The 72,089-nt window shown below is 43.3% G+C and overlaps 2 protein-coding genes across 3 annotated transcripts; both read right to left on the bottom strand.

Moving 5' to 3' along the window:
* Nucleotides 1-1,672: 1,672 nt before the first annotated feature.
* On the bottom strand, nucleotides 1,673-4,673 carry lrfn4b (leucine rich repeat and fibronectin type III domain containing 4b). The gene has a single exon (XM_041954099.1). It carries the CDS (start codon nucleotides 4,484-4,486, stop codon nucleotides 1,673-1,675), a length of 2,814 nt encoding a protein of 937 aa, XP_041810033.1. The 5' UTR covers nucleotides 4,487-4,673.
* A 21,152-nt stretch (nucleotides 4,674-25,825) lies between these two features.
* On the bottom strand, nucleotides 25,826-71,136 carry bcl11ba (BAF chromatin remodeling complex subunit BCL11B a). 2 transcript variants are annotated; one of them, XM_041954106.1, is made up of 3 exons: nucleotides 70,322-71,136; nucleotides 59,827-60,300; nucleotides 25,826-27,906 (listed from the first exon to the last, which is right to left on the bottom strand). In XM_041954106.1, exons 1-3 carry the CDS (start codon nucleotides 70,374-70,376, stop codon nucleotides 25,904-25,906), a joined length of 2,532 nt encoding a protein of 843 aa, XP_041810040.1. In that variant the 5' UTR covers nucleotides 70,377-71,136; the 3' UTR covers nucleotides 25,826-25,903. The 2 variants fall into 2 exon arrangements, with proteins under 2 accessions (XP_041810040.1, XP_041810041.1); XM_041954107.1 differs by having other exon boundaries at nucleotides 59,827-60,297.
* Nucleotides 71,137-72,089: the final 953 nt, after the last annotated feature.

Raw genomic sequence — 72,089 nt, 5'->3', positions numbered from 1 at the left:
GTTCACAGAGATGACTAACTGCGATAACTTCAGACATGAACGCTGCATCGCACGGTTTTAAGATGATGTAGACAGAAAGGATAAAGGAGAATGTTAAGAGGAAGGGAGTAGGGCTGGCAGTATTTGTTAATGCTCGATGGCATAACTCTGGACACACCACTATTAAAGAACAACCTTGTAGTAAGGACGTGGAGCTGTTAGCCATTAGCATTAGGCCATACCATCTACCAAGTGATTTCTCGCATGTTGCGATAGCAATCTATATTCCACCTCTGCAAACACTGACGCAGCCTGTAATGTCATCCACTCAGCTACAAACAGGCTGCAGAGACATCACCTGCATGCCCACCTTCTTCTCTCTGTCCTCCACTCTCAAGGAAAAAAGAGGGTCATTAGGATGGGAATAAAGAGGAGCTGAAGAATGGGCAGAGGAAGCTGAGAAAGAGGGCAAAACTGCTGTAAGTGGAAGATGGAGGATTGGCTGGAGCAAAACAACATCAGTGTAGTCTGGAGGAACCTTAAAACCATCTCTGGCTACAAGGAACCCAACGCCCAGCCTCTCGGGGACCAAAAGGGGGTGAATGATCTGAACTGATAGATTTGATTGGTCATCTGTCCTTCTCCTGTCTAGACCTCCCTGCTCTAACCCCTTTCCTGTGTCCCACAACACTCAGCTCACAGCCACCATGTGCATCCACTGCATTTCCTGCCCTCCCAACAACACCACCACCCACGGCCTCCAGCACAGAGCACCCCTGCCCCAAACTGTCCCTCACAAATAACCATGTGAGTAAAGAACTCCAGATGGCATCAGCTCAAGACTCCAAGAAGTTCTTTGTAGACGAGTTGTGCAGGACAGGGTGAGTGCCACAGCTGTAGAAAACATGTGCAAAAACTCCCTGGAGAGGCTGGTTCAGGTTCACCGCCTGATGAGCCCAATGGAGATGCTCCTGTTCACCGCAGGAAGGAGAGATCCAACAGGTCTTTCCGTCCTACTGCTGTGAGACTTTACAGTCTACTCCCAGTAGACTACACAGACTGAATCGTGTGTATATACTGTGTGTATACATGTTTTTGTGTTTTCTGATGCTTTTTACTCCTTGTTTGGCGGCGGTGAGCTGAATGCTTTTTTGTCTGTTCACTTTCTTTAACAAAGTTGTGATTAGCTTTTAGCTGTCCGGCTATGTTTATGTGGCTGAGCCCTGCATGCTTTGCAGAAGAGGTGAGTGTAATGGCCCTGGTGAGCTCAGACCCAGACGCAGAGAAAAACACAGGAGGCAGGTAGAAGTTGAAACAAAAATCACTGTCTTTACTGAGTTATCAAAAAAAGCCAAACACAAGGAGTCCACGAAGGCAAACAATACAGACAGGAAAAAGGCAAAACTCTTCAAAAAAAACTAAGGCAGGGAAATACAACAAACACTGGAAGCCAAACGTAGCAAAGCACAAGGAAATATCACTAGGAACAAAGACGATCTGGCAGAGACATGTGGAACTGGTGGGGATATATACACAAAGGGAAGGGAGGGAGGCTAATCAGGGGCAGGTGAGTAAGTGGCCTCAGGTGGGGTTGATGAGAGGCGGGAAAACACAGGAAACTGGAATGACACAAGAGGTAGAGTTACAAAAATAAAACAGGAAACATGACCGGAATGTTACAGTACCCCCCCCTTTAAGGGACGGCTCCAGACGTCCCAGGCTGGTCTGCATGACGCTTGTGAAAATCCCTTATGAGGGACTTATCCAGGATGTCCCTAGACGGGACCCAGGACCTCTCTTCAGGACCATATCCCTCCCAATCAGCCAGGTATTGGCAACCTCTACCCCTGCGGCGGACAGCCAGCAGGCGCTTCACAGTAAAAGCAGGCCCTCCATCGATGACCCGGGCGGGCGGAGGGGGTTTGGAGGCGGGGACCAAGGGACTGGTTTTCACAGGTTTGATTTTGGAGACATGAAAGGTGGGATGCACTTTCATGGTTCTGGGAAGACATAATTGCACAGCCACAGGATTAATGATCTTGGAGATGGGGAAGGGGCCAACAAACCTGGGAGCCAACTTGCGACTTTCCACACGGAGAGGCAGGTCTTGAGTGGAGAGCCAAACCCTCTGTCCCACACGGTAACGAGGAGCCGGAGTACGCCGTTTGTCAGCCTCCTTCTTGTAGCGTCCTGAGGCCCGAAGAAGAGCTGCCCGAGCCCTCTTCCATGCAAGGTGACAACGACGGACCAGGGCCTGAGCAGATGGGACGGCAACCTCACCCTCTTGGTCTGGAAACAGAGGTGGCTGGTACCCATAAACACAGTGAAAGGGGGACAGACCAGTGGCAGAAACAGGAAGTGCGTTATGAGCATACTCAATCCATACCAACTGTTCACTCCACAGGGATGGATTATGGGAGACTAAGCATCTGAGAGCTGTTTCGAGTTCCTGATTGTAACGTTCTGTCTGGCCATTAGATTGTGGATGAAAACCAGAGGAGAGGCTGGCTGTGGCACCAATCAGTCGGCAGAACTCCTTCCAGAACCGGGAGGCAAACTGAGGCCCTCTATCTGAAACAACATCTTGTGGCAAGCCATGCAGACGAAACACATGAGACAACATGACCTGTGCCGTCTCCTTAGCAGAGGGGAGTTTGGCCAAGGGAACAAAGTGTGCCATTTTGGAAAAGCGATCGATAATGGTGAGTATGACGGTGTTACCTTCGGAGGGGGGCAAGCCCGTGACAAAGTCCAACGATATGTGGGACCAGGGTCGTCGGGGTACTGGGAGAGGGCGGAGCAGCCCATGCGGTCGTTGTCGTGAGGTCTTATTCTGGGCACAAACAGAACAGGCAGAGACAAATTCCCCCACATCCTCCACTAAGGAAGGCCACCAAAATCGCTGCTTAAGCAGACTGACCGTCCGACTCACCCCTGGATGGCAGCTCAGCCTGGAGGCATGAGCCCATTGCAGCACCCGTGGACGAAGCGGGATAGGGACAAAGAGGAGGTTCTGAGGACATCCCTCCGGAATTTTAGCCCCCTCCAGTGCTTGCCTCACCTCACTCTCAATGTCCCAAGTCACAGCTCCAATCACACAGGCAGCAGGCAGAATGGTAGAGGGAGACCTAGGAAGGTCATCAGGTTCGAACTGGCGGGAGAGGGCATCAGGTTTGGTGTTCCTGGAGCCGGGGCGATAAGACAGGGTGAAGTTGAAACGGGTAAAAAACAGGGCCCACCTGGCTTGACGAGAGTTCAACCTCCTGGCTGTTCTGATGTATTCCAGGTTCTTATGGTCCGTCCATACTAGGAATGGCTGTTCAGCCCCCTCCAGCCAGTGTCTCCACTCCTCCAAGGCCAACTTTACAGCCAACAACTCCCGGTTACCCACATCATAATTTCTCTCTGCTTTGGACAGTTTTCTAGAAAAGAAAGCACATGGGTGAACCTTATTGTCTTTGAGAGAGCGTTGAGAAAGCACCGCCCCGACCCCCACATCTGAGGCATCAACCTCAACGATGAACTGAAGCTTGGGGTCCGGCATGGAGAGGATGGGTGAGGAGGTGAACCGTTGCTTCAGGGTATTGAAGGCCTCTTCTGCTTGAGTGTTCCACTGAAACTTAGAACCAGGAGAAGTGAGGGCATGTAAAGGGGCTGCTATGGAGCTGTAGTTCCTGACAAAGCGTCGGTAGAAGTTAGCAAACCCCAAGAATCTCTGCACCTGCTTGCGGTCAGAGGGTGTTGCCCACTCAACCACTGCACTAACCTTGGCAGGATCCATTTGGATGCTTCCAGGTGACACAATGAACCCCAGGAAAGAGACTGACTGCTGGTGAAACTCACATTTCTCCGCCTTGACGAAAAGCTGATTCTCCAACAGCCGCTGAAGAACCTGCCGGACATGCTGGACATGCTCATTCTCATTCTTAGAAAAAATCAAAATATCATCCAGGTAGACAAAGACAAAACGGTTAAGCATATCACGAAGAACATCATTGACCAGGGATTGAAAGACTGCTGGGGCATTAGTGAGTCCGAAAGGCATCACCAGATACTCATAATGGCCATTAGGAGTGTTGAAGGCAGTCTTCCACTCATCCCCCTCCCTAATACGAACAAGGTGGTAAGCATTTCTGAGATCGAGCTTAGTAAAAAAGGTGGCTTCTTGCAACAGTTCAAAGGCAGAAAACATAAGAGGGAGGGGGTACCTGTTCTTGATGGTGATGTCGTTGAGGCCCCTGTAGTCAATGCACGGTCGCAGGGTCTTGTCCTTCTTATCCACAAAGAAAAATCCAGCACCAGCAGGAGAAGAAGAAGGGCGGATAATGCCAGCAGCTAAGGAGCTCTGGATGTATTGCTTCATGGCTTCCCTCTCAGGAGCTGACAGGGAGTAGAGGCGGCCCTTGGGGGGGGAGGTCCCAGGGAGAAGGTCGATAGCACAATCATAAGGTCTGTGTGGAGGCAGTGAAGTTGCACGAGCCTTGTTGAAAACCTCCTTCAAATCCATGTAAGCAGAGGGAACGCCAGACAGATCAGGGAACTCTGAGGAGGGGTCAACAGGCTTGGGGAGATCAGCAGATAGGAGACAGGATGAATAACATTGGTTACTCCAGCCCAGGATGGTGCCAGTAGCCCAGTCTATATGCGGATTGTGCTTAGTTAGCCACGGAAAACCAAGAATGAGAGGAAGTTCAGGAGAGTCAATGATGTAAAAAGAAATAGTCTCTGAATGGTTACCTGACATGAGGAGGGCGAGGGCTGGAGTCTGGAGTGACACATGACAGAGGAGACGACCATCAAGGGCGTGGGCCACCAGGGGGGAGGGGAGAGGCTTGAGTTGCAGCTGGAGCTGGCGAGCGAGGCCTTGATCCATAAAGTTCTCATCGGCTCCGGAGTCCACGAAAGCAGCCAATTCCAGGGAAACCACAGGAGATGAAATATGGGCCTGGGTGAGTGCACGGGAGGGTTTTGTAGAAAAAGTTCTGCTCACCAGTAACCCTCCATTTACTGATGAGCACTGCCTTTTACTGGGCAAGCTGCCAGGAAATGTCCTTTGAGACCACAGTAAATGCATCTTCCCTCTCTAAAGCGGCGCTGTCGCTCCTCTGGGGAAAGCTGAGTTCGGCCCACCTGCATAGGTTCCTCCTTTTCCCCAGGAGATGCTGTAACTTCCCCCCTGGAGCTCCCAGAAAAACTGGAATGAAGCTTGGATGGAGACCAGGAGGTGGGCTGCCCCCAGTGGCCGGGGGTTCTCCTCTCAGCCTGAGTCTTTTCTCTCCTTCTGTCAAACAAGCGATTATCAATTTTGATGGCTAGGGCAACAAGAGCATCAAAGTCTGAGGGCAAATCAAGTGGAGCGAGGTGATCCTTAATTTCATTAGACAGGCTATGCAGGAATGTGTCAGACAGAGACTGAGTGTTCCATTCGCTGTCAGCAGCCAGAGTCCGAAAGCGAATGGCGTGGTCTGCAACACGACTGTTGCCCTGTTTGAGAGCCAACAAACCCCGGGCTGCCTCTCGACCAGGGGTGCAATGTCCAAAAACCCTTTTTAGGGCAGCAGAAAAAGTCTCCTCAGACTGGCATACAGGTGACTGTCTGTCCCATTCCGCAGTAGCCCACTCCCGTGCTCTTCCAGTGAGGTTGGTGATCATGAAGGCAACACGGGAATGGTCAGTGGGAAACGCTGATGGTTGGAGGCCAAATGTTAGAGAGCAGAGAGTCAGAAAGGAGCGGCAGGTCTCAGGGTCACCGTCATACCTTTCAATGGGTGGAGCACGTGGTTCATGGCGAAGGACCGGCTGGGGATCAGGCGTGGCTGTGGAGGCAGGGGGGGCAGGCGGAGTAGAGGCAGCCTCTGCCGGAGCTTGCTTGCCAAGAAGCGTTAAACACTGCTGGAACTGGGTTGTGAGTGCGAGAAGCTGCTCCTTCATGGCATTCTGGAAGGCATCTTGGCGTACATGAAGCTCTTGAACACCTCCGCCCAACTTGTTCATCACCTGTTCATGGTCCTTCAGTCGCTGCCCTTGCGACTGGAGAGCAGCACGGAGAGCGTCATTCTCTGCTGGGTCTGACATAGCCAGATCGTACTGTAATGGCCCTGGTGAGCTCAGACCCAGACGCAGAGAAAAACACAGGAGGCAGGTAGAAGTTGAAACAAAAATCACTGTCTTTACTGAGTTATCAAAAAAAGCCAAACACAAGGAGTCCACGAAGGCAAACAATACAGACAGGAAAAAGGCAAAACTCTTCAAAAAAAACTAAGGCAGGGAAATACAACAAACACTGGAAGCCAAACGTAGCAAAGCACAAGGAAATATCACTAGGAACAAAGACGATCTGGCAGAGACATGTGGAACTGGTGGGGATATATACACAAAGGGAAGGGAGGGAGGCTAATCAGGGGCAGGTGAGTAAGTGGCCTCAGGTGGGGTTGATGAGAGGCGGGAAAACACAGGAAACTGGAATGACACAAGAGGTAGAGTTACAAAAATAAAACAGGAAACATGACCGGAATGTTACAGTGAGTCGCCTTATACACCTCCTATACACTAAACCCGACTGGTTTCCATATATCATTTGTAGAAGCAGCCACGTTCTTTGCTGTCATACACTTAGACCTTTTTTAATGAGGTACCAGCTAATCACATCATGTGTGTAAATGTGTAAAATGTAAAAAGTAAATGAATTGAATTAAACTAAGATAATGGCATAATGTAGGATTAAGATACTGTGCACCTCCCTCTCAGTTTTTGAGGCTGTTTAGTCAGTTAATTTCCGAAGCTGACCGTACAAACTTTTTGTGCATCATGGTAAATATTTGTGAATTGTCCTCTTTGGGTTGCATCTATCAAGGTCCCATAAAAAACAAACAAATATTTGACTAAAACAGGTTAAACAGCTCTTTTGGTCAGTCTGTGAAGCTGTTAAATCAGACTTTTAGTTCTCAGTAGGCCTCCTACTGTTCCTGTGTAGACTAAGCACTGAATGTGAAAGAGAGCATGTGAATTGATATGAATCCTATTCATATCTGATTTAATACAAACATTTATAGTATTTGTTTTTGTTTTGTTAAATCTTGTGTTTTATTATTTATGTGAATCACTGTACATCTCAGTACACATTTCAGAAAAACATTCAAAGTGAATCAAATCAAATGATCATTTTCATTAAAATGTGTATACTTTGGAAGCACCCATCACTATGTGTCTGCAGTTGAAGGACCTTGATTTCCACCAAGAGATGCAGGCACCCCATGGGCCAATCAAGAGGCATCGTTATTTTGAGTTTCTCCAAATCGGACCGGTGCATTTCTGGCTTTTCAAGGTTTTTAAATTTTGACCTTTAATTGAGGCACCCCCTGCTAGGCCAATCAGTAGAATGCCTGAAACGTCAGAGCTCTGCACCAAGATATACCATCAGTCCTGGTTTTGTTAAAAGCAGCCTGAAATCACATTTGTGTTACTATTGTGACATTTAATCAGAGCGCCCTCATTAGGTCAATCTGTGCAGTTTTTGAGTAGCAGAGTGCAGCAAGTTTTATGCCAACCACTTTCATGAGACTAAATTAGTGTTTGTTTTTTGTTTTTTTAACATCTGAAACAAAAAAATAATTATACTTCGGTTCTATCAGTGGAATGAAAGCAAACAACCTTACTGATGACAATGAGTCAACCCATAATGCAGCACACAGGCTCAGGGAAAAGTTGGAATGGTTTATTGTGAATCTAAACTCAAGGTAGGCAGGTGGCTAAGGAAAAAACAGTGTTAGCACAGAGGAAATGATTAAGAGCAAGTTTTTCACGTTTACCAAAGCGTCTGCTGCCACTGTGGGTGATGGAACGATCTGGTGATGACTGGGAGGAAAGTTGGATATAGCAGCTGATTAGACAATGACATGCACATGACCAGCACAGGAGCAAAGGAGCAGGAAGGAGTTGCACAAACAAATAAAGTTTGTGGATGCACAAGGGAACCAGAGGAGAACAGAGGACAGGGTAAACTCAGAAACATAGAGAAAAAACTGGAGAGGTGGAGACCATGACAGTACCTCCCTCCTAACAGGTACCTGCAGGCAACCCACCAGGTTTGTCCGGATGGCTCCACAGACAGTATTTGATGAAAGCTGAGCTGTGGGAGCGAGGAATCCAGGAGCATTTGTCTGGACTGTACCCCTTCCTACTCACAAAGTACTGTAGACCCTGGCCCTGGCAGGGCATATCCAAAGTCTGCCAAAAAAGACAGTGGACTCAATGGTTATCAATGATCCAGGCAAGTGGAGGGCAAATGGAAGGAAAGCACAAAGGGCTGGAAGACACTAGTTTCGGCTCAGATAGGGGAATCAAGGTCAAAGGTAACTTTAGTCTGACAAAAGATGGGTTAATGATCCTTTCAATTTCAAATGGGCCAATGTAATAAGGTAGCTTCTTAGAATCTGTCTTTACAGAAATATCTTAAGAAGATATCTACACTTTCTGACCTGGGATGTAGCTGGGGGCTGGGCAGCAGATTGGCCTCCTCCAAAATCTTGCAGCAGCATTGAAGGTGGCTATGGATGCAATCTTTCCCTCCTGGGCTAAAAACAGTGGTGATTGGTAGCCCAGAGAGCTTCAAAGGATTCCCCCATCTGTCCATGTCCGTCAGCTTTACTGCTTTTGAACTACAACTGACAAAAGTCAGCTAAAGCTGTTTTATTGTGTTTTAATTTATGTACCTGCTGGTCCAGCAGGTCAGTTTTTATATGAGTTTACTGACTTTCTGACTTCTACTATTAAACTGGACAAAGTGTTATTAGTTGCTGATTCCTACAAAACAATGGAAAACTGTACGTACACTGAAAATCTTTCTATAACCATATATTATTATTTTGAGCAACATGTTTCTAGTGCACTTACATGGGTTGTTATGCATTTGACTTTGTTTTTTCTCTGGGTCTAGATATGGATCATATCTGTTGTGAGAACTTACTGGTCAGTTATCATATATCATGTGTTTTCTTCCATGTCTCTGGACATGCTGTCCTAAAAGAACATTGCATTCCCGTATCATTTCTCAGCATACATCCGATCAGTTCTAGGAGGTACTATTGCAGTGATATTAATACAGATCTGCAGATCTATTGCTTCATCTTGTTGGACAATGGCAACTTTAAAGGTAAGGACTAGAGATATCACCAACACTTCTCCATGAATGACAGGTATTGGCTCCCTGAAACAGAAGTGTTGCTGTACTGTACGGTTATGGAAAGTCACTGGGCTAGAAGTGCATCGCCTGTATCTCGAGGATTTCTGATATTGTTTAATGGATTCGGAAAGGAAGCACTGCTTTCCATATTACCATGACTTTCTATCGACGATTAGAATAAGTTTCTACCTTCTTTGTTCATAATGATTAGGTCCACTTCATTCTGGGACTTGTCTGCCCATCTCTACCCCCTCCTCATCTCCTACTGTTCTGCATTCTTCCCAAACCGTCACCTCACATGATTTGATTTGGAAAACAAAGCTATGTTCTAGCCCTCTTTGTGCATATATACTACAATACACACACACACACACACACACACACATACACACATATATATATATATATATACCCATATATATATGCAAACTAACCAAAGCTAGCTGGGAACTGCAGGAGGAGGGGTTGGTGGTTGTGCAGTGAAGCAAAGAGCCACTTCCAAATCCTGGTTAGCTTGCTCAGTTTGGCCATTGGCCCTCAAAACCTGAGATATGAATTGGGGACCTCAGTCAGAAACAATGTCAGGTAGAAGGCCATGGAGGTGGACCATGCAGTGAACCAGGAGGTCTGCAGTCTCACAGGCAGAGAGAAGGGTTGGAAGGGCAATGAAATGGATGATATCTGGACTGGCTGGATATTCCAAAGAGCACCCAAAGAACAGAGCCCAGCGGCTTGACATGACCCCTCAACAAAGTTGCATTTGTTTTCTGGATGTAGGTTTAGGCCATTCAGCAACAACTTGAATCTTCTCTGGGTCAGTCTTCCCCTGCCCATTCTCAATGACATAACCCAAAAACCCAACAGAGCTCCCATAGAATTCACATTTCTGCACATTAACAATTTGTTTTCAGGGAGTTTCTGAATTACCTGGCAGATGTGGAGCTGTTGGTCAGAGAGGTCACAGGAGAATCAATATATTGTCTTGATAGACAAACACTAACCAGTTCTGGAAGTCATGCAGGACATCACTGACAAGAGCCAGGGAGACTACGGGGCATAAGGGAGAATAAAAGCCATAACCCAATTTCAAAATGGCCAGGCACCATATTAAAAGCAGTCTTCAACTCAATTTGTCTGATCTGAACCAAATGATATGCATTCCACAGTTTGAGCTTGCTGAAGACGGTGGCTCCATGCAGTGCTTCAAAAGCAGAAGTGATTAGAGGGAAAGGGTTTTTGTATTTCACAGTGATGTTCTTCAGACCTAGATAATCAATGGGAGATTTATCTTTCTTGACAACAAAAAGGAAGCAGCGCCCTATAAGGAGGACAAGAGTGTGATGATGCCTATGAGGGATTCATTCAAGTACTCTGTCGCCACTCTCTCAGGCCAGGACAAGTTGAACAAGTGGCTGGAAGTCAAGGTTGCATTAGGCAGAATTTCAATAGCACAATCATAGGTGAATCATGGTACACTGAAGGAACAGAGGACAGATGTGGAGTCGGAGGCCTTAGAGGAGCAACAGAGACCTGTACAAGTGGAAGAGCAGACTGCAAACAGGCTGAATGACAATAGGAGTTCCATTGTATACATATGAATTTGCCTGCAGTCAATATGGGGATTATGCTATTTCAACTGGAGTAGGCCAGAGATGAACAATGAGAGTATCGTGGTGATTGCCAGACAGATGGAGAGGCACAGGTTCTGTTTTATTGGTGACAAGAGCCAAGACTTAGCATCCAGAGCACATACTTTCAGGAGAAGAAAGGACACGATAGGCTCAGCAGAAATGCCAGGCTGGTCCAGAAATCTCTGGTCAGCACCAGCGTCAACCAAAGCTAACAAAGGCAGGGACAGTTGCTGATAACAAAGACTGGCTTGTAGCTGCATTTTGGGCAGGGAGTTGGCAGGTGCATTTGATTTGCTCACCAGTAACCCCGCAGCTACTGATGAGTTCCGTCTTTTGGACAGAGAGGACAGGAAGAAAATGACCCAACTGGCTGCAATAGACTGTTTGTATTTTGGTAGTTCTGGTTTTGTTCAGGGAATGTCTGATCTTTTAGCTTTTTTTTTTTTTTTTTTGCCTCGCTTTGACAGAGCCCTATGTGTAATGCCAGCCAGATTTCTAAAGGATCACTAAGGTTCTCTCTGTCTGAGAGAACCTTAGAGCCCTAAGTGTGATGCCAGCCAGATTTCTAAAGGATCACTAAGGTTCTCTCTGTCTGAGAGAACCTTAGTTCTCCAAGTAGTGGTTGGTGACTCTTCCTCTGTGGTCCCTTTGACCTGTGGTGTTCCCCAAAGCTCCATCCCTGCCCCTCTGTTATTCCGTATGTCAATACTGCCACTGGGATAAAAATCTGTACCCATGCTCTGTGGATGACAAATGTATGTCCCATTAAAACCATGGGAAGAAGGCAATTTTCACTTCAGTTATTATCTTGTCTGTCAGAAATAAAGTGCTGCATATCCCAAAAATGCATCCAGCTGAATAATAAAAAAAAAAATCTGAAATCATTGTTTTTGGTCCATCCCTGTTTTACAATAACATCCTGTCTACAAATGTCAGAAACTGGGTGTAATATTTGACAGTGACATTTCATTTGAAAAACAAATGATAGAAGTTGTTCAATCTTGTTTTTATCACTTGAGGACCAAGAATCATAATTGAAAAGTATTTTTCTTTTTACCTTTTCATATTTCATGCAATAATATTTTATATTTTGTTTCATACTTAATTGAAAAAATATATATAAATAAAAGGAGAAAAATAATCAAATGACAAAGCACATTTTACCTGTTGAGTATATAATTCAAAATGTAACGAATAGATCTTTCCATGTGGTCATTCTATACACTAAACTATTTATTAATTGAATTTACAGAAAATGCGCTACATCATGATGTCTATCATTATCAGGATATGAGATATTGCTCAAATTGCGCAGCCCTATCACCAGTGGCAGCATTTCAAAGTAGACAAGTAGACAGCATTGCTTTTTGGTGGAAGTAATCAGTAAGGTAGTCTAGTTACTTTTAAATTATGTAACTAGTGCTTCATTACAATTTTTCAGTTACTATCACAACACTGATTCACAAGGAACGTGGTAAATAATTAAATAATTCTCTGGAGTTATAGACATGTAAAGAATGTCTGGATGATGGTACCATAGGAAAAGTTAAGGGTTCATAAAAATATAAAAGTTCATCCTCTGGGAACCATAAATATCCTCAGCTATATCCTGCAATATGCATAGATTTTGATACTTTGATAGATAGATTAGATAGATAGATAAGACTTCATCAATCTCACAATGGAGAAAGTCACTGTTACAGAAGCTATTTAGAACACACAGGGGTTGGGGGGTGCAAATAGTATTGGTGCAAATAAGAACAATGTAATTGTGCAAATAGGTAATAATAAAAAAGGATTTTAAAAATTAAGAAAATAAAGTATCCTATGTACAATGAATTTAAGGAAAAAATAGAAAAAGCGGGCTGTTTAGCAATAATATAATATAACTACAGCAAGAGTATAAAAATACCTTCTATTGCAAGAGGACTGGATTATAGATGTTTACAATCACAGAGGAGGTAGATGTGGTTGATTAAGTGACACTGACTCCAGGTATTAGCAGATACAGAGGTTATTGCACATAATAACTATACAGTAGAGTGGGAATGAAGGACCTGCGATAGCGCTCCTTCCTGCACTGAGGGGGTCTCAGTCGGCCACTGAAGGAGCTGCTCAGCTCCTCTACAGTCCGGTGCAGTGGGTGGGAGCTGTTGTCCATGATGGCTGTGAGCTTGGCCAACAGCCTCCTCTCACCCACCTCCTCCACAGAGTCCAGTGGGCAGCCCAGGACAGAGCTGGCCCTCCTGACCACCTTGTTTAGTCTCTTCCTGTCCCGCTCTGTGCTGCCTGGGGCAAATTGTGTGCAAATGAAAAAATATTGGCCTCATGGTGTAAAGATCAGGGGTTCACTAAAACCCAAAAATTAGCAGATGTTAACACATGGTAAACATTATACTTATTAAATTAGTATGTGAGCATGCTGATGTTAGCATTTACCTTAAAGCACTGCTGTGAATAAGTACAGTCTCATAGCATGGTTAAAGACTCCTAGTCTTAAATATTCGAACAAAGGGTTGATGCTGTCTTTTAGTGGAAGGACTGTGTCGAGTTGGCAAGACTTACAGCCAATACAACTATCAGGAGTAATGGTTAAAGATATAGAGTGATAGATTTAAAAAGAACAGCCTGCTGGAGTAAGCAGTCCTGCACTACCACTACTAAAAAGATGATTTTAACAAATTTATATGGGGGAAAAAGTGGAAAAGTGTATGGTAAGAGATTAAAGAAAGCCAGCTGATTTGTCCTGTTAATCACAATGAGCACTGTAATGAAATATAACATGGAAAGTGGAAGACCTAATGAACAGAGGTGTACAGCCTGGACGCCCCTGCAGCTCTGTCTGTCTGTCTGAAGTCAAGAACACAATAATATACTTGCAATAAACATAAGTGAATACACACACTAAAATACACACACACATGCAGCATGCCTGTGTTTGCATGTGTGTCTGTGTGTGTGGGTGGGGGGGGGGGTTGTGTGTTTTGCCACGGGGCCTTGGCTGCAACTAAAGACAGGAATTGAATAGACAGTAGCATGTATTGTGTGTGTGTGTGTGTGCGCGCACACACACACACATATTGTATGTGTCCAGCTGGCAGGCTGAGGCCTTTGTTCAGCCTTTCATATTGTCTTATCAGTTGACAAATAAACATGGCTGCCGATGAAGCCCACAAGGAAAAAATTATGTGTGTGTGTGTGCGTGTGTTCACATGTCTGTTTACTTAGCTGGCCTTAACCACTTTCAACATTTCTATCTATAGATAGAAATCAAATGTGATACTTAGACCCCATCAGACATAAAAACACATGCTGAAATGCTTTGCTTGATAGATTAAGATTGTTCGACTGACCCCTGGTTTAAACATCTCCTATATAGAAGGGACAGGGGTATAAATCTGTTTGCACAGTCACATTGTGGGGACTCGCCGAATAACCCAAAGCGTGAATCATAACATTTTAGGGTGGTTTAAGGTTAGGGTAAGGTTAAGGACGTGTCATGTCTGAACGGGAACTCCAGTATGATGATTGTGGAGGGGGTGGACTGTAAGCAGGAGGCGTTCAGCCTGCAGCCCTTTATTTATTATTTATTAATTTATAGGTTACAGGGTGAGTCTCCAGGAAATGAATGCAAGTCTATGTACTCTACCCAAAAGTGGTGCAAGTGTGTATGTGTGTGTGTGTGTGTGTGTGTGTGTGTGTGTGTGTGTATCTCTTTGGGTGTGAGATGAACATGTATGATGTATTTTGCAAAGCTCGGCTCTAGTGGCTCATACACGATGTTCCTTTTCTATCTCTTTCTCACTCCGCCATTATCTTTCAAACACACACTCATACACACACGAGCCTCTCTCTGGTCTAAAGCAGCACAAGAGTGTGTGTTTAGGTCTTCCAGCCACGGCTAGTACAAATGTTTAAAAAGTCCAAATATTTCTTTTGTTTTTTGAATTGAAAATGTACATTATATTTGGTGTGCCTGAAATATATTCCTGAATGGAAGGTAAATCAGGTTTATGAGACTCCTGTGTTTTATTGTTTAGAGGAGTAACGTCGGTGAATCCCTCCAGGAGGAGGCAAGAAGATACTTTGTCTTAATTACTGAAGGAGGAAGAAGTCACCCGAAAGCAATCAACTCTGTTTGTTAAAGAAGACGCTGTCTGCTAACATTATGGTTTCATGGTCTTTGCAGTGAGGACAAAGAGAGGAGAGGAGATGAGAGGAGGATAAAGGAGAGGAGAGTAAATAGGACATGAGCACATGAGATGAGATGAAAGAAAAGGGAAGGAAAGAAGAGGTGATGAGATGAAATGAAAAAAAGGGAGAGTTTAAAGGGATGAGAAGACAAGGTGGGACAAGACGGGATGAGAGAAAGTGAAAGGAAAGGAGGCAAGAGGAGACATTAGGAAAGGAAAGGAGGAGAGGTGACAATAAAAGTGAAGGAGAGGGGAGCTGAGACGAAAAGGAAAAAAGACAAGATGAGGGGAAAGTAAAGGAGAGAGGAGAGAAGAAGGGACAGTAAGAGGTGAGAGGGAAGGACAGGCTGAGAGGAGGACATCAGAAGGTACGAGAGTAAAGACTCCTGAACATCATCGTCCCCCTCCTTTCCTCCCCTTCTCTCTGTCTGTTATCTGACGAGCCTCGCTCGGCCCATCATAGCTGAGTGAGTGAGCTGAGGCAGCCAATCGCTGTTGTCACACCCCCACCCCCTCCTGATGTAAATAACCTCCCTACTGGTTCAAGGAGGGACATCATTCCAACTCCATTAGTTTATTTTATTACCACCGAAAGCCACAGAAAGGCTGGAGGTGGCGGTGGGATGGGGGACAGGGTGCATGGGAGGGGGGGTGGAGGTACCAGAGGGGGGAGAGGATGTCTCTTGCCTATAGAGAGACTGAGGCAGGAAAGATGGAGATTGGCGAGAGAGATTAGCAGAGACAGAGGAAGAGCGAGGGAGAAAAAATGCAGAATGATAGAAAGAAGCAATCTAAGCGAGACAGACCAGTCTGACAAAAGAAAAGGAGGGTGACAGCTGTTGACATCAGAGGGTGTGTATATGTGTGTGGTGTTGGTGGTGTGTTGATGTGTGCTTGCTATGCCTGCGCTACCTATAAACACCAAAGATTCATTCAAACTGTAAAGGAGTAGATGTAGAAACCTGGAGCAGAGCTTTCTCTCTGAAATAGCAGACATGCATTCAGTCACATTTTAAAGTGTGCAAATATGGCCTCTAATGTAGTACACAGAGAAAGTATATGATAAATTGATAATTAACGCCCTGTTCACTATCTATGTATTTAGAGACCTTTAGACTCAATGCCATGAACTTCTACATCGAATGGAACTTGCTCAGGTATCATCACGCGACCAGTGGTCATGTAGCTGTTGCATGTGGTCATACAGCACTCCACTGTCACATATCAGGAAAACAGTCGTGTTGTTTAATGAAGATAAATGGACAAATGGACACAGTCTCAGAGGTGTGAGTTGTACCTGTGAGCTGAACCCAGTTTTTACCACTCAGTGGTTACCTATAGTGACACAGAGCGTTGTTTTGCATCCCTTTTTGCCATCCCATCTAACTGGTTCAGGGAAGTGACTTAATCAGAGGCCTGCTTAATTGGGACACCGATCTGCAATGGGATGCATTCCGTTCATGTTCATTTTGACACGTTTCCCCCTTAAAAACAAACACCATAACGTCACGTCTTACCTCCCACGTATGCAAGCATGCCTGACCTCTGTCGGACTTTAAAATGTATGTGCTGTTTGACAGACTTTTGTAATGACTTGCAGTGACACACACATATACACTGCAGAAGAATTAAAATAGATATACAGCAAAAAAAAAAAAAGACAAAGACAAAAAACAGTAAGACAGGAAACAGGGCAAAAAGGCTGAAACCACTGGTTTAATCTGATGAATGTATTTAAGGAGCTAATTTCACCAGATCTTAATCTGCAAAGTAACTAGTTACTGTCAAATAAATGTCGTGTAGTGTTTGAGGATGGGGTGAAGGAAATTAATGTAATTAATGAAATGAATGTGCATTCAAGTGGTTGGCTGCACATCTGCCGATACCGTAGGCTGGAAAGCTCAATATTCTCTCTATGCTGGATCTATAGTGCACTGGCCTACAACGTGTCTTATATTTTACTGATTTATATAATATTTGATTTTCAAATTCTGTGTTGGATTTGATCAGATCAAGGACCTGCGACTTCATAGTTTGACACCCTGCTTGCTCTGTGGTGGAAGGCTTCATCTCTACAATCATGGCCAGCGTGTGAAGTAAAGGCTGTGAAACAAAGCTGGAGCAGAGCGATAATGCTTCTGATAGCGTCGCTCACGCTTCACGTCTCCCTCACTTTCTCTCTTGACCTATAATCTCTCCCCACTGTAACCTCCTCTCTATTTCAAAGCAAACAAAATCGCCTTCAGTGGTCAGATCCATCTGATGCTATCTTTTTTTTTTTGCTGGCTTTAATGTAAGCAGATTCCCAATCAGCTAGGATGAATCCAATCAAGGCGAAGGGGGAGGCACAACAATCTAGGGCACTTTTCCCAATGACTGCTGCAGGCCAGGAGATTAGAGGACAGGGAGGGAGAGGAGGGGGTGTTAGAAAGCCCGTGTTTCTACGATCAAGAAGAAGGCTTTCATTCAGCGATGCAACACTAAATCACACATGCATTCATTCATCACCTTCACCTCCATTTGTCTAACCCCCCCTCCCTTCCACCACCACCACAACAACATGCAAATTTCCCTCCTCCTTCCCTATTCATTTCTTTTTAAAATTACTTCTACCATATGGGTGCCAGTGAGGATTGGAGGGGGCACTGTGTTTCTTCAACTCAGCATGGTTACTGGTTGATTTATCCTCAAACTTTTCCTGCTCCCTTCCTCCCTTCCATCTCTTCATCCCTTTCTCCACCAACATGACGGCTCCCCTTCCTCTCCTCCGTCTCCTATTTCCAAAGCTTAACTTCATTGTCTCAAACCCCACTCCGCTTTCATCTTAAGACAAAGATTTATGTAAATCTTTGGGCCGGGCGTTAATGCGGAGCGCCGTGTGAGAAATAGCATCCCTAAATCGTGGCATTGTTGTTGAAAATGACAAGGCAGGCCCGTTAATCCTACAATGCGATCATCCAAATGTGTCATAATGCCGTGTGTAGGCAGGCGAATCTGAATATCAAAAAGACGCCACGCACCTCTTATAAGGCGCCTTCAGTACTTCCATCGCTAACACACTACTTCCCTCTATCTTCCTTTCTCTCTGTCTTCTTTTAAAGATTTCACCCTGCTTGTCACTTTGCCGGTATTAAAAAATAATGGAATAAAGGAGTATAGGAATAAAGGAATAAAACACAGAAAATGCCACAATCTCAAGTTTGTTGCAGAGCAGAAATCGCCGTCACATTTCACTTTTTCTTTATTGTTTTGCTTGCTTTCTCCCACGTATGAAAGCTTTGATTCATTCAGATAATAACAAACTACATCTGTGTAATTGTCTAAGTGCCTGCGATTGTAAGTTGAAATAAATCGATGGCTTCTGCTTTGTCACCGAGATGTATTTATTTCAGAAACAGCGGCTTTGTGGTGGAACAATATGAAGATCCAAAGCGAAACAAAGGGTTGAGTCAAGGCACTACATGTATGGAGCATTTAGCTAACAATCAGTTACCTTGTATTCCTTTATTTAGGATCTGAAGAGGAGGCAGTGCCAGTTCTTCCTCTTTTCTGTGTGCAGCGTTGCACTCAGGGATCAAATTGAGCCCAGTAAAAGTCTGATGAGGATTCATTTGCTGGGGGAAATTGACAGAGGAAGTGAGGCAGAGACCGAGGAGCATGATAGCTGCTTTTTTGGAAAGAGCCATGAAACAGGCATGCCAATCAATTGGACAGGGACAAGGCTGGTGAATGATAATGTTAATAATTACCAACCACATGGAGGGACCTCGCTGGTTGGCCATGAAACCTCTGCCATAATTAAACGCCCGGCCCAAGCCTTGCCATCCCCTTCCTCCCAGCTTTACCTCCTGACATTGTGACACCTCCTCGTCTGACCCCAGGTCCTCCAAAGCCCCTCTGCCTCCCTCCTTCATTCCTCTGCCATCCAGTCGGGGAGGAGCCCCGCAGGGGGATTTTGTCAGGGAGAATAGCACCGTTGATCTTGAAGGCTTAAGACCCTACTGTACCTGTCAACAGTATGGCTTTGCCGCTGACGACCAACGGCTTAAGTCATTTGAAGTTGCTTCTTTTTTTAATGAGGAGGGGTGGAGGCACAGCGAGCGCTGACAGTCAGTCAGAGTCTTGAAATAATTCCATACCTCTGAATAACCAGAAGTGTCTGTCTGACTTAATCCAACCCACACACACTTTGAAGGTAGTGGAAAAATAAGCAAGTTGCAGGGCTAATAATGAGGAAGTGGCGGCAGAGAGGAGGACATCCTCGCCCTATCACAATGCAAACTGCAGTTCTACCGCAGCACTGTGGATCGACTCTGTGAATCAAATGAACAAAGACGCATCCTTAATTAAAATTAAAAGATGACTGCAACTCTGTCATCACAAATCAGCTTTTATGATAACATAATACTGAACAGTGGGATCCAGAAGGATATACCCTCGCAACCAACCGTTATTATTATCCATTCATCTGCTGATTATTATCTTGAGTGATCGTTTTGTCTAAAAAATGTCCATGAGTAGTCCAGCTTTCATCTGTTTTGTCCAAAACCCGCAGAGCATTGTGGAAGAAGTTGTTTATTGTTGTGGAAGACAGAGAAAACCAGCAAACATTCATATTTGGAACCAAAGCTCAAGCTATAGTCAGGGAATTTTTGGTTGAAAAAAAATTGATTCACAAATTATCAATATAGTTCCAGATTAATTTCCTGTCAATCAGCTAATCAATTAATTGACTAATACTAATGTCACTGCTTTATTATTGACTTCACCCTCTGAGATTTGCTTTGTGGTGTTGTTTGACCTGTGATACAAATCTATCCATGATTCATCATTTGAGCTCTTTTAAAATGAATTACTTGTAATTTTCAATCTCTTTTTTCCAGCAAGCCTTCACTAGCTGTCTCGATTTCTCCCCCTCTTATTGGGTCTCATTACTTTGCTCTCACTTTCTTTCTCTCGGCTGGGATAATCCCCCCTGTAGGGGACTTCAAAGTGCAGGCCGGCCAGGGAAAAGCCTTAATTACCCATTTGCCTTGAAACTCAAGCCAAATCACAACTCGCCGCGGTCCGTCTGACTCTGCTCTCCTACCTTCCTTGGACTAATTGTGGGTCTGAATTTCTTTTTTTTTTTCCTCTCTTCCACTGTGGAAACGGAAAGATGAACTTAAATCAAAATAAGAGAGGAAAATCTGAACTGTTGAAGCAGGTGATGATGGAGTTAGTGACCTTATTTTAGGGCACTGATTTGCTTCCATGTGTATTTTTTTTAATCAGACAGTGAAATTCACTGACACAAGGAATCAACACTGCACTGCCATCAGTGTAGAATTTTTTATTTTTATTGTTTATTTATTTTTAATGCTGCACCGAGCTTCGTGATATAAAACAATAAATTATCTCTACTATTTTGTGTAGTTTTCAGCTAACCAAAGACTTCTATGTCTTCTGAATATGATTTAATGATCATAACCTCCTTCATCGTGGTGTAAAAATATTGAACACCGCTGATTGATGCCGAGGTTCAACATTTTAACAAGTAGCAGTGCCACCTCTGAATTTTGCAAGAGATGTCAGTCAGTGCAGCCAGCAAGAGAAACGAGGGCTAATGTGGATGATAATTGTGTTCAGTCATTTTAGATGAGCTGAATAAACCGGAGAGGTAGAATTTATTTTAGAAACACCTGAAACGAATTCAAATGTGCTTCCAGTATCTGTATATTGACTTTATTCCAACAAAGCGTGGCTGTTAACGAGATAACACTGTAACGCTCACTGAATTAAATAAACTGTGTTTCTTAGTTAATTAATAATGATTTGACAAAGCTTTTTGGGTATAATTGTAAATGTCCATGAGAAAAAATAGAATATACTTACATTATATGAAAGTATCCTATTAGTGGTGTTGTTAACAGTTGTGTAAGTAAAGGAATAAATCCAATTGAGGGTTACAATATACATCTAAAACTGCCCTGTAAATGACTCCACAGCACAGCAAAGTGGTTATGAGAAGAAGAATGGTAAATTGTGATGTGCAGAAGTTTACTGTAGTGGCCATAAGTAGCTGACAAACAAACATAGTGTTAGAAATGTCCTCATTGAAGGCTTCACATGTAATTGTAGATGCTCAATACAGATTCATATATACCTATGGAGGAACATATCGTGTTGTGTAGCTGCATATGTTTTCAACCAGTAAAAGAAATACTTTCACTGAAGGTTTCAAATTTAGTTATAGACACTGAAAGGAAATTTAAATAATATATATATATAACATAATATATAACAGTATATGCATAGAAGTATTGCATTAGAAACTAGACTGTAAAGTTAACTGAGGTCTAGTGTACATGGTGTAAACAGATCAATTTATAAATAAGCAAGAGAGCTTTTTCAGATTTAATTATAGACATCCAGAAGGAATTAGAATGAATTTGATTAAATAAGTTCTTCTTCTATACTGTAATGTCATTAAAAATATATGTATGTGTATTGTATTAATGACTACACCATGCAGAAAATGCAGTGTAGTCCTAAACAGGATAACAGCAGACTGTGATGTGCTGAACGGCTTAGATTGTTCAAAACTCTCTGAAGTATTCAGTGGACTCTGTTGCTGTGTGTTTATTTCAGTGCATTTATGTGTACTGCATGTGCTCCTAATGCCTCATGCTTTTGTCGTGCTTTACAAAGATAAGTGCTCAGCGGGAGTCTGACTGTCATGTTTAGTGTAACCAGCCAGTGGCCACACCTCAGTGACATCATGGTGAACAGAAGCTACAGCTTATAAGAGTCAGTTCATGTATTTAAATAAAGTGGCATCACAACCAGCATCACATCCCTGCTCCAGGAAAAGCCGGCCCCCAGGCTCAGCGCCTCACCTCTGAATCATTGAACATTCATACGTATCAAAAAGCACATTTTCTCAAGTTCATCCCAAAACTGCTTTTTATTTCTTATTTTTGAAGGCAAATATGACAAAATCTAAAGCAAGCTGTCAGTATAGAATGTGGAATTTATTTGATTTTGATTGGAGGGACGTGGTGCGCGAGCCAGCAAAAACAGGGAAGACGAAAGTATCAGGAAGTGGCTGACGATGAAGTCTGCTGGAAAATCATTAGCTCTCTGGATTTTATCGAAGGAGCTGGAGAATATACAGTACAGCTGGGCAAAAGTCACAGTGTTTGCTTCTTCGTCACGTCAGCACTTGACTGGCAGGTGTTCAAATGACGGGTGGCTTTTGTGGTCGGTGTCAGCAGCAGTAAATGTGTTTATAGCTAATATGTGGCCTATGTTTTTAGAAATTATGGCTGAGGCAGAATTGAAGCGTGCATGAATAATATTTTCAGTTTGTGTTGATCAGTGCGTTTGCGTGGTCCCTTTCTGTCCAACCAGCGCAAAGAACAAAATGAGACAAGCAGACAGAGGATGAAGAATTGTAACAGCTTGTATTTGTGCTCTGTTCTCATGCCGAGAAATATCAACGGGGGAGGCATGTGCCTGAAAACTGACATGGAGGTCACAAAGGTCAAACAGACTAACCCCCCCCCCCCAAACCCACCCCCAGACACAGGAAGTCACTACCAGTGCCAGTTAGAAATCACAAACAAATAAGGAAAAAAAGTCAAACAAAATGAAAACAGCGTATTCATAAAAAACTATGTACAACCAATAGAGCGGTAAACAAAACATTGACTTGTGATTTGTCACTAAAAGGCCGTGGAACAACCTTTGGATCCCCTTCTGTACAATGTAATTCATTACAACAATACAAATTCATCAGGTTATTTGTCCTGCCCCATGAGAGGAAAAATACATAGCAGCCTGTGAGTTGTGTCTTGTCATTGGAAGTATCCTATTCACAAAAGGATGCACATAGCCTACAAGTTAAAAAGACAAGCTCCTTAGGAAAGACAGCAAGTGCCTACACATGTATTTCAAACCATCCATGAAGAATAATCCATTCCAGAAGAAGAAAAATAGATACAAGTCAGGATTCTCAGTGTGGCTTTCCTGAAAAGCAGAACCAGTCTTCTGTTGTTTCTAAGGGAGAAAACCTCCATCTGCTAATGGAGCACCCATCTACCCACCCCCACCCCAACAGCCATCCCACCACCAAATCCAAGTTTGTTACAGCTCAGTTATTTTTTTAATTTGTTTATTTTTTATTTCATTACACCCAAGGCAGAATCAAAGTTACTAAAACTTAAGACTTTTACAGTTACAGTGACAAAAACAGTTTAAGAGACCCACAATTCGACTGCAAAATAAAAAATAAAAAACAAACTTTTTTCTATTTTTGTAAAATGCCCAGGCATTCTCCAATATTACAAATACTGGTATACTTTTACAGTAAACAAGAAAAATGTAATATATATTCATATATATTTATATATATATATACTAAAACCCCGTCACCAAAAAAAGGAAAGAAAAAGAGAAGAAACAATATACACATCGCCACTACGGCATTCAGAGAAACTTTAGAAGCAAACCTGGAAACAAAACTCATTTGTTTAAAACACACATACACACAAATATTATTTTACCCTTGTACTTGTTTCAATACTGTAAACTTATTTTAAGACAGAGTGCACTAAATTATTTTTTTTCAGTTTCTGCATTTCCTGATTTTTGCCGAGTCTCTTCCTTGACGTTTTGTGTGGCTTTTGTCCACTCCTGGAATTTTCTGTTGAGGGACAGACTCTTGTCCTTGAGTGAGGAATTTGATATATATCTATAAATAGGTTTGTGCCTTTATATGTACATATGCATACATATATACACACACAGACACACTGATATTGTGCTGGGTACTCCGAAACCTAAACTCAGCATTGTTTCATTTGTATTAATTTAAATAATTCTGTTGAAATGTCAAATTACACATTAAAGTCATTAAAGTTAACACAATTTTATATATTTTTTTCCTTATTCAATTTGATGCTTCATAAAAAGTGTTGCATTTGTCTGAGACAATAAATAGGAAGATCATTATTCAAGGCACACTCATGTCAAATTGAATGGCAGCGCAAAAACTGTCCCATATATATATATATATATATATATATATATATTTGTGTTTTTATTTTTTTTGTTTTCTAGTGCCAGCATTGGGAAACCCTCACCTAAAAACCCAGGGCACTTCAGCGTCAGGAGATCCCAAGCTCTAGACCCTTTAGTACCTTTTCTATCCAGCTCTGTGTGTGTCAGATGAAAAAAATCATAAAGTGCGGGTCTGTTGTTAAGAGCTCTGAATTTGTAAACCGACTGCAATCAAATCAAATCTGATTTAAAAATAAAAATTATGTTACAGTTATGAAGGTGGATGGGGCCTTACCAAAACCTTGGGTTATGATATTCTTCAGAAACAAAGGGGCATGGGCATGTCTTAGAGACTATTAGTCTCACTATTTCAGCACGCACTGATATATTTTTCCTCTTCTAGATGAAACTGTCCCACAACTAACTGTGAAACGTTAAAGTATTCCTGGAGGGGTGACTTCATTAATCATATAATCATGATACTATGACAATAAAAGTCAAAATGTACTGTGCTACTTTTTAGCAAATTGTCAGATACATTAGCACAAATAATGCATAGGGATGTTGATTTTTAGAAATTTTAAGCATAAAATCTGAACATTTTCTGCAGAGATTGAGTTAAAGTATTAACATTTGGCATGTATGCACATGCATTTAACCCTCTCTAAACTAATTAATGTTTGCACTGTATTAGTCAATTAATTGCACTGACTTCAAATATAAATGTGTATTATAACTTGAGGATTAGGCTTGGACATTAACCTTGTATGGGGGACAGAGGGCAGCAAGGACACAACTGTAAAACATATGACAAAATGGAAAGGCTTCTGGAAACACAGGAATGAATGGGCAAATTAAAAAAAAGTAGTATAGCTCACCCTGAGATGTCCCTGTCCTCACTCTTTTGTCTTATTTTTCTATCTAGCTCTACTCGTCGTGCACGGCTTCATGCTCAGTTTACTCCTAATAAATAATATAGTCTACATCGTATGGCTTAATGGAAAATAGAGTACATGGATGTATGAATGTAGGTAAGATGGTAGTAAGCGGGGGAAAGCAGAAGAAAGAAATGAGGGATGGTTGTCATAGCGTTGTTGGGGCTTGGTACTATGTACCAGTCAGCAGCTGCCTTATCTACAATCTGTTTCTTCTGGCTGGTAATGAGGTTCTCAGGAGGAGACAGGGTTTATAAACCTTGGGATCCTCTGTGAATTTAGATTTACTGTCAAATATGACACTCAGTGCTACATATCCAATTACATTGACATGTTTCAGAGTCAGTTCATGCTACAATGCCAAAAGATTGTTGTCCGCGTATCGTCATCACACAAAATAATTCTAGCATTCTCAGTTAACGCCACTTTCAAATTGAAGATTGAATTCAGCTTCTCTTCAAGAAATCACACCTTTATCTTAATGTACAATTTCCTACAAGCAGCGGCCAAAGAAGATTACTTAAAATGGACTTCTGTCTTTCTAAAAAACTCTCAGGATATCATGTGGGTTTTTAAAAAACAGAGTAACGCAAAATTAAAGTAAAACAATATTTTTTTAAAAAATGCCTAAATAAAAATGTACCTGCACATGCCAAAATACAAAATCCAATAAATATAGAAATTATTGCACAGTTAAAGGCTCCACATATGTTATAACTCAACTGACTGATTGTTTAAAAAGGAACCCCAAATGAGGCTGTTTAGACAGCTTCTATTGGTGTTAAGATCTCTGTTTTCACTTTTTTCTCAGTTGGCAGTTTTTTAAAAACACAAAATTAACCCAAAATTAATATTTCAGAAAAAGAGTATCCAGCTACCCCATTTTGTTTATTTTTTTTTAAGTCAGAGTGTGGTGCAGAGTATGGAAACAGAGAACCTGGTTTAGGTTCTCTCTGCTTGTTCAATTTTGACCTCATTGGTCATCAAATGTTCTCCATGCCACTTTTTCATATGTTTCTCTAGAGTGCTGTACACGCTGAAGGGCATTTGGCAAATGTCACAGCGGTAGACCTCCTTACCAAGCTGGCCATGGGTCTTCATGTGGCGCGTGAGCTTGGAGCTCTGAGCGCAGGCATAGTTGCACAGCTCACACTTGTAGGGCCTCTCGCCAGTGTGGCTGCGCCGGTGCACCGTCAGGTTGCTACAGTTCTTGAACACCTTTCCGCAGTATTCGCAGGTGTCGCACCTCCTACTGTCCTTGGAGCTGGGTCGGCCAGGACCGGCGCCTCCACCCAGATGAGGTGTGCTGCCTCCACTGGCAGTGCCACTGCGGCCCGACAGCCCGCCATCCAGCAGGTCACCCGGAGGCGTTGAGAACCGCAGGCTGCCATTCTCAGACGAGTGCTCAGAGGAGGTGGCGAAGGGCGATTGTCTGGAGTCAGTGAAGCCTAGGAAAGGGTCTTTGATGAAATGGCGTGAGGCAGCATAGCCCACCAACCACTGGGAGTAGACGTTCTCTGAGGGGATGTGGGGTGCTGGGGGAATGTCCAAGTCCTTCTCAATCTTGATCCTCTTATTTGAGGAGTTGGACAGGCTGGGGCTGGTGATGGGGGTGGGCTTACGGGGAAACAGGCCTGAGAAAGAGTCACCGGAGCCACAGTTCCGGCCATTAATGGTTGTCCTCTCTTCCTGCTGGTGGTGGTCCATCTCCCCAGCCACTGAATCCTCATCCCCTGTGTCCCGCTGACCATCTGAGCACCTCTTGGAGAATGGCATCCTTTTCCGATTGTCAACTATCAAATTATTGTACTGTTGTATAGAATTGAGCCCCCCACCTTCCACCATCTTCTCAAGGGCAAATGATGACTTCTCCTCTGAAGGCGGTTTGGAGCCATTCTCCCTGTTCCGGTAGAACTCAGACTCCATGCTGAAATTGGATTCTGGTCGACTCTCATTCTCAAGTTCTTCTTCTTCCTCCTCTTCTTCTTCCTCCTCATTGCCTTCCCCCTGGAAGTCACCATCACGATTCTTCATGCCCTCACCTGTGACATCACTGGTGCCTGGCTCTGGGGAGCTTGTGGTGGACAGCCCATCATCTGATCGTCCGGTCAGGGATCCAGCCTTGTGCATGTGGGTCTTCATGTGGCGCTTCAGCTTACTTGCCTGAGAGCAGGCATGGTCACACAGCTGGCACTTGTATGGTTTTTCTCCAGTATGGCTGCGCCGATGCACCACCAAGTTGCTCTGGAACTTGAAGGTCTTACCGCAGAACTCACAGGACTTGATCTTGTTCTGTGTCTGGGGAGGGGTGGTGCTGTTTGGGGGCATTGGCGGTAAGGGAGGGGTGCTCAGAAAGGGTGATTTTGGCCCAGGCTGAAAGGGGTTGGGGTTTAGTAGTCGGTGCATAGGGTTGGCCCTGCTGGGTGACAACGGTGGTGTGGTGTTGTTGGTGTTCCCCGCCAACTCACGTAACCGCCTGGAGAAGTCCATGGACTGGGACTCCATGGCCATGGGTGTTAGCCGCATCACCCTCTCAAAGGCACTAGGGTGCTGGGAGATGAGGCCCATTTCCTCTGCGCTAAGGCGTTCCAGCCGATGGGCGTCCAGGTGGTGGCGGGGAGGTGGGCTGATGAATGGAGGCGTGTTGGGGAGGCGGTTCTCCATGAAGCCTGGGGGAGGTTCCCGGAGCAGAGGGCCCGTCATCCTCAGGAGGTGGAAGGGGTTGTTGTCCCCAAGAAAGTTGGTGAGTGGGGACTGTGGGATGGAGTCGTTGCCCATGGGTGGAGGCATGGTGATGCGTGGAGTGAGGGCTGTGCTGGAGGGGTTTGACTCCAGGTATATGCGAATGCCGTGGGTGTTCTGGGCATGCTGCAGCAGGAACCAGGCACTGGGGAAGGGCTGCTTACATGTGGTACATATATAGCTGGAAGGCTCATCCCTGCCACCTGCAAGACACAGGGAAAAATACATTAAACATTTCAGCTGAGAACCAACTCATTCATACCACACTCTAAGAACTTCGCCCAGAGATGGACAAGCATATCTGAAATGACAAGCATTTTTCATGTAGAAAACAAAAGTTTGATTCCTTTTTAAGACCATATTAGATCAAAGTAAAAGCTACTTCATTCATGAATCAAACTGTCATTTGCAATAGCTTGTTTGCAGTGTATAAACTTTTCTCGACTGAAAGGCAGCGAGATGCAATAAGTGTGTTTGCTTGATTCTCTGCTTAATATTCCTAGTAGCTGGAAAGGCCTCGGCTCATCATGTTGTCACAGGTATGCTGCATCCTTATCAGATTTTTGACAAGTGCATTTTCACAGTTACATTGGATTTGCCCACACTGGATCCATGTTTTAAGTGTAGCTTAATCTCTGACTTGGTGCAGAATGAATCTTTCTCTCTACTGCAAACTGAATTATTACACTGTATGACGCTGTGTGTGTGTCTGCATCTGGACTCACATGTACAGTAGGCAAAATATTAAATGTCTGTACATGTGCATGCTTGCATGTGCGTGCAGAGTAGATTATTTTAAAATTTCTGGGAAGCCCTCCAAACAGTGAGTCTGTAATGTTAGAGATGCCAAACTTATATTAGTGAAGATAGAGGACGTACAACTTCAAGACTTATTTAAGGAAGACTAATCACAAAACAGCAAATAAAGGTCTCAGCTCCTCTGGGGAGTAAATTAAAAAAAAAAAAATTCAGGCGAGACCAAGAAAAATAAATGAGTGTATTAAGAAAAATGGCCTCAAACAGACACAGATAGCATGGAGTTACAAAAGGCAAAAAGAGGGAGAGCAAAGCTGTTGATTGCATATATGATATTTTTAAACTCATTAGCATCAAATAAAGCAGTTGTGTCTGTGTTATGAGCTGGTCCTACTAAAGAAATCACAGGCTTCAATACTCCATAATGTTGGCTAGAAACAAAATAATCCCTTTATAACCCCTTGAAAATCAGACACCTGTCAAACCATTTCCTAGGCAGCAATGTAGGACCTCAAACGTTGACTCTGTGATCACACACACTAAACATCAACTCCTATAGAGGTAAGGGTGACAAATGTGTCCATCAACTGTAAGAAACGAGGTGCAATCACAGAGAAAGAAGGTAACTCCAGAGTCCAGGGTGCTTTTATTTAATAACCATGCACATGCACACTGGTTCCTGCAATTCAAAATCAACCTGCTACCACCACGGCACAACCAAGCCAGATCCACGACTAAAGGAAACAAAACATGCTGCTCCAATGGGGATTATACACACACACACACACACACAGAGAGAAAGAGAGAGAGAGAGATAATGGTAATACTGTTCTTGTTCTCAGTCGTGCATGTATTTCCTGAAACCTCTTGCCTTGACCTTGTACACTAATTTCAGACACATACATAGAAACATATGCTGCTGTAATTATTTCACTTATTTGTGTGTGTATATGTGTGCATGCGTAGCTATTTCTGGCTGGCAGCTCCTCACACAAACACACACACACACACACACACACACACACACACACATAAATACAGAAAATACAAACAAGCTGTGGAGCTGTATTTCATATCATGTTGTGTTTATATCATGATGTACATACGGGGCTCAAATTCACTTTAATTTCATTGAAACACACATCTAATCCACCTTTCTTGCCTTACGTTCCTGTTTAGAAATGCAAACACTGAAAAAATGAACTTTGATTTAATGCAGGCATAATGTCAAAAATAAAAATAAATAACAAAATCAATAAATTGTAGATTTATTAAAAATATGTTAAATCTCACCTGTCTGAAACACCCTACAATGATGTTAACTACAAAAATAATTCAGTTGAAATACATACAGCCCAAGAATTTATCTGTGAGAAATATGGCATATAAGTAATATTTCATAATTTGTTTTTCAAATCTGCAGAAAAAAATGAAATGTTAATTTAATAATTCAACAGTCAACAATTCAATCATTTAATTTTCTGTATTTGACATAAATCTAAAACGCCTAACCTCCTCTCATGGTAGCATGTCTCGTATGTGTGAGTGTGTGTGTGTGTGTGTGTGTGTGTGTGTGTGTGTGTGTGTTGAGGAGACGCGGAACAGCTGTTCACCTCCACAGTCCTGTAAAGCCTTTTGACTTAATTATAGTGGACAGCACTTTCTCACACACACACCCACACACACACACACACTTACTTTGGTCACTGTTGGGGAAATTACATAGACCTACATTCATTTCCTGGAGACTCACACTAGCTAACCATAACCATTACTTGCCTAACCGTACTCTTACCCTAACCTTTACCACTGACCCAAAATCTGCTGTTTTCTAATTGATGACACAGCTTTTGTCCCCAACTGCACCAATTAATTGGTCTTGACTTCTCTCTGCTCTCTCTAACACACACAAGCTGTTTGACTGCAGCTTCTCAAGAACAAGAAGACAAAAACCAAGAAAGATACATCAACTCCACCTCCCACTTTGCTCCGCCTCACGCTCTCTCTCTCTCTGTTCGCTCGACCCGTTGATCATGAGTAAAAAAGAGAGAGAGAGATCCTCCCTTAATTTTCTGTCTTTCAACCGAACTTCTCGTCTGCCGACGGAAGTCATCGCGAGGGCAGCTGATGCTCATTTCTGCCCAACAATTAAGAGCAGAGGGGTGTGTGTCTGTTTCTGTGTTTGTGTGTGTGTGAATGTGAGAGGAAGATAGTGTGTGTCTGAACGGAAACACCATTTCTCTCTGGCCGGAGTGGGTCTTGGGTTTTTCTGTGTGTGTGTGTGTGCGCGCGCGCCGTCCCAGGGGGAGGGAGTCTAACGCAGATGGCAAATAAAGTATGTAGCCCGAGGCGAGAGCACATTATGCTAATTCTAATGTCAGCTGTACTTTAATATACGACTCTATTTAATCACCCCATTATTTCCTATTTCCATATGAAAAAACAGAGAGAGAGAGAGAGAGAGGGAGCTGCTCATCACTTGATTTGGTAGAATGCAGAGACCCATGTTTTATGGAATGTTGTGTGTGCCTGTGTGAGGCTGAATGAGAAAACACACTCCCTCCTCGGCATCTGCATAAATTGTTTCTTCCATTCTCTCTCTCTCTCTCTCTCTCTCTCTCTCTCTCTGTGTGTGTGTGTGTGTGTGTGTTTCTGTTTTACATGCACACACAGACACACACATATATACATACACAGAGTTTGAATTATGACCTACTATATGCATATTTACTGTAAGTGTGTGTGTGTGTGTGTGTGTGTGTGACTGGTAGGGGCTCTCAACAATGGCACAAGGTTATATGAGTTCACTCTCTGTTCCTGACATCCAGCTTTCTCTCTGTAGAAATATTACAGCTCAGATACTCAGTGCTTTCCCCTACAGAGATGTCGTAGTTCTAATGAGTGGAAACAAATTGCTAAATTGAATTTAATATTGCCATGTAACACCTATTGTCCCTGCCTTAGCATATGTTGCATTATGGACATCGTTGGATTTATGTTAGCTGTCTTGCCAAAGTCTAAGTCTGTCTGTCAAGTTAATGCTACCTTTCTAAGCAGTGAACACAGAGGGCCCATTCACACCTGCTAGCACGTGAAGTTGTTTTGTGGCTTGTTGAAACCTGCTCTGAATCGTCAAAATCCCCTCTTCACTCAGTGCTGTCGGTCAACTGCATCACATATGAAGCTGATTTGCTTCTTATTTATTAGCATGATATTCTCTCTTGCATGGGACTGCGCACACCTTTTTCACAGCAGTGTTTTGGCGTCATAGCATATGAAGCACAGGTTTAATGAATACACAAATGAGTGGGGTATTTCACTGAAAAGCCCCAGTACACCATGCCAGTAAGACATTACATTCAAGGAATTCTGATGTAGCAAATATGTAGAATAAAATGTGTAGCTATGAATGGTTAGATAATAATAATTAATAATGAATAATCTAGACAGAAAAAAAAATTCAGGCTTCTTTCAGGCTTTAGAGACAAATAGGAAGACAGCAGAGAAAGCAGAGAAGAAGAGCAATGCTAATGAAACACACTGCTATATCATATAATAGCTTTAAAACACAATAAGACATTTTTGGGTAAGTATAGAATCTAATATCTAATCTCTATCTAATAGAATCTAATCTTATCTAAATCTAATATTCAGTCCAGGGTTTAGCCGGTGACTTCAGTGATAAGTGGTGACAAAGCATTTGCACCAAACATCCCTCTACCCAATTTATTTCAATCTATTACCATCCGTTAAGTTTTTCTTTGTCAAACAGAACACACTTTGGGAATATTGAGAATACAAGAATGTATGGTCATTTTTACAGGTTTAAAACTGATGTAAATGACACAAATCCATAATACAATTTGCTTCAAAGCATTTATTTGAAATGAACCCACCCACACACACACACGCTCACATGGGTTTGGGTTTTCAGCCGTGGAAGCAGTGTCACGTAAATCGAGCGGGCATCATCAGGAAAAGAAGGAAAATACTTCAAAAGTCCAACATGCTGACATGCAAATGAAGTGACTGAACAGTGTGTCAGCAGGAGACTCCATCCAAAGCCATTATTCTACATATAGCTCTCTCTCTCTGTCTCCAGTGCTTAAAGCCTTTCTCTCTCTATCAGCTGAAGTGTGGTCTGGCCCTCTGCCTGTGTTTTGTTTGGCTTGCATTCACATACACACTCTCACACACACACACACACACACACACGCACTGACAGCACAAACTGTTTGGACTAGTTGGAGAGAAAAGGAAAATGTGTGCTGCCATGTACAATAAAAGTTGTATTTTTTTTTCACATTTCCTAAAAGGGGTTGATAATTTTATGGACACACACACACACACACACACACACACACACACACACACACACACAAACATTTTGACAGAAGTTGTGTCATTGCTGAGAAGAAAATGTGATAACGTGTAGTGAGAGTGTGTAAGAGTGATATTATAAATACTACTGTGTGTGATTTGTGTGTGTGTGTGTGTGTGTGTGTCCTCCAGCAGCAGCCATATGGAGGAGAAACTGTACGCTGTGACAAATACACTTGCTTCCATGCCTCTGTCCTTCCCTCTGTCCCTCCATTCTTCATTAGCACTTGCTTCTGCTCCTAGGTATTCTTTCCTCTGCACTCCACCTTCCTGCTTCAGTTTCACACAGTATAAAACTCTCATTACTGACTGATTCTAGTTTTCACTATGATTCAATTTGCCATAATTACTGCGGCTGCGGCTAATAAAAAAGGGAAGAGAGGGAACGGCTAGGAATCGGTGCGAAGGTCAACTGGCAGTTAGCGGCGTTCATTTTCATCTCAGTGTATTCATCTGGGGCAGCTAATGGCCCAATTTTCTCCCCCTCGCTCCTCAATAAATATTGCTGGAATTACAGGTTAAATAGCTAAATTAAATCACAGCTATTACAGATGAGGGAGGGAGGAAGAGAGAGACATGGAGAGGGAGGGAGAGAGAGTCGGATCTGTGCAGTTACAGAGGAAGCGCAGATCGCAGCAAAATGTGCAATTAATGTAGAGAGTGCCGGAGGAGCGCCGTCAGGTTATTGCGTCACACCGTGGCATACATCTGCACACATTTCTGGCTGTGGATGGCAACTGAGGAGGCAAACACTGAGAGAGTGGACTGCGAAAAGCCAGAGCACAGTTGAACTTTTACGTTTAATATGCAGTTTCTTCTTAAATTGACGCCCTTCCTGCGACAATTTACCTTAAGGTTTATTGACTTTTAATCATACGGGCAAACTATCAACTGAATTTCATCACATGGAACGTATTTATAGTGATGTGTAAACCAGTGAAACTTAAAATCTCTACATAGATTCAACTGACAAGACTTTTCTCATTCACTGAACATTACCAAAGGTAAGCACAGTTACAAGCCTGGACAGAACTTAAGTGTCGGGGTCCACATATACTTAAGTCAAGGTTCATTTACTTGCTTGCTTGCTTTTTCCTGGGCTTTCGTCCATATCGCATGATAAAGATGGACAGCTGTAAGCACCAAGAAGCTCAGAAAAAAGCGTGAACCTTGAGTTTCACCCATAGCAGTTTAAACCGACCTTCATGAGACTAAACTCTTCATGTGGAAAACAAAACAATCATGTTTGTAATTTAACCGGCTGGAAATCTTCAATTCAGACAAGAGAAATGTGTTCAGCAGCAACAAAATAAGACCGTATCACAATCATGATAGGATTTTACTAAAAGCCAATAAATGATAACACTGAAGTATCACCCAGCCATATGGTGCACAACCACCCTTGACAACAAAACACAAGTTAAGTAACTATTAACAGCTTCTTAACAAATACCATGGCTGGTTTTGATGAATGGGTTCTATTGTAAGTCTCTATTCTCAGCATTCCTGTGTAAGTGTTGCAAGATAAATCTGAGGGGGTCTCAAGATGATTAACAAGATAGAAGAGAAGAATAAAAAGCATATTTCTGTTGAACAAAATGATGTTTATCTTTCTCTAACTTTTCTAAAATCCTTACTTTTTCTTGTTCAACCTCCTAAAGGACTGTCAAAATGATTCAGATAAAACCATGCGAGGAGGAAAGAGGAGTATGAACTGCTGAAAAGGGGTCGTGAGCAGGCATTGCTTGTCTGACACACAGAGGGGTGTCCAGGTGTCCAGTCTGACTGGAAACCTGAAGACTTAAGTCTTTTTTTTCTTGCAGTAAGGTGGTTCAAATAGAATGATCACAGTTTTCATCCTGATTCATCTGACTGTCCCGTCTGCGTGTCAATCCATCCCTCTAGTTAGTGTAGTACTGTCCTCCTCCTGTGTCCCTCCACCTTGATCTCTCAATCAAGGAGGCTTACAAAGACCGGACTGTACAGTAGCCCCTTGTTCCCTCCATCCCGTCCAATCAAAAGTGGATTAAAGACCTGAGCCGGTTTGCATACAGGAAGTGCAGCAGCAGAGCAGGTTTGATGTAAGGGGGGCAATGTCAGCACTGAGGCATTTACATACAAGCTGACATGAACCAAGGGTACAGCATGTGTGTGTGTGTGTTCCCCTCTTGGCCTTTCATAGTGCTTGTAAAAAGTTTCTCTACTTTTTTTCTGCATAATTAAGCCAGCGGTGTCATTAACATGCGTATGATCCTCCACCCCCACCCAGATAAACACACACGCACGACACACGATTTCTCACCTTGCATGGCTGACGTCTTGTTTACCACTAACATGGCACAGCAACAATTACAAATTGCAAATCAGTGTGTGTTTGTGTGTGTGTGTGTGTGTTTCCATATCTGCAGAGGCAGTACACACTCTTTTGTGTGTATACGCTGTACGTATGCTACCATGCTACGGTAAGAACTGAAGAAATGTTTTTCTTTTTTGCTTGTGGACAGCTAAGAAGTGTTTATTCCGTGCGTGTCCTAATGAGATAATTTCAAAAAGCAGGGCTCATTTGGCGCCGAGTTCCCAGTATTCTTTAAGTAGTCTATTCGTTTTGAATGAAGTGGTTTGAGCGCAGGGTTTTAACGTCATCCAACAGGCTTTTTAAATAGGCTTTAATAGCTCGCAACTAAAATCACTACAGGACCACACAGCAGCAGCTTTAATTAAATCGCCCTAACTGTAAGGAAATGAAAATCTCACACTTTTCCTCTGACAGCGGAGTCAGTATAGGCTTTATCTGCTGTGTCTGAGTCTGTGATTCACTGCTGCTACTTCACAGCTCCCAAAGCTCCGGCCGGCCAGACTGAAACCTCCTTCTGGGGAGACTGAGTCATCTCTGAGCTCAGCTCGCCACAGACGCTGTTGGCTAAAGACCAAGAGGCAAACCCCAAACTTGCTGCTGTACGGGCTGTTACTGTCGACCTACATGCCACACATTTTATGAATTATGATGCGTCACAAGTGAAAAGCTGAATGGAAAATTCTATACTTAATTCTGAAAAATGCTATGCTCATTTAAAGTAGGAGTCTTTTTGGAAAATAAGGAATCTGGGAAAATGAAAAGTGGCATTTTTAAATACAAAACTCCCTGGTATTCACACTGAATACACAGCAAAAACGGACCCAGATCTTTATGTTCAAGAGGTAAGACAACTCAATTTAGCAACACATTTACACTTATGACTGAATGCAACTGACTAAAATTCCAGTCCTACAACATAATTTGTGATGTAACCACGTTAAGACATGGTGGAAAGATGACATTAGAGAGAGTGTGGGTGGATGTTACGGATAACAGAGAAACCAACAGTTACGGTGACATATTTTGATCACTCCCTTGCCAGATTTTTTGTATGCTAAGATGTGAATTATTGTTTGACTTCATTACACAAAGGGCTCAAAGTCCAATTTCATGTGACGCAGTAGATTTTAATTCGGAACATGCTTAATTTCTTCAGAAAGGGGAAGAAAATAAACCCTGCAGCCTGGAGGTGATGTCAGGACTTCTGCTCTTTATTGCTGTTTTGTTTTCACGTCAGAATTCAGTCTGACATCATGCTCATGTTAGTAATTTTCACAGTTGCGATGCCTCTTGCAGCGGTTAATGCTTGAAACGCTCGAACAAGTCGTTCCTTCTGTAAGTCAACTTACAACCAGCTCGAGAGATTTTGTGTCCACTTTTCAGTCACCATCTTTCAGCAGGGAGATGACATGCCCAGTCTGACCTTCACAGCACTGACCAGTTGTTGTTTCTCCAACCAAAAGAAAAGCTATCAATAAGCACAACACCGGGCCTACTTCAACCCCGAAAAGCAGCCGAGGTGCCAGTTAAGAGGTTTGTCATGGTTACGATCCCTGCTAAAGATTCTGGGACATTTTTTCCAAGGAATTAGTTTCTTTTGGTGCAGCCCGTCAACATCCGCTTAACTCACATTTTAATTTTAGCAACATCACAAAAGTTTTTGCGAAACTGACTTGACAGTCGGGTGGAAAGAAAGTGAGTGTCGGTATCCTGCAGAGCCAGTTGATCTCAATAGGACTAACCCAGATAAAAACGTTAACCATCTAAAGAATCAGCATGAGCTGTGTTTATTTTTATTTTCCTTCTCTCTGTAACTCTCAGTCCTTTACTCTTGCATTTCCAGAGTCTACGCAACCTTCTTTCATCCCAGCGTGTGTTGAACTTTAGCATTACCCCATCGTCTCTGCATGTTATCCAGCCAACAAAGGATTATCATTGTGCGAAGTGTGCGCGCATGTGTGTGTGTACAAGCCCTGTCATGGCAAGACAAGAAGGGGAGGGAGCTAGAAAGGGAGGGGAAGGGGTTTTGGCATTCTTATGTTATGAATTTTAAAGGAAGGCTTAGCTGATCATAGCCAAATTAGAATGCATTTAGCTCATTAGGGAAGTGGAGGAGCAGCAGGAAGAGGAAGAAGAGGGGAAAGAGGAAGAAGAGGAACTCCATCTCTTAAAAGACATGACAAAAAACAAGTAGTCCTTAGTGCTGTAGTTAAAATTAGGAGTGGAGGTGCAATCCAAGACAAGCTGGCACAGTGTGTGTGTGTGTGTGTGTGTGTGTGTGTGTGTGTGTGTGTGTGTGCGTGTGTGTATGGGTGTGTGTGAGAGTGTGCCCTGTTAACAAATTAGAGGGATTACCAGAAGAGAGTGCCAGAGCATACCAGCTAATCCCCCACACTGGCCCGCACCACTGCACCTGGGGAGTGTATGTGCACGTGTATGTGTGTAAATGAAGGGTATGGTGGCAGGAAGGGGCTCTGTAGGGGCATCGTCCTCGCCCAAACACACCCCCCGGTTCCAGTGGTCCCCTAATCCTGGACGCGCACACACAAAACGTAGGATGCACCTGGTCATGTTTCCACCAAACACCGTCAGTAAGTACCCCTGAAACCACATCTCAGCCATACCTACATGCACCTACACCCTGAACCTGACAGTACTCTAACTCCCCTTCATTTTTCCAGCATTTGGGAAACAAGTCTTGAGGAGCTGCAGCATTTATGAAACACCGTACTGTAAGCTATACCATACATTTCCTGCCAGGCCGACAACTTCCTGCTACTCTTTTCCTCCGCTCTGCTTGCACTCACCGTCACTTTTCCACCGCTCGCTCTCTCTCGCTCGTGCCACCACACACTCTAAGAACTGAGCTGCGCTACTCTCACAACAACAAGAATGCAATGAAGGAGATGTTTTGTGTTCTTTTTTTCTTGGTATGTACAACAAGGAGACAAGCTTTGTTTGAGAAAAGGCTGCAGGCAGCAAGACAAAAGGCTGCCGGGTAAAAAAAAAAATGGAGGGTTGGGAAATCCGACATCAGAGTGCAGACGACGAGACGACTCTGGTTGCATTAATCGACGGACTGCAGTGTTTGTAGTTCCACCTCTAAGTACTAGATCAGTGTGCTCGGCACCACAACAGAGGGGTACTGAAAAAATGGTATTGGTACCATCCGCAACTTGCGACAATGGAAAAGCAAAATTAACCATTCAAATATGTAATGAACTGAAATGAACTGGACTGCTTGGTGGAAGCACTGTGTTTCTGTGTGTGGATGATGAGGCAGTGAAGCTCAGGTATAGTGGGGCAATATTACAGTTAAATAGGCCTTTGTTTGTAGCTTCAATCAAAATGAGCAATACTTTAATCTATTCAAATAAGTATGGAGTCTTACAGCTCTAATGAGTTTATTCCAACAAAGGTCAGAGGCTACAATACTTCGCAAGCGGAGGCTGATGCTAATTTAATGAAGAAATTAAGGGGTCATTGGCTCTCTGTGGGTGCATCTTTGTCTGGAGCTCTTTTTCATGATTCAGGTGAGACCATTTAATACTAATGAAGGGAAATCTGAAAGCTACAGCTGATATCGTAGCTTTGTTTTTAACTGTGGCAACTGTTTGTGGAAGGCCTGGTATCCCCCGGAATTCTATTCATTTTGGATTATTCCACACCTCAAAATGTATGCATGTTGCCGGTGTTAAGTGCCAATGCAGGAAGCAGTGTTTTTCATGCTGCAGATGGACTTCGGGGTAGAGGATTAGCAACTAGCGCTTCTGACTTTCATGCAGACATTCAGAGAGCAGGGTTCATGTCATGAGTTCTTATCAGCGTGTTCTTATCAGCCAACGTCAGTGTTGGACCTAACTCGTGCTCTTCTGGCTGTATGGGAGAAACCCCTGCAGCCAGCTTCCATCTAGAAGAAAGGCTTCCCAGAACAGTGGGGGCTCTTTCAGCAGGGCACACAGTTTTGGGATGAGATGTTCATGATTATATTTGGTCCTCAATGTTCGTGTGCCATCATAAAAGGGACACTATGTCCTCCATTGGCACTGAATATTGGCACTGATCATAAACCATGAGATGCATAATCAGCCAATATGATGTGACACTGTGAACACTGGGCTCACGGTTTGTCCACTGGTCCTCTGCTCATTTGATGAGCATGAGTGTATTTCTTTATGTTTCAAAAAAAATAGGAAAGAAAACAAAACAGGGAACAGTCTGAAGTGGTTTAGACAGGCTGTATTCTAACAAAAATATGTTTTGTGTTATGTAATGTATGTAACCTTAACCCTTGCAGGTGCTAAATACAGTATACAAATCATTTTTAATTGTCTAATGACAGGCAATAGTGGGAAGTCACATGACTTATTTAAGGAAACCAGAACTAATCGCACAGAAGGCAGCATAAATGAAAACATTTGGTGGAATAAATATAGCATATGGAAAAAGAAATAAGCTGCCTGATTGTGATTTATTCCAATAGCAGAATGTATAAGATGATCAATCTCTCAATGGGCACGCTGAGGCAGGTCTTCAGCGTTCCGTGTCCTGAAGCACGGCTCCTCTGTGGAGACTCAAAGTGTTTTTGTCTTCTGAGGTTTAGTCATTTTGACATCTTGTCAGGTGAAGAGTTGGCTTGGTCTCTGCAGCCACAATAGAGAAACTCTGCCATGATGCTGATTTGACCGGGACAGCGTTCCAACACATTTTTGGATCCCTCTCTCTGTGTCCCTCTCTCTCTCTCTCTCTCTCCTCTAAGTCTCCCTGTCACCTGTCCCATCCAAATCCTCTCCCTACTTCCCTCCCCTTATACAAAGCTGGTCCAAATTGCACACTGCCAAGTGGGAGTCTCCTGGAACACACCACACATATATACACATATACACACACATGCCAGAGCTCTATCCCAGACGATGATGTAGCAGTGGCTGTCCTGTCTGAATAAGACATATTACAGCGCTGCCTGACACCAGTGTTAAGAAGAAAAGATCTCTCTCTCTCTCTCTCTCTCTCTCTCTCTCTCTCTCTCTCTCTCTCTCTCTCTCTCTCTCTCTCTCTCTCTCTCTCTCTCTCTCTCTCTCTCTCTCTCTCTCTCTCTCTCTCTCTGCTGGTCCCGCACCTCTCTCTCCATTAGTGAACCAGACAGAGTTGAGTGTAATCCCACATTTATGAATTCAACATTGCACCCTCTGATCAGCTTCACCTCTTCAACTTTCAGAGCGAAGCTTTGATCTTTTCTTGTAAATGTAACCTTTAGCGGCTATTTAAATATCTTCCTCCCTATAAAATGACAGGATAAAAGACGACATATTTGAGTTGACTAACTTCACCTGTGGAGACAAAAGTACAAAGAAACGGTTTGCTGAGGTGGAAAAAAAAAAGGTGTAGCAGCGAGGGGAGAGGGGCTGAAAATGAAGGAGTGCAGCCTGTGGTCTCAGTGTTATGGTCATACTCCAGTTGTTTATACAGAAATGGCAGCGAGAAGTAGGAGCGGGGAAGCAGTGGGGGTGGAGGGGGGCAGGTCGAGGACTAGAGCAGATCCAGACCAGATGGAGGTTAGAGGAGGGCATGGATGGAGGGATGGAGAGAGGGACGAGGGAACAGGTCTGTGTTGGAGGCCCTTATAAGGCCTGGATGAAAGGGAGAGCTCTGGAAAGGCAGCAGAGCCACTGTAGGAACATATACCTGCAGGCGGGACACAGTGCAGGGGGAGTCCACCTAAAGCTGCTTTAACTGTAACGCTTTTTTACATCAGATAATCTATTACACTGCACTGTTGCATCACTCTACTTTCATAATAACAAGGGAAATTCCAGTTTACTACAACACCTTATCAGTCTTGATAACGCTGGGAAGTCAACGCTATAAGATTCTGATGTGGCAAGAAGATAATCAGGCAGGTTGTAAACAATATCCAGATTATCTAAACCAATTTATCTGCAAAGTGCCCTCATTATATAGGTAATAATGTCTCAACTCAGAGACAGGAAACCTTAAGGTTTATTAAAAAGCTGTCTAATCATTGTGTTTCTTGCCTGTATGACTTTTTAGCAATGTTGCTGCTTCCCCAGAAACAGTGTCGGTAATTATTCTGCTGAGTATGATGTTGATGCTGGGCCTGATGGCACAAACTAGACTGTGGTTCAGGAGGCAGAGTGGCATCTACTAATCAGAAGGGCAGTGGTTCGATCCCCAGTCCCTGCAGCCTTCATGCCCAAGTGTTCTTGGACAAGATACTGAAGCCCAAATTGCTCCTGATGCTGTGCCATCAGTGTGTGGCTGTGTGTGAATGGTTATCGCTCTTGATGAGCGTTTGGCATCTTGCATGGTAGCCTCTGCCACCAGCGTATGAATATGGGTGAATGTTGGCTTGTGTTAAGGCCATAACCATGATTTTAGACATACTCGGATTCCAGACAACCTGAATGAAATGACTGATTAGCCACCAAAAGAAGTCTGTAAAATATTGTAACTATTTTAACATTTGATGTATTTATTTAACTGTTCAGCTATATATTTAGCTAATTTCATTACTTTGCATAAAGGCTTTGAATGTGCTTTCTGATGGAGAAAGCTTAGAAATTCCTTTAGTTGAGAAAACAATCTCACCTCTGGGTCCATTTGTTAGCTGTTCAGGGGTTTTGGATCATACTCTGGGCTATCATGTTATCTTCACATCATCTATCAGAAGTTTGCCTATTTATGCTTTCTTTCCAAACATTATAGAGAAATATAGATGATAAATACTTTATTTTAAATTATTACTTGCTTATTTTTGTCAGTCACACTTAATGACAACAACCTTGATCATCTTTGCAGAGTGTAAAAACCCAGAATAAAATATTGAGGCGATGACCTGAGTGATCATTCCTCAGGACTGTAGTAGTAGTGTAGTGTTACTGTTACTGTTACAGTAGTGTTACTGCTCTATATCACAGTTACGATCACTGAATAGAGATCCTTCCTTTCTCCTCCATTTATGTTTGCCATTTGCTAAAACTGCCTCCAGCTAGGCTCTTCACCAAAACCCAACATTAAATACCATATTCAGACCGTACCTCTGAGTACAGTGCAGGAGAAGGACCTTTGCCAAAGACAGTGTGTCTTCCACACTTTTACAGTCAGTCAGACAGACAGACAGCTCAGCCAATTACCCGTCCCGCTGTCAACAAATCCGACTTGTAGAGAATCAGACATTATGTTGTGGGAGTTAACAGCTCTTAACAGCAGCTTGTTACCATTAATGCTTGACTGCTAAACTGTAGTAGCTCGTTGGCTTCAGTGTTTTGGAGCAGGTACATGCATCTATCACAATAACCTCAATTACTAAACTGACCTATTTTTATAGCCTACTGTTAGAATTTATATATTTATATTAATTCCTTTCCAATTTATTTAGCTGCTGCTGCTGTTAATTCTCGGTCATGATTGGTGGATGGAATATTCTGGACTAAACATCAAAGCGTGAACTTTTTTTTTTGCTAGAGAGCAGAGGGGAGAGGAAAGTAATGGAAAGAAGCTCCTCCGTACTCCTTCTGTCTCCACTCTAACTGGAAGCAGGCCTGCTCCCATAACCACTCCAATCTGTTTTCATTTGCTGAGCCTCATACCATCACACACACACACACACAGAGTCGTGTTTCCATCACTTTGGGGACATTACATAGATTCACTTTCATTCCCTGGAGACTTTCCCTAACCATAACCATAACTGCCACTGGCCTAGCCCGAACCCTTACCTTAACCTTAACCCAAGTCTTCACCCTAAAATCTAATGATTTATGTTGCGGGGACTTGCGTTCAGTCCGCATAAGGAAGACAAGTCCCCACATTGTGACTGTGTAAACACATTCATGTTCCCACAACAGGAGTAATACACATTCACCTACATGCGCGCACACACACACACGCACACAGTCTGAAGTAAAGTCTAGCACGGCTGTCCCATCTCTTAAAGGAGAAATGCACTGGTTTTATTTCTGTTTCAAACAACAGCTCCGTTGTGATATAAACCAGGAAGTAAAGCAGTAGAAAATCAGTCAGTCTGTAAATCAATGTCTTATATATTCAACACACCAAACACTGAGGAAGATTACAGAAACAGATACCAGGATATACAGCAGGGTAACACTGAAACACATGCTACATCCTGCATGTGTAACACACAGCGACATGCAGCAACATCCTGCAGCACGCTACAATGTGCAGCCACGACCTCTGACATGCTGGTAAATTCCTATAACACACTGCAACATCCCACAACATGCTGTGACACTTTCCTCTGCCAGCCTGACAAAGAAGGCAGCATAAGGAGCGAAAACGTGAAGGATACAAAAGAAAAGGAGGAGTAAAGTGTTGGACAAAGAGGAACTGGAAAAAACCTCTTTGTCATATGAGATGGCTGGAAGGAGAGAGCACGATCCGGCTCCGTAGTCATAGCTCAGCGGTCAAACAGCAGCCAAACACAACAAGACGTGAACGGAGAGTGAGGAAAGACAGATGATGAGTGAGAGCGGAGAAGAATTCTTTCGACTCATCTCTTAGACACACATTAACAGCAGAATCATTTGGCTACGAAGACATTGTGCCTGACTGGTCTGTGGGCTCACCTCTCACAGGCATTTCTCACTGCAAGAGCTTTTTTGGGAACTCAAGAACTTGCCAGTTTTTCAATCCAAAAAACCTAGACCCAGTTTTGGTTGCAAGTTCTGCACATTCTGCACAACAGGCACAAAAAAACAACGCAACAACTCACAACTGTTATAATCTGATCAAAACTATGTGTAAAGTGAAATCACTTGAAATCCACAATCAGTCTATTTTGCTGAAAATGTTCCTCAGGAATACAAACAAAATGTACAAAAGGACCTTGAGCTCCTGAGCCTCCTTAGTGTCTTGGACTATTTATTAGAAATTTCTTTGAGATGTGTGTTTACATGTGTGTGTGATGGAGGCAGAGGGAAAGTCAATCAAAGCACTTTAAAGCCCTTGCAGTACAGTAGGTGGTCTAAATATGATTCCAACATGCTAGATCTGCCTCCCTCTTTCTTTCTGTCTCGTTTATGTCACAAACACACACACACACACACACGCACACAGAGTAGTGTGGCTAGTGCCGGCGTTGGTCAGTGCTAAGATCCCAGCCTGCTCCGCTGCTCATTAGACTCAAGCGCTGACCATTTAGGTCAAGGCATCTGCTGCAGGATCAGCTCTGCTCCTCTGACTCTCTGTGTGTGTGTGTGAGTGCTTTGTCTGGTTGCTGTTGTCAAGCTCACATCAAGCTTCTCTGGATGCACTGATCTGATTTCCCTTCCTAGCAAGACTCCTCACCGCAGCCAGGCAGATGGCGATGCTGTGCAGGCAGCCATGACGCGGGGCCCGCCGAGGGCCAAAGCCTGCCGGAGGCTGGTCGCACTTTATCCGCTGACCAATCACAACTTTAGCAGATGAAGAAAACCTTTCATATCCTGCGGCTGTTGTTGAATGCCTGCATGGGTGGTCGTATAGCATTGCAGTTTACCTCAGCATCTTGATGACATAATAATGTGCTGTGGGGCAGGGGGAGCAACAACAATGGAGAAACCCTCTGGTGATTAAGCAGCCTTAGACAGGGAGAGAGAAAACACTGTGCCCGCCAACCTGCAATGTCCTCCCAGGTATGCTTTTTATCTGCAAGCCTTCAAGTGGTGCCAAAGGGGCAGTTAAGGGATCCTGCGGTTGGCCAGGAGTGTCGCTAAATGGGCCAAAAATTTAGCTGTGTGCCATGCACGTGCAAAATACGCGTGCAGACACACACAGGCGTCGTGGTCAGGGATGTGGAAGAGCGTATGAAGACGTAACACTCACCGTAACACAATACTCAGTTTGTTTTCAGTAATGCAACACATGAAGCGAACAGTTTACGAGCAGCTTTTATTTTTAAACGTTTGGTCCATCTTTCCCAGTACATCAAGGAGAGAAAAAAAGAAGAGGACGGATCTGCCTGTTTCTAATCAGAAGGGTTGTACTGCCAGTTGTTGGCCCTCAGCCAGCATTGTTTACTTGGCCAACCCCCAACCTCGCTCCCGATGGCTAATTACCCCAGCGATGGGCAATTTTAGCCTAACCAACAGGTAGAAAAGACCATTCCCATATGGCAAGGCCCCCAATGCATAGAAACATGCTCAAACTCTAACTCTCACTCCTAAATAATAAAGTAGCCATAATTTAAATGCATTATTTTCTTTCCTGGGAAACAGGACATGGGTTGCTTTCTCAGGAGAAAAACTACTTATGTTATTGATTTATTTACAGATGGAAAAAAAAAAAAAGACAGCAGCAGCCCAGCTCCTCTCCTCCAGCCCTCTTTTTGTTATCTGTGATGTTGCCCAGAGAAATCAATAGAACAACTGTAGCTCGCAAGCTTTGTTTATCTTTTCCTCTAAGTGAATAATTCAGGGGTGTCAGCAGGGGTGAGGCAAAGCTTTGATACAAACGAAAGGGTTTGGTGTTCAGGGGGGAAATCTAACCCCCTTCTTATCCCGTTCTTCTTCCTTCAAAAGTCTCCAGGAGATGAGAGATGCTGAAAGCAGCTAAAAATCTGGTTCTGGGTGAAAGGCGGAGAGAGGCCGCTGCTCTGGTTTTACTGCACCACCACCAAGAATGTCCCTCACACCAAATAAATAGATGAATATGAGCTCTGAAGACAGCAACATCTGCTAAATATTGGGTGAAGGGAAACGCCAGTAAAAGTTGGTCTGGCTGCAGTGGTGGAAGGGGTGGTGCTAAATGGTTTTAAGAGGTGGTAAAAGGCTTTAAGCAGGGCTGTGGGATGCTACAGGATTTCAAGGGACAGCGAAGGCTTCTATTGTATGCTGAGACTTTGTTTTAAGGTTGCTAAAGGGTCTGGAGAAGGATGCTAAGGGGTATGGCTGACGAGCACTTAGCGTCTTCTGAGCACGTCGAAGTGCAAAAGTGTTTACAGCTGTCCTGAATAACCTCTGAGGAGAGGGGAAAAAATAAAACCTGCTGTCACTGACATGGCTGAGACACAATAATCATTCAATTAGACATAACAGCCCACATTTTCAGTCTCTTCCAAAAGGTGCTCATGGGGTTGCATTCATTGTGATGTTACAAAAAAGAAGTTATGTGAAGAATGAAATAAGGGAGGCCAGCTGCTATGTGATGTGGGTGCGCTTGTGTTAAAAAATTGCCGAAATGTCTAATTGGAGTGTTGGAAAGGTGATGGTGGAGGGGTTTTAACCGTTGTTAGATGACACAGAGCGAGGACCTTTGAAGCATACAAACACCTGATACATTTGAGGGTTTTTCAAAGGCTACAGTAGTCTAAGGGGTTTTTAATTTATAGGGTGGTACTGGGGCCTATGAGGCTTTAAGGTTAATAAAAGGTCCTCAAGGGTTTTTTAAGGGATTTTATGGGATGGGAGCTACAGCGTCCAGACAATGTAATACAAAACCATCTGATGGCACAAACAGGAAGGTGTAAATTGCTGTTGTTTCATAAGCTTTGATTGTGAGTCATCCCTCCTCGGGTACAGCCCAAGTAGCGTTAGTATGTGAAACTGGGGAGACTTAAACCCTCCTAAACAAGGGGATCAACATGTATTTGTCAGGCTATGCCACCCTTGGCTGCATGCACATACATACACACACACCCACACACGTGCACGACAAGGCAGCAAACATTCTCAGCGAAGTCACTAAACCTCAGCGTCCCACCTTCACCACGGACACACAAAAGCTCTCAGTCCCTTGTAATTGAGGTTTAAATCCTTTCCTAACATCCCTCCATCCCTCACTCTTCACCAAACATGGATTGCGCCGACACAGGGCCCCTAATCCTTCCCAGTTTAACCAAGTGAGAAATTAGCTTTTGTTAAGTGGTGATTTGGCCGGTGCTAAACGCCAACAGCCCATTGTAGAGCAGAGGGGCAGTCACAAATGCCCCCAACGCAGCGAAATACTGTGGTAATCCCATCCTGTCCATGCGGCCAGGCTGGAGCTGCCGCTGCCTGCTATTGTGTCCTGACAATATTGTCAAGTTATTTTTAGTCGAGAGCTACATCTCTCTCCGTTTTGTCCAAAGAGATTTTGAAACATCAACGTGTCAGCTTAGCTAGAAAGGCTAACCATATGTATAGCCTATTTATGTGTGTTGTGCAGCATCTACAAGCCCACCCCCCCCACCCCATGCTGCCATCTCCGACTTTACAAAATCAAATCTTGTATGCAGAGTTGTAGCGAAAGCCACCAGTGACAGGTTGATAGACGACACAAGCAGCGGCAGTGGATTCAGATCCTCAAAGCTGGTCAGAAAGAGCAAGCTGTTCTGGCAGGAGGAGACAAGACAAAGCACAGCGCCGTCCCTGAGACTCAGCGGGGAGAACGAAAGCCAAAGAAAATCCCTGTGACTTGGTCTCAGTCCGAGCAAAATTCAGGAGTTAATTCAGAGAAGTCTGCAATGGCAGGGTGTTAGGCTGGATGGCAGAAGATATTTTCAGGCAATAAAAAAAAAAAAGGCAGAAGAAGACCAAAGAGCTTCTAGAGAGAGAGCGGGCGATGACCAGCGTGCCAAATATTTTTTATGGCCAATCCCAGGCCAGATGACTGTCAAGTTTATTCCCCCCGCTGTGGCAGCAAGATACCACAGTTCTACTGAGCATGGAGTCAAGACACAGCGAGTTTGATGTCTTTATGTGGAACACAGTAACTCGTGGCAGCCTCACTCATGCAGGATGCAGTGTGTAGCAAAGTTTGCCTTTGCTTCAATACAAATGCAAATCTAGATTTATGTTCATTTTGGTCATTTTTGGTGCTAAATCTTTGCTGCGACGTCATATTTTCATTGGACACTGGACATGCTGTAACTCAGGCAAACCACCCTGTCTTTTTTTTTTATTTATTGCATTCTGTGTGGAACTTCCTGCTCACACTTTCTTGGGGGAACACCAGGAACTGAAACTGACAATTCATTTTTTGAATTGCATGTCCACAGTCTTCTGTACATCGTGTATAGTTAATCCACTTGCTTTATCTATATTTAAATTTTAATTATTATTCCTCGATTTACTGTAGGTGGTTTCCAACCTTTCTGGCTTGGGACCCCTTAAAACAAAGCAATGTCTTCATCATTGTCCTTGTATTTAATCTGAATACTAATCAAAGCACTGAAGTAGCTAAATTACTCATGTGAACAAAGCCTTATCTTATCTTATCCTGTAATAAATTAAATACAAAATCTGTAACTAAAGTGACCTCAATGCTTTTTAATCACCTTCACTGTTGCAACAACAAAAATGCAAAGTTTCATTAAGGTTACATCTTAATTAAAATTAAAAAAAAACTTTAATACAGGTTGACTTGTGTTGTGAGCTGTACTTTGACTGTGGATGGGATATTTTCAAGATATGTCAGGATGTGACACCCACCTTCCAAACCTAGGAGGGTGTTCCATAAGGCCAATTTGAGGTTGACTGGGTAAATGTGTCGGGTTACTGTAAGAACGGATCATATGAGCTCAGACGGAGTTAGTCTGAGGTCTGTCTGGTTTAAAATACTGCCTGGATCTGCAAACACAAGGCTGGATCTGCGGCTGAAGAAGTCTTCACAGATGACCCCACTTCTTCCATGTTAAAACCCTACATTTTTACAGACAGTTCACATTCACAGATTGCAATATAAACACATGCGCGCGCACACACACACACACACACACACACACATTGCCCGAGAAACAAATTTGCTTAGAGAAAAATTGCAGAGTAAACACAGACATGCACATGTTTCAAATTGACACAAAAAGAAATGTGTGACACACACACACACACACACACACAGATTTGTACTGCTATCCTAGTGAGGACACTCATTGACTTAATGCATTCCATAGCCCATTACCCAAACCTCAACCATCACAACTAAATGCCTAACCCAAATCCTGAGCCTAACCCTAACCTAAACATAATTTTAACCTAACCCTTAACACCAAGTCTTAAGCCTCAAACAGCCCTCTGAAGGTCTGGCTGAAAGTGAGGACCAGCCAAAATGTCCTCACTTTCCTAAAATATCCTCACTCACAAGATCTAAACCTCAAATTTTCTCAGCTGTACAAGTATATGTACACACACACACACACACACACACACACACACACACACACACACACACACACACACACACGCACGCACGCACACACACACACACACACAGCATACTGGAAGCAGCAGGCAGTTTCTCTGCAAACACACACACACTCTACCATACAATGGCATTCAGAACGAGTTCGGGGTGCAGCCTTTCCTGGAGGGCCTGCGTCCTGAAATATCATCAGTAGTGAGTCCAGATGAATGCAGAGAGTGTAGCTTTGCATCCAGCTATTGTCACCTTCACAAAGCTTCCCAATCAGCCTCCTTCAGCCTTTCTCCTCTCTCTATTCACTTTCACATACTACCTGCCTGACAACAGCTCCTCGCTCAAGGACACAATTGGAAACAAACTAGACCCGGTGCTTTATCGCCTGATCTGATCGCTCGGAGTCACAAAAGCCAACACACTATGTGAGAGCCTCTCCCATAGACAGAGAGACAATTCACAGAGGAACCTACATTTTATTCACAGATCACATTTCCCTCAAAGTGATCATTATAGCTTTGATGACACTTGAAGTGAATACTGTTGATACTCTCACGTGAACGCATGACATTTTTGCTCAGTTCCATTTGACTAATTTACCAAAAAAATGTTTTTACATTTGCTTTCCTGGTCTTTTCTTTTTCTCATTTAACAAACCAATTTTTACTTTTAATAGAGGGTCTGTAGATTTATCCCGTACTGTTAAAAATGAAACGTCATTAAGTCAACATCGGTCAAGTCTTAATGTGCAAATGGTTTAGGTGTGTGAGTGTGTGTGCATGCCAGTGGTTATTTCTTGTAATGAGCAGGTGGCACCTTGTGTGTGTGTGACTGGGTGAACGCTGTCTTGTAAAGTGCTTTGAGTGGTGAGACTAGTGAGACTAGAGAGGCGCTTTGGTACATGCAGTCCTTTTACAGTGATTCTACAGTGGAGGCGACAGTGCCGAGCCCCCTACAGAGAGCAAAGTGAAACTGCAATGAAAACAATAGCAAATGAACGTCTGTTTCACTAAGTCACGCCGACATTTGCTTCATTTGTTTCGAAAAGTGGCAAATTAAAAAGAAACCGTAATATCATCATTTTAATAATTGTGTTCTTTATTTTTAGACAGTGGTTTATAAAGATGACATAAGAAGTGAGGGTGGGTGGATATCATGACAGCATGAGAACCAAACAGCTTTGATGATGTATGTCATGCTGTCACACTGGTTAATATTAATGGGAACTTATATTCTCAGGAATATATATAAGAATACAGCGGCTAGCCCATAGATGACAGCAGGCTTTGGCTCTCTATACTTCCAAATTAAACAGAGGAATGAGTGTTCAAAACCTAATATTTTTTTGAACAATTTTTGCATATATTTTACCAGGAAGCACAGAGTGCAATATTTTACATTTTAGTAAGTGAACAGAGGCGAGAGAGCTTGTTGGTTAGCATGACCAGTGAGAGGTAGCACGGCTGAATGGGTGAAAAACAAGTGCCACCTGCAGAGCCTACAGGGAGGAGACTCCAGTCTGATTGACAGGTGATCAGTGGGACATGCAGAACAGAGCAGATGCCTCTCATGAGCTCTCACCACTGAAAACTGAGGAATCTTCACTATTATCACTTCAAAGCTTTTATTCGTGGCTGCCTCTGATTCTTGTCCATCAGAAATAATTCTCTCTGCCTCCCAAAGTCCATCTCTATTTCACACAAACCTCTTGGACTCTTCATCAAATATCAAACCTGCAGCCAGAGACGCAGGTGTGATATTTGACAGTGACCTTTCCTTTGAAAAACAAATGAGAAATATTGTTCAGTCATGTTCGTATCAATTAAGAAGCATCACAAAGATCAGGTTTTCTCTCAGCCTGATCTGGTGGAGGTCATCCGTGCCTTTATTTAGTGTCGGTTAGATTATTATAACTCATCGTATTCCAGGGCACAGTGTCAGATCCTGGGCCAGGGCTCTGTTGGCTGCTCCTGAGTCCCGACTCAAGACCACAGGTGAGCGGGCTTCTGCAGTGAACGGCCCTCAGCTCTGGAACAGGCTGAGCCCGAGGATCTGAGGCTTGCAGAATCAGTGAAGTCTTTTAAATCACGTCTCAAAACGTATCTCATCCACCGTCTGATTGCCAATATGTCTTTTCTGTTTTATTACTATCTGTATTGTTGTTTATTTGCGTGTCATGTCTTAATCATGTTTTCATTTTGTTAAACACTTTGCAACTCTGTCTGAAAAGCACCGTACAAATAAACTTTATTTCTATTTATTATTATTATCCTATTAGAAATGCCTTTGCGTTGCCTGGCAGCTCACACTCTCCATGCTGCTAATAGCTTCTGGCTGTAATTCTGTTAATGCTTTCAAATGAATCAGAGACCGCCAAGATAAACACACATTTTCTCTCCTTTTCACCAGAGCTCTCAATTTCCCTTGATTTTTCGCGCATCTAAGAAAAACACACATGACATACATTCAAAGCCGTGCGCCGATTTCACAAGAAAAAGGCCAAAACAATTCCACGAATAAATGCCTGAACTCTGGAGGGACCATGAAGGAACTCTCTAACTGGGTTTAACAGGAGGTTTGTTAAACCTGATCGTCCCTGTGGGGAATTCAAATGAGCTAGTCCTTGAGGGAAAAGCTTTAAATAACTGGAAAGCATCTAAAATCAAATTTCGCTCACTTAGATGCCATTTTCATCAAAGAAAAGATGATTTTCCAGAGCTATTAAAGGCCAAACAGCAAAGTAGACGGCATGTCTCAGTAGCTGCTAAACCGAGTGGTTCTCAAAGTGGGGTCCAGGGACCTCTGAGGTTCAATAAATACAATGTGAATCATATGTCAGTAACTCTGATCGCATGTGGCTACGCTCAGGGTGCTGTTGTATCAAAAATGTCAAAGCAATCTGCTAATGCTGCTACACACACACTCACACACAGACACATGCACATAAAAACAAAAAGGAGGCATCTCAAAGAAAGAAACACACTCTTATTAGAACCAAAACTCACTCATAGAACGCTGTGCATATTATCCATATATTATATAACCAGTCCCGATCAAACCCGGCACAGTTTGAGAAGCTCAGAGCACAAAAAGTCTCTGCTGTTTGAAATGAAGAACTGACAGTAAACAATAGATGGCTGCCTGCCAGCCTCGGTTAGTACATGTGAATCTGTGTGTGTGAATGATGTATGACAAAATTAGGAGGGGATTTTACTGAGAAGCCGCTGCTTTTACGCTCAACAGTTAAAGGAGATTTCATCAAGTTACGGACAGACACAGAAAGAGAGAAGCCGCCTGAAAAATAAACCAACCAACAATCTGCCATCAATTCTGCCTTGATAATGCCCCAACCCAACAACCACCCCCCCGCCTCGTGTCTTCATCATCTCCACCCTGTCTTCATCCTCATTCACACACAACACACACACACACACTCTTCCACCAATCTCATCCCTGACGCCAGGACATCAATTTTCGCAAGTCGCCGAAAATTACTATGCATGAATGCAAAAAAGGCTGATCAGGAGTAATTAACACAGCTTCATATGCAAATTGTATTAATGCAGAACTACAAAGTCATTATGCAAATGAGGGTTTCATCGAGCCTCTTGACAAATACTCCCAGCTCCAGCCATCTAGCAGCCGGGATGGATGACAAGTCTGCTCGCTCAGTTTAGACTGGAGGGATGCCTGTGTGTTTTAGTCTAGTTAGCGGATTAGCACTGGTTAGCGCTGTTGGCTAGCTGTGTGTGTGTGTGTACGTGCGTGTGTGTGCATGCATACATGAGCTAGTCTGTGTGTGTAAACTGTGTGATTAGGGAAGTGGCTAATGGCTGCGCGGCAGAGTAATGAACCTGAGATCCAGGGGATGTAGGGATGGAGGAGAGGGGAGGGGAGGATGATATGAATATGCATGATGCTCACTGGCTTTGATGATTAAAGAAAATTTTAATATTTAAATGAGTGCATGCAAAGTGATTAACGTGGCAGAGGGGGCGACGAGGCAAAAATCGCAAAAAGGGATTTTGAAAATGCTAAGAAGCACATGAGATGCCCATTTGCCTTTTTATGCTCTATTAATGGCAAAAAGTCTCTCTCTCTCGCTCTCTCTCTCTCCTTGTGTCTCTGTAGGTCTCTCTACCTCGCTCTTTCTCTGTCTTTTCCAGCCATCATGTCTCGGTTGTTTTGCTCAGGGTGTCTGGTTTGTGTCCTGGATTTACAGACCGTCGGTTAGGTGGAGGTGGATGGAGGGAGTCGAGGATGGAGAACACACACACACACGCAAGCATGCATGCATTTAGAGACACACACACAGCAGCTTCAGAGGGGATGGTGAGGTGTAACAAAGCTAGCGCTGGGCAGGACCTTGCTACAGTTGGGATGGGAGGGCTAATCCAGGTTTTGCGTTCAGAACTTCAGGACCAGCTCACCTCAAATATCTCAAACATTCGCTAAACAGAAGCAGCCGAACAGGAATAAAACACTTCAAATGTAAAATTAGAAGCATTTTAATAGAAATCAGCCACTGTCTGTCCAAGGAATAATGCAACAAGGTGGCACATCTGATGTTGGCTTTCAGGACTTGAGCTTTCATTAATACTCAGAGCTTCACAGTTTTGAGGTGTGATACTCAGCCACACATACAGACGACAGAACATGAGGGCGTGGCAGTTTTGGAGCAGCTGGAAGGAACATTTGAAGGAACACGTGATGTAACAAGTCATGTTTGTGCTTTGGAGCAATTAGTGAAATGATACTTACAATTACTTCTTCAGTGAGTAATAAGTAACTAATTACGTTCTCCAAGTAATTTGTTCAACACTGTTGAAGACAAAAACAGCAAGTGTAGTTTCCTCACTGCTTGATGTGTTTGTCTGCGTCCATCCACATCCTTTCAAGACTATTAAAAATGCATCAAGACTGTAACTGTGCACACACACACACACACAAACACCCCAACCGAAACTAGCCAAAAGCACACAGGATACAGAGGGCGAGAGAGGTAGAGAGAGGCGGAGGGAGCGAGCGAGCAGCGATACAAACCAGAGTAATTACCACTTCAAAAAGGCCGGCGCTCCATCCGAGAGGCCTCCCAGCTTTATTGAAACAACGCAAAAAAAAAAACAAGAGCAGCAGGCGCCGTAATGCCTCTAAAGTGCAGCCTGTTATATCAAACACACACACACACACACACACACACACACACACACTCACAGACACTGTACCGTAGCTCTTTGTTAAGTCTTTGTGCAGTTTCATTTGGAAGATAAATAAACATATGGTAAATATTTTAGGGACACACCACTGTGCTCAGTCATTATTTATTGAGGATGTGTGTGAGCGTGTGTGTGAGCGTGTGTGTGTGTGTGTGTGTGTCCATGTGCATAATGTTTACATAAGATTCAAACATGCACTAATTAAAATACTTTTGTTTTTTCATCATGTGTGTTTTTCTCATGTCTAAGTCTGCGTATGGAACGTCCTGTTGGAAATAATGTGTATTAATTATTCCCTTTTCTGTCTGATAATCAGCTTGAAGTTGTGTATGTTGTTTGTGTGTGCGAGAGAGACAGAGCGCGAGAGAGAGAAAGAGAGAAAGCTCCTCATCTCAGTGCAGTAACCATCTGTGTGTGTGTGTGTGTGTGTGTGGAAGACAGAGACAGAGAGAATGAACTGAAACAGAGAAAACAAAAGTCAGCTGGGACAAAAACAACAGAAAAAGTGGGTGTGAAAGCAGAGGTAGAGCTAGACAGCTGGCACACACACACACACACACACTTGTCTTGTCAAATGGCACTGTCGGATTAAAAAGGTGTCATCATATTTGAGTTTGTCAAAACTACATGTGCCTTTACTCGTGTGTGTGTGTCTGTGTGTGTGTGTGTGTGTGTGTGTGTTCCTCTCCACTCCAATTGGACTTAGTTAAATGTGTGAATTAAACCCTAGCTGACAAGGCTTTAAGGGCTGCACGGCAGCGTGTCAGGTGGTGTTCACTGCTCACTGATATGCGTACGCTATGAGGATGTGCGCATGTGTGTGTGTGTGTGTGTGTGTGGCAGAAAGTAAAAATGACATGCTTCCTTCTCTTGTCTCTAATCCAAACTGTCGGGATTCCACCTCCGTGTAGTTTCGAGCTCACCTGACTGACAGCCACCTGGAGGACTGCAGGGTGTGTGAACAAAGGTTGCCTGTTCAAATCCCCAGACCCAAAGACAAGGTGCACTTTAGCAGAGGGGAGAGAACTACAACTACACTGACTAGAATACACTCATCATGTATGTTCAATGCAACACAGTCGACATAGGCTGAGAGCTGCTGAGAGCTGACTGTGGTTGGAAAAAATATTCAAAATATCTGGTAAAATAGTAAAAAATCTAAATATCTAAATGGTGACAAACAATTACAGTATCAGTAGAGAAGAAGGATATGCTGCCGCAGGTCCCGGATAAATAGACATGAATCATTAAAGCATTACGCAAACAGTATTTTCTAATTGTGTCATCGTGCACAGAAAGTGTGGTGATGCCGTATATAATAACGCATGCATTCTTTTTTTATCAGTGGCAATCAGGCACAGTTCTCTCACAGCTGCACTTTCACTGTTTCTTTACACAATATTAAATGTGATTTTGGTGCTTTTGCACACCTCTGATGGATTTGTGCTGATTTTCTCCAAATCAAAATGGCTCCTTCCTTAAAGCGTCTCATGTGTGAATGCGCGTGTGTTCCATTTCACATGGAGAACAAATGGAAGTGAAAAGCTTGAGAATAAAGGAGTCGTTTGACCTGCTGGGAGCCAATTACGAAGCGTCGTCATCACTCGTGTTCAGAGCTGGCATTCAAACTCCCTGATCATTTTTCCCCTCGCTCTCTCTCCCCGCTCTCTCGCTTCCTCCCATATGTCTCTCACCCTTTTTTTTTCCCCCTTTCACCAGGTAATGAAAGTGTAAAAACCTACTGGAGGAAAAGCTCGGTATGAGTCGCAAACAGAAAACTCCACCTATCATATTTCAGTCCCCTGGTGATTATGAGCAGGGCTGAGTGTGTTCTCTCCAAATTAAACTCCGGCTCGATTAATAAACCCCTCTGTCCTCTCCTCGTGTTAATAAGGTGCTAGTTGGACATATTTCATGTGGAAATTGTGAAATACCGAGGGTAATTTTCAAACATAAAATGTTATTGCAGCAATATAGTTTACAGTTGCCGCAGTGCACGTCCAATTGAGCCGCTAATATGTTTTTGCTTTTAATGTGAAAATTATTGCGCATTCTGTTATGAAGAAATATTGTGCAATTACAATTTCAAGCTTTCCAACACTGCACATGTGGAGCTGATTTCACCGGAGGACTACGGTTAGATATATTGCAAGCATTTAAACGCAGGGGGAAAAAATATGCTCATGCAGATACATATGGATAACCTAATGCGTACCTAATAATGTGACCAACACCAATCAATTAGTGCACATGCTTGAGTGCGGCTCTGCAGACACTCTGGGATTGTGTAAGAGCTACTTGCAGCATCCTACTGCTCAGATTGGTATGTTTCTTTATTATTACTAAAGCTTTATTAACCAGGTAAGATCACAAAGTCTCTTTTTCTAGGAAGTCCGAGCCAAGATAGAAGCATCACAGTGTGTCAAACCACATACACGTGAACGTTAAAGGAACAAAACCAAACACACAGTTTCAACTCACAGAGTCATTTTCCTAAAGCGGACAGGAGGAAGAGGATCGAGCTATGGAAGCAACTACAAATTCCAGTCGAATTCGCCACCGAAACCTCCACGACATTCTTAACGCTCTAGCTGGGATCAGGCTATCTAGCTGCTGATCTGTCTGCAAGTGGTTCCAGGCTGCAGGGGACCAGAACAGAAAGTTTTCCCATTTCAGTGCGAACCTTATACACGGACAGTAAGAGGGTATCATTAGCATGCAAGCAACAGTCGCAAATAAATATGTACCAGTCAGAGAGTCTACGCAAGGTCAATGAAGGCCACTGAGTCTGTGACAAACCTCAGAGCGCTGTGGTACATCGGATCCAGCTGTTGCAAACACTGGGTAGAGGTGTGCATGATGTTATGTAATGTATTAAACGTAAAGCCGGAGCACAGTCACAGACCTAAGTGCCGTGCTTTCCGAGGTTCAAGTGGCTGCGCTGTGCGCCCGCCTAGCAGAGCCGTAACGGCCTGGTGAAATATTGATGAAGTTCAGGCCCAAACACAGTGTTTTACAGTGCAGGTCAAACCGCAGACTGAGCTCTGTCCTGCTTCAGCACACTACGAGTCACGAGTGTTACCTATGAGTGCATTTCCTCACGTTTGGACCGTTTTCCTCTAACTTTAGTCCGGTGCTGCTGGTGAATTTAAGTTATGTGTCTGTCCAGGTGTAAAGATGGACTTTACACAAACTTTAGAAATGGTTTTCTAGGTTGTTCAGTTGATGTGTACTGGCTGTATTAATACCACATGCACGTGGAAACAGGTTTTGGTGGAAATATGGGAATATTCAAAGCCAGGTTTAGTTTAGTGTGCACAGTAAGTAGTGTCACATCATTTACCACATTCATTCTTTATCATAAACGTGTTAATTCCTCTTTCAATTGAAAAAAAAAAAACCTCCTTTCACTTAATTGCATTATTGTTTCTATGCCAAATTTCCACATTCACCAAACTACTCAAACTGGGTGCCTTTATTCTGTCATAATCAGACAGTCGAGGCTCATTCAGAAAGCTGCTGTTAGACTTCAGCACAGTGCAGTTCTCACATAATGCACTAGATATCTGCGGGTCAAAACATTTTTTTACGTTTTATAACATCTAGATTTTGTATTTTTACTCCTTATGAAAAGTACCTTGAATTGACTTTGTGTTTGAAAGGTTGGTCGCCTTGGAAATGCTTCATAGCTACAGTGTTTGTCTGAACCAGGAACGGCTGAGTGTAATTTGACAACGTCTCATGTCTTTTGATACTCCATGATAGATGAAACACACAAGCCTGAACCAATACCCCAGGTTAACTTAGCAGTATGGATTTGATGTTACCTTGAAGCTAGTGAAGTGTGAGTGTGACTGATGACCATCAAGATTTGCTGCGTGCCCTACTGGCTGCAATACTGAGCCAACCCAAATAGCTGCAACACATTACATGTCAGACGAGAGAAATGTCCCTTTTCTACATGCTCTCATCTTTGAGAAGTCCACATTTAGCCGTTGATTCGTGGGTAATTGTAGCACCTGCTGGTTGTTGGCGAATACCTGCCGTCTAGCACTGAGCTGCAGAGTTCTGCTGCAGCTGAGAGGGGTTGCTGTCGCAGACTCTTCCCTTCTGGCTTTCACTGAGCGTCTTGACTGCTTTGAGAGATAACTGCTGGCCGCTGCTCTCCTGCTACACGGCTTCTCTTTACCCCTCTGAATGGAAGAGAAACTAGCCTCTTTTCAACCCCTCTTTCTCTGTTTTTTCCTCCTCCTTCTCCTCTCATCATGGGTTTTTTTTTCTCTCCGTTGCTTATTTGAATTTTAATGAGCTTTTCACCTTTTAAGCAGATGGCTTAGACTGGATTTCTCCATGAAAGTCAGGGTGAGTCTCTCTGTCACGTTTTGCACAATTTGTTTCAACTAGCCGAGTCCTTGAGGGTGTTTAGGGCTTTGAGTGGGTAATGTGCCTGTCTCACCCCTCTCTCTCTTCACTCCCTCTCTCTGTTGTCCTCCCCCTCTAATGAAATGAACATCTCTCTCTGGCTGGAGAGGATGGGCTAAGTCTCAACAGGACGCCTCCACAAAGGATGAAAAGGTACAGTCAAATGTATTTGTGGTGATGAAGGAGCTGCAGGTTTGATGGTGTCCCACTGTCTGTCCTTCTATCCCATCCTTAATTCCTTAATGCAATAGTTGATTTTCGTCTTCGTTCAGGATGTGAAATGAAGGCTTTCCTAAAATAAGCCTGCCTGCATCCCTGAAGCCCAAGCACTGATATATCGACTCTAATTTAATTAATTAAAAACAAAATGTAAAAACTACTTCTAGGGTGAGTTTAAGGGGACATGCTTGAATTATGTCTTGGTAGACAACAGATGTGAAGTCTAATCATCACAAAGAGGTTGCCAGGTTTGACACTATCCTGCCTGTACTATTATCTGGCAACCTACATGATAGCTGAAAAGGTTGCACACAAGTACAGAAAGTGAAGGTAGGTCAGCAATACAGTGTAGTAATATTGCATAAGATTTCAACAAAAGAAAAAAAAGAAGTGGTCTTTCTACACAAGTGTCACACAAATCATTGAAAATCTGGTTGCTCTTGTTAAAAATGACATGTGTAGACACACATTTAAGGTTTTAGGACATCAGATGTTTGTAGATTTTGCAGAAAATCAAGTTAAATGTTGAGAGTCTATCTCACACCTGTCGTTCAAACATGAGATCGGTATCAATCTTCTCGTCTAACTCTTGAAAGAACGTTGAACTAGTTCTTTGAAGTGCGTGTGTTCATCGTGCCTACCTGCCGTTGAGTTTTCCTGCTTGGGGAAAATTCCTTTGGTGGGCATCCTCTCTCCCCTCTCCCTTCCTCCCACCTCCTCCTCCTCTGGCGTCACCTGGATGCCGATCTCCACCGGCTCCACCACCTTCCTCAGCTCCCCCCGCTGTGCGTGGTGATGAAGGCTCTGCAGAGTCGGACTCCCTCCGTCTCCTCCCCGGTCTGTCATCTTGTCGTAACAGCCATTGGCCAGCAGCGGCGTTTGGCACTGCTTCTTCTTGTGCTCGATGAAGAGGAGGATGTCGCCCAACGGGAGGGTCATCTGACACTGGCCGCAGGTCAGCAGGTCGTGGTCAGCGTGCAGGCCGGGTGGCAGGGCATGGGCCAGACTAGGGTCCAACGGGTGGGGAGGTAGGCCAAGCGGGTGGGAGGGCAGGCTGAGCGGGAGGGGGGGTATGGAGTCGGAGAGCAGGCGGCCATCTGGATGCTCAACCTCTGCTGTGCAATAAGAAAACCAGAAAAGACATGTCAGCCACCTGAACACTGTATGTCATCATGATGCTTCCTAAGCGAAGTGAAGCAGGACCCACCAGTAAGATCGCCACAGAATCTGTACTCTGACCGACAAGTGTCCTAACTACCAGAAACTTCTATCTAAAGGCCTTTTACAGCGTTGGCCAGGTGTGCAGAGGTGAGAAAGGTTTGAACTTTTCCTTTCCTTTCCTTTTCTATTCTTAATACAACTATGTCCAATACCTTGTGTGTGTACAATCGAATGCAACACCAAGAATGCTCTCGAGGAGAGGCCGTCCAAATGTGCACCGTTACGCCCATTAGTAGGACTCATTCCATCTCTTTTCAGGCATAAACACTTTGTACCGCCCAGTTCATTTGAAGTGTACTGATGCTTATACTCAGTCATTGTTAAGTTGGAGAGCACCTGCTACTACACAGCATCATACAAGCAGATGTCAGCATTGGATAAATCTGCATTTGCATGTATGTTGAAACACACAGTAAAGATTTGTACATTTAAAGGTAGTGTATTTTTTGAGGGGACAGAGAAGAAAAAATAAAGAAAAGAGTAAGTGAAGTTATCCCTGTCAGTGGTTTTCATCTATTTTGGCTTAAAACAAAGCAATATCTACATGTTGCAAATGACTCCTGGCTGTGACCAGTGCGGCCAAAGAACTGCTTTAGTTGAATAACAGTTAGTGTCCTGAAGATTATCCAGGAAAGAAAAACAATAGAGGCAAGTCTGAAAAATACAAACCCCCTCAAATTTATCTTGTGTCCAGGCCAAACATTTGTGAACCACTGATCTGTTCTGGGAAAGCTGTTGCTAGAGGTAGAGGTACAGTGGTCCATGCTAATTCTTTAACAAAAACTTTTTTTGGTGAGGATCGCTGGTAAAGGCAAATATGTTGTTTCAGTGTTTTATTTGTGAATGAACAGGTTTTGAATAATGTTGAACCAAAGGGCTGTTGCTGCCGTGATCGCTACTACCCCTTCCTTCCTGTGCAGCAGAGGATGTTTGCGGGGAAAGAAGAGTCAGAAAAAGAGACGTGTGCTAGAATAACAAATGTAAATGTTTTATAAGTGAGGGATTGTTTCAGATTATCGCTCCGAGGAACCAAAGTGAAGGAGTGAGGAGGTCTGGAGGAGGAGAAAGGAAGTGACCCCAGAGAAAAAACTGAAATCATCGCTGTTATCTCTAAGTCTTTGTTTAATACAAGATGATAGATTAGCAGCAGGTTGGCCATTTGTGTCAGCCTCCACATTAGAAATGCAAACAGATTTGGGATGTCGAATGCAGATGAAGGCCCCATATGGAGCAGCCCACCTCATGGCATGCCTGCTTTTGGTCTGCTTCTAAAACACCACTGGCCTTTTTGGCCAAAATGAAGTCTACTTTTAAGCAAAAATGCAAAATCATTTGATTAAAAATCACCTATGCATCAGAAATATATATGTTTATCTTTGTTATTCCTTTGATCTCATATTCTATATTTCTATATATACATACATGCACTTAACCATATAGTATATATACAAAAATATTATTAAGCTAAATCTACAGTGTGTGAAGAAGTGGGAGGACAACATGACAGATTAATGAACACAAAGTGTCACCATTGTTTTAACAATCTGCAAATTACAAATATTCAATGAAATCATAATATATGATGAATCATAACATACCAGTTACCTGGTAAAAAGATCATTTAAGAAAATTTAAGTCTAATATAAAATAAATATAGTTATTTCTTGCACACATCGTAATTATAAACAAATTGCAAAAAATATACGGGGAGGCTTCTATTTTGCTTAGAGCTTTCTATTCCATTATTATCATTATTTATTTTGTTGCTGCGGCTACACAGGATGCATGTATGAGCGTGAGGTGCACAGCGTCTTAGATCTGTCAGCCCACATCTCCACTCGCCAACCGCTCCCTCTGCATGTGTGTGTGTGCTGCATGTCTATACTGCATGTATCATGTGTTGTATCATGTTTGTATGTGCATGTATAAATAAATGTGTGTGTGTATGTATTTGTGCGTACGTACATGCGTACGTGGGTGTGTGTGTGTGTGTGTTGGTGGGTGGGGGTGTGGCCTGCAGGCTGCAGCCATCTGTCCTGTGCTATTGAAATGAACAGCCATGTACAGTAGAGTGTACTTCCCCAGTAATAAACATTAGAGAGAAGAATGCCAGTGAGCTGACCTGGAACAAACACTCCACAGCAAAACTGACCCCTGCAAATTTCATCGCAGAGAGGAATCATTATTCTAATATAATAAAAAATGGCGGCCAAACCTCAAACACACAGCTGACTTCCTGAGTGAGTGAAAGCACGCTGATCAACTACAAAAGGAGCAGATTCTTCGGAAACCACAGAAATAAGGTTCAATTAATTTTTTAAAAATATGTCAGTAAAGGTTCTTAGAAATATACTATTAATATCTTTACATTCACACCAGCCAAAGCCGGTTTCAGAAGACACTCAAAGACTGCGTTAAAAAACAAACGTGCATTTGCTTGTGGTTTCTTCACCCATGATTACTGCTTGCCGATGAAGTCGACAGCGTGTGTGCAAATGACAAATGCAGGGGTACAGGCGTCACTTTTGCCTGATTTACCTAAAAAGGCTCGGGTGAGTCAGGCAGGAGCGCTAATAGGATTTCAGGTAACCGGGGCTGGAGAAAAAAAAATATCAAAAGAAGTGGAGCGTCTAAAAAAGAAGGACTCAAAAATAACATCCCTCTCTTGATAAACCATCTACAGTATCTGCAGTAAAGGGAGTGCAACAGGTAATTTGAGAGCTAAAATATCGCGTTTGGCTCCTGTCAAGGCCAGAAAAGGCGCTGCTTTCCATTCCCGTCATCAGGGAGAAGTTTTCTCTGAGCAGGCGGCCGTCTCTGGGGTTTGGCTTCCTCTATTTACCGCCTATCACTGGAAATGTGCTGTTAATCCATCTAGACCCTTCACACTCTCCACACCACCATCAGATAATATTCACAGCAGAATGGAACAGCATATTAGCGGCAAGCTGTTTCTCAAATATTTATTTTCCCTTCTCTTCAACAGTTTCTTTAATTCTTTTACTTTTTATACCGGCATCGTAACTTTCCCAATTCTGACTGATGAAAGGCTGCAAATTGCTCCCAGAACGAGAGAGGTTCTGCCGTGTGTGTGTGTGTGTGTGTGTGTGTGTGTGTGAGTGAGGATGGAGTCTGGACTGGAATAAAAGGCTCGATCAGAACAATAAAAACTAGACTTAACCGGAACGTTTTTACTGTTTCCTCAACTGCACACAGATACACATGCGAGGGCTAGAGTCAAGATGAAATGTTTGTGAGTGAGACTGCGCAGTACACTCACACACAGACAGAAGTGTCACACAATCTCAGCATGCACAACACACACACACACACACACACACGCACACATACACCTGTAACATCAGTTATTCATCACCCTCTGAGCTAAAGCCGCACCTCAGCATTTCTCCAAACCCAAAGAAACAGACGGTTACTACGTCAGCGCACACACACGTGCGCACACACTCTCACAGTGCACCTGCAGCTGGGTCACTACAGCTCGTCTGTCTCGCCACCTAAAATATGGAGTTGAAAATGACTCCTTTATTGGCAAATACTGCTTTTATTTTTAGAATTTGAACACTGTATCACAGTTATTTCCTGGTTTCCAATTGGCTACTGAAATCATGCAAATGCTTCAAAATAAGAGCAGATTCCAGATCAGTAGCAACAGTAATGCTGCTGCAAAGTGGAAACTTGTGTACAACATTGTACATAAATGACGTGTCCTAAATGATAGTGATATTAGAAGCATGACAGAAAAACTCTGATTGATCAAACTGATCTGCCACCACAGACTGATGAAGACGAGGTGTGGCTTCAGAATTCTTTCGATAATGTCTAAACAGGAAGTGGCTTTTGATTCAAGGTCAGGTTTGAAAATCTCACCGTTAAGCGTGAGACATTAGAAAAGCTCTCACGTTGTACTGAGCAGTGTTTTTGGTATATTTTTGATTTGCTGAGTATGTGTTCATTCATTTTATTTTGGAAAGTTCTGCAGGTTTGTTCTAAACATCCCGTTTGTATGTTCACTTTGTAAGAATTAAATGCAAGCTCAGCATCTTTACTGTAAGATTTGTCATACTTTTGGGGATGAGTACAGTGTTTGGGGTCATGGTGCCTGCGTTTCAGGTGCAAACACTTTGCTGTCTGTTGTCTCCTTGCTTGCCTTCCTTATTTCCTGTCACCGCTCTACTGTCAACTATTCAAATAAAGGAAAAAAAATGCCTGAAAAAATACTCCACAAAGTACATTTAACAGAAGAATTTTCACTGCTATGACAGTAACTTTGAACAGAGCATTTTTGGTGCTATAGTAATTTATGCTTTCATTTTCCAACAGATATTGAGGAAATGCTTGAGAATAAACGTTCTAGCGTTATGAATCGCAGCCTATTTTCAGATTTGACCTGATTTCAAATGAAAACCTGTTTACCTCAAAGCTAATTCAAGTTCATGACGAGGTAAATCCCCCATTCTGGTCGAAGTCGGGATTACCGAGTCAAGCCAATCAGACATGGATCAGAGGCAAATGTGCAAATAATTCTAAACATTTGTTTCAGTCTGATTGTGGTATTAGTTGGATTCACACATGATGATACAGGCAGAGGCAGAGAGTTCAGACTAGTGAGCACAGAGCCACCTGCCTGGGAGGTGCTGTGGTGGGAAAGAAGCGCTCCTCAGAGATACAGCACAAAAACTCCAAACCACAAAGAGACTGTAGGGATTCATCCCAAAATAACAAACCTACAAATCCTTTGAGATTGGTTTGAAATTACTAATTTTATCCACCATTTCTGAATTTTGAGAGTATTTTTAAGCACTTTTTCAATTGTATATAAGTTGTATGATTTGTCTTAATAATAATAATAATAATTGACACTGGAGAATGGATAATTGCATATAATAGATTTATCTTAAGATTATTTGCAGAGTTAGGTCTCATTGCTCTTTATCAAAGCAGTTTACAAAATGTAATAAAATAAAAGACAAAAGAAAGAATTTATATCTTCAATATTCTCGATTATTTAAGAAACAACAAAGACGTCAGAACAAAAACACAGCAAAAGCTGTTTGAAAATTATATAAATAAACTTAAAATAAAGGAAGAAATGTTATCTAATCATTTATAGCTATAACTGCTCCAGCTGCTTCACTGTATCAGTACACTTCACTGTATCCACACACACACACACACACACACTCTCATACTGAATGCTATAGATGTCAGTCAGCCTCTGTCATGAATTTATAGTACATAGTGTAAATAAAACGTGAGACAGACAGTGAAGTACAGAGTGTGCAGGTGTTGACAATTGAGAGGTGAATGTGGTCTTTCAGCGCTGATGTCATCTGATTAACACACAAGAACACACACACACACACACACATCATGCTCGCACTCTGCTACCCCTCTCATTGGCAGAGCGAGTGGAGCACTGACAGCCTGAGAGCTCCCCCTAGCAGGGAGAGAGAGAGAGACATAGAGACAGACGGAGAGAGAGAGAGAGAGGCAGAGAGAGAAGGGGAGATAGAGAGACATAGGGAAACACAAAGGGAGAGATAGGGGGAGATGTGTGGTGTTGAAGGACAAGTGACGACAGACAGACAGCTCACCAAGCCTCAGCTGAGCAAACCAACAATCTGGTATGCAAGCTATGGCAGGATATGTGTGTGTGTGTGTGTGTCGGTGTGTGTGTTTGTTCGTGTGTGTGTGTGTATGTAATGTAGTATCATGAGAGTGTACAGTCTGCTGATCAACAAAATGAGTTTAGGCATGCTCTTCGAGAACTGGAACCCCTCATCTGTGTACTCATGGACACAAACATACATACACACGCACACTCTGAAAAGTCACCTTTTATGTCAAATTCATATGGACTTTTTTGTGTGCTCTGCTTGACACCAGAAAAAAAAAACAAAAGTGGCTTTTAAGTGATTCTTTCACCCAAATTACCAAAAAAAAAGCAGATTTTCTCAGTCATCATGGTGAATAGAATTTTATTTGTGGTGCCCACAGCATTGAAGCATGACATTTAAATGCTATGACAGAGACAGTGTGCAGGTTTCTCTGTACAATGCTCAGAGCTCACTGTCCACAGCCTTTACAGGCAGTTTCTGTTTGGTCTCAGTGAAAACTATCCACTTTAACAAAATGCTTTTTTCGTTCATTGAGTGAAGCGGCCCTTTAAAGCTTTACCAGCGCAGTGTAGAGTACATTTGTTTAAAATAATGAATGATACGACTATTAGGAATATCATTATGTATTCATTACAATCAGCTGTGACACTTAATGAGACACGTTGAAGAAGTGCATTTTCATTTATGGCATTTTAAAAACACCTCATCTGCAGAATGCTTCAGTGCATATAAAAGAAGGAGTTACCAGGTTCTCTCTCTCTCTCTCTCTCTCTCTGTCTCTCTCTGTCTCTCTCTCTCTGTCTAACAAAGACTTAGCCCCAGCAGGGTGCACGGCTATTTGACAAGCCAAAGGGAAACATGCATCTCAAGTGGGCGACTGCAATTTACACGCAGCCCTCTCTCTCCTTCCCTCTCTCCTCGTGTGTGTGTGTGTGTGTGTGTGTGTGTGTGTGTGTGTGTGTGTGTGTGTGTGTTTGCGGCTACAATGAGAGCTGTCGTCCTGTTTGCATCTCTTCACACTAAATCAGCCTCTCGGAGGAAAGCTGGGGTTATTTGCAGTGAATGAGAAGCAGAAGGCACATCTGCACCTTCGGGTGTAAACTGTCTCGTCGTGGTGAAGCCAAAACACACACCGAATCTGCCTGACAAACAAACAAAAAAAAAGAAAGAAAGATTTCCACCAATTAATCTTTCCCACGTGTCTCTGAGGGAGAAAATTCACAAAATTCTTGTGAAGATTTCGCGCTCAGGACGGATTGTTTCTTTTTAACGTTGCAGGAAATTAGTGTGAATTAGGTTAGATGTGAAGTGCACAACTGGCTTACTGCAGAACTAAATTTAATTGAATATCCATGGAGTGCACTGAATAGTTGATTCCCGGTCAAAATCTGGATCCCTTATTGATTTCTCTCTTTTTAAATCTGTTCACACAAAAAAACATGACAACAAAGGGAAGCAGGTCAATTAGAGAGGAATTTTAAGATCGGAGAAAACTGGGTATTGTGAAAAATGGGGCTTCAAATAAGAATCAGGAGCTTGTCCTTAATATTTCCAGCACTGAGTGTAAGAATGTTGCTCTACGACAGCGACTGAGGCCTTGCCAAACTGCAGTTAAAAAATCAGCGATTTAACCTCCAGAAAATCTCGCTCACCTCTCCAAACGTATCCTCTGGCTCGGGGAAAGACACCAGAGGACGAAAGAGGTGAAGCAATCCTGCTCTCCCTCTTCTGAAATCTAGAATTCATGCACAGTCTCATCATGCCATCTCATCGTAGTGAAATCCAAATTAAAAATGCTCCGATTAAAACACAGGTCAGACAGATTTTATGACCTGACAGCTCGAGAAGACTTATGTAGAATTGGGGGAGGGGGGATTCACATGTATGCATTTGCATGTCTGTATGTGCATGTCCATGCAAGCCTACATACATATATAAGTGTGTGTGTGAGCGCGCGCGCACATGTATGTGTATGTGTGTACTCAAGCATACTAAATCGGCCAGCATCTCTTACACATAAATTATGGAATGTACAGCACTGTGCCGCAGTCTGAATGGTGATAAATCAGACAGACAGACAGGTCAGACCTGCTCTGTGGTCACAACTCCCAAACTGCATTTTACACTTCACTCACACTCATGTACACACACACCACACACACACACACACACACAGTGAGCTGGAAGCAGCTTTGTTCCAATGCAAACAGGACGCTCATTTATTAGCCTCCATCTTCACGCTCTCTCGTCTTTCCACGTCCTGACTGTGTATCTGACTTGCTGTCCGTTTATCTGTTTGAACATACACTGGGCTCTTTGCTGCAGCAGCTGATACCACAGCAAAATATGCAGTGAGCACAATGTGACCCATTTCTAAAGGTAACCAAGTATACACTGCAGGCTTGCGTACGAGTCGCCACACTCAAGTTGTAGCTCTGTTAAGCAATCAAACCTCTACTTGTCAGGAGAATTTGACATCTAAGCAACATGCAGTGTCTTTGGGTGTGTGTCTGTGTGTCTGTGTATGGCCGTTTGCGACGCAAAGCCAGGCCTCACAGCAGAGGAGGAACCTGTAGGCAGCCAGGCAGCGTGGCCCAAATCCTGGGCACGGACGCTCAGCGTGCAGGCATGCTCTAAGTACTGTTAATATGGCTGTATTATATTATTGTACATACCAAGCCACTGAAGTGCACACTGATATACTCAGGTGTGTGTGATCTGATCTGGCAGGCTTCACACAAGACAAGTCTCAGCAAAATAACCTCAAGCCAGAGAAAAGAGAGTAGTAATATTCACCAGTGGAACGCCTACACCGCCATGATGGTTAGTGCCTCATCTACACTTCCTCCTTTATAATTTAGACTCATTAATACAAATCTACAAATCAGTAACTGCTGCATGAGTTTCCCCCTCGCTGAAACGTCGTGCTTTCAAACAGTCAAAGTCCTGCGTGAAGACTCGTGTGAGCCTGCAGGCTGCAGCCACAGCAGCTGAAAAACTGATCTGAAGCCAGAGAAATCATTTCACTGCTGAGAAGTTCAGCGGCAAAAGTGTGCAAGAAGGCAGGGCGACGCGCTGCTCAGGTCTGATAGTATCTCCCCAAAGTTCCTTCACTCTTAACAAAATAAATCTCGTTTCTCAAACTTGTACTTTTCCACCAATAAACGCCTAAAAGATCTTATTAATCTTTCACATAAATATAGCTACTTCGTTCTAACCCGCGTTGCCCGTAAATGCCGTCACTTATTGCACTCTGCATTAAAGTGCCGTGAGGGAAACCCTGGATTTTTTTTCGCAGGGTGTTAAATAATCCAAATGTAGCATTAATATTAGAACCGGGCAAGTGTAGCTTTGAATCCACGCGGCAGAAAACACCATGAACGGGACTCACTAATTAAAGTGCACACAGAGAGGCAGCACCGTGTCTTTTAAAGATCCAATAACCTGCAGAAAGAGAAAATGAAGTGTGCTGCTCAACCTGAGGCGCCGCGTGGCTTCGTTACAGCGCGGACAGAACAGGATCAGCGTGTTTCACTTCTTTTCTGGTCCTTTTTCTTTACGGCTGCTGGGACAATAATCAAGTTTAATAGTTGTCTGTGGCGGTCAAATAAAGTGTCGGCCTTTTTCTTCAAGTCAGAGAAGGGAATAAATTGTCAGAATTAAATACAATACTCGAATACGTAAGTGACTTCTTTTTGTCTAATATAAATATAACAGAGCTGCTATTTAATGCGTTCATCGGGAAGGAACGATATCAGAAAGTGACTTCAATGGATTAAATTGTAATAATGTGTTTATCATCAATTGAAAATTGGGTGTAAGTGTAATATTAAGTATAATATTCTTTGTGTAATATTCTTTTTAATGACAGCGCTGCTTTTATATTAATTAGGCTAGAACAGAAAGCCCAATAATAAAGAAGTCACGTCTCAGTAAAGTACCAGGACGCATCTCCGACTTCTGCGACGCAGCCAGAGACTTTTCTGTCTCTGTGCTCGATGTGTAAATTTGCTCTAATAATAACGGGCCATTTATGGACCGTAATAATCACATCAGTAAATTAGGGCCTTTATCTAATTTTGTCAGTAAACCCGGAGATGAAAAACTGGCCTTCAGGAGCTACTTTGACAAACTTTCTGCTCCAAGTCTGAAAATGGTCATTTTTACGCATCCAGGAAAAAAAAATCATTCAACTTCTCAGACTGGCAACTGAGGAAAAAGAGGCTAATCCTCTCAATCCTGCTGTGACGATGTGAAATGTTTCATGTATACTTACGTGTTATTTCTCTCTGGGACAGGTGCTGCGGGTTCCCCTGCTTGCGTCGGGACATCGCCCTGGCATTTACACTGGCATCGCCCGGAGAGCGGCGCTGGAAGGGTCAGCTCTCCTCCTCCTCCTGCTGCTCCCGTATACTGACTGGCCCCAAAACCGGCCGCTCGTTGACCACCCCAAAGTGACCGCTCTGCACTGGCCCCTAATGTGGCCCTCGAGCTGACCCCTGCGCGACGGATCTCCCTCCGGCGGGCAGCGGCTCCTGCGCTCTGCTGTGACCGGCCGTGGCGCAGCGCTGGGCGGCCGAGCGCTCGGTCGGAGTTCGGTGCCAAAGTGCGCCTCCCTCCTTCAGTCGCGGTGGTGGTGAGGGAGGGGGATAGTCCGGCTCTGCCTTCCGCCGCTTTCACACCATCTGTCACAGGAGAGCGGAGAAAGGAGCGGAGCGGAGTGGAGGAGAGAGGCGACAAGTCGCGGCAGGTCGGCGGTCACCTCCTGATGGTCAGTCACTCGCCTACCTGTGTCCAGTCTCCGGCCAACCTGGACACCGCGCGTCCCTGTCCGGAGATAGCAGGTGAAATGACGCCAATTAACGTCTGAAAGTGTGTAAAATAGGAATCCAATTTTATTCTTGGCACTTCTCGAGCTGTCGCCAAGTGGTGGGCACTTCTTCTGCTGCACTGGCAGTGCCAGCCAGGCGGGCGGGTTAGACTTTAACTCTTTAAGTCAAAGCCCAGCGCTGGTTTGAGGATAGACTGCTCCCCTCTTTTCTCTTTGTGCTAGCTGCAGAGTCCCGCATCCCCGGGCTGTGTGCGGCTCTGTGCGGCTCTGTGCGGCTCTCTGGCTTCTACAATGGGAGAAAACTCAAGTTCAAGTGCGGACGTGACGTTCAATCTGCGGTGAGAAGGGAGAGTGGAGACTGAAGAGCACTGGGGGCGACTAGTGGTGGCTTTCACACACACTGACACACAAACAAGCGCACACACACACACGCACGCCACTCTCACAACCTCGCACACACTCGGGCGCGCGGGGCGCACGGCAGCAGTGGTCAGAGTCGCTCAAGTCATCTCCGCCGGTGTCCCATCACCATTAGAGTGGGATTTATTTCGGTTAAATTATGACCTGGGGGGCTTCCGTGCTTCGTCCACGGGATGCTGTGCACTTTGCACGAGCCTGCATTCAAATTTTTTAAAGCCGTGCAGGTTTGTAGCGTGTCATTATGTGCCGTTCGGTCCACGCTTTTCCCGTTTGCTGGACAGGGTGCGTTAATTTCTCAGATTATTAAATATTGTTTTGAGTCAACATTTATTAACATTCGAACTTTTTACAAACCACTGTGTTACATGTGGGCCTACGCCACGTTTCCAGACACATTTCCCACGATGAAGGTGTCATATGAAACACTATGCTCCTTAATCATTTAAATCACAATGTTTTTTGGGGGATTTGAATGAGCAAAAATACAAACACTAAATTATATCTGATTTTGTTTGACCAGCTGATTCATATTGCCGACTGTATTTTCATCCAGCAGATTCTCATTGATGCGTGATAGTGGCCTAGATCTGCTTAGAAATGTGTGCATCACACACATTTCACTCATATTCTTTCACGTTCAAATCCTACAGTGATAACCTGTGTGAGTGGAGCTGTGGATGAACACACAGCATTCTGTCTGAATACTTTTGTCAAATTAATTAGGAAGTGAGATGAATGTCACAGGATGAAGAACCGGTGTAGGTGTTGGAGGAGAGGATGTTAGGTTTTCAAC

This window comes from Chelmon rostratus, chromosome 15, assembly GCF_017976325.1.
Source record: "Chelmon rostratus isolate fCheRos1 chromosome 15, fCheRos1.pri, whole genome shotgun sequence".
Lineage (NCBI taxonomy): Eukaryota > Metazoa > Chordata > Actinopteri > Chaetodontiformes > Chaetodontidae > Chelmon > Chelmon rostratus.
This window is presented reverse-complemented; position numbering and strand designations above follow the sequence as displayed.

Excerpts from the sequence above, each read along its gene's own strand:
- lrfn4b (XM_041954099.1), bottom strand. The coding sequence starts at position 4,486 with ATGGATTTGAAGGAGGTTTTCAACAAGGCTCGTGCAACTTCACTGCCT.
- bcl11ba (XM_041954106.1), bottom strand. The coding sequence starts at position 70,376 with ATGTCCCGACGCAAGCAGGGGAACCCGCAGCACCTGTCCCAGAGAGAA. Across the intron at positions 60,301-70,321 it reads GTCCCAGAGAGAAATAACAC|CAGAGGTTGAGCATCCAGAT; the intron begins GTAAGTATACAT and ends CTTATTGCACAG. Across the intron at positions 27,907-59,826 it reads GCAGGAAAACTCAACGGCAG|GTGGCAGGGATGAGCCTTCC; the intron begins GTAGGCACGATG and ends TGTGTCTTGCAG.